The following is a 72089-nucleotide window of genomic DNA, read 5'->3' on the forward strand; positions in this document are numbered from 1 at the left end:
TTCACATGGTAATGACAAGAAATGTACTCACTACCTTATGTATGTAACTGTAACCTCTCTGTACATCATCTTGACATTAAAATTAAATTAAAATAAAAGATGCTTTAAAACACAATAAGTCTACAATCCTTTAATAATCCTACATCCTATCAGGCATCTAGTGTATGGGATACTTTCTTGTTCCTAGAGAATTCAGTTCATTAATGTCACCAATACATTGGATTGTTGTAAAACTATGCTGAATATTAAAATGATCCATATATAGCTACATCGACAGGTAAAATCAAGTTAAAAGAACCTTAAAGCAAGAGAATATGAAGGGAAGTCCTTAGTTCAATTGGTGAATCTACTGTTTTGATCTCCAGTTTTCACAAGAATGAAGGCAAACTATTTAACAAATAAAAATTGTAATATTCAAAATTGTAATGTTCAATGTCAGGCAGGCAATATTCTATACCCATCTGCAATTACCCACAGAATTTTAGAAAATTAGTAACCCAAAATGCATGTATTGAAGTCTATCACAAGTGCATCTTCAGGTTTTGGTTGATGAAGTCAATATCAGTGGTTCTCAAAGAATATACCATTTCTTTATTATATTTATCTGAGTGAGGGAGACAGGTAAGGAATCTTTTTAATCCCTTCTACCATGATGGGCTTTATTTTCTGAATCAGAAAATTAATTATCTGTGCATGTGACCTGGGGAAATATTCACAGAATATGCAGAAACACAATGAGAGAGTTTTTAATTTGTTTTTTATTTCTCAACCTTACTCAAGTTCCATCCATAACTAAAACAAAATATGGACTTTTGGGGGTCTATATCATAACTCTAACCTAAAAGTTATACACAAATATGGACTCTGTATCTCCAGATTCTTCCAAGTCTTTAAACTGCAAGGACTGAAATGGAAAGCTTGTGCTTCATGAAGGGTGTCTATTTAAGCTTTTGGTAACATTGTTAATATATGTAAATGCATAGCCTTTATTATTATTATAGTGATGTTCTCTCAGATGGGACAGCTCACACTGGCTATGAAGTCACAATCTTCCTGTCTCAGCCTCTGAAGTGTTAGTTTCAAAGGTGTATATCTGTCCCCAATCATTCACAAGCTTTTGCAGCTCAAGAGAAATATAATTTTAATCTATTCCCTATTAGTCTATATAATCATTCTAGAAATATTTAAGTATCATGATACATAAGTTAAGTATTTTGAGAAATGGGTTCCTTGGCCTCCTAAGTTGTAACATTGCAAAAAATAGAAACTACTATTCTCGATTTTTAAACATCTTAGATATGATTATTTCATGCCTGTACTTCAGAAAATACAGTGCTCTTCTGGTTTTAAGTTTAAGAACTGTAGGGCTTTTAATTCCTCTCTGAAATTTAAAATTTTAGTGGCAATCGTTAAAATGGTAATTTCCTGTACCACATTTCACATGTTTATAAAACCTACCTTTTCCTAAATTGTATTCACTTATACCTTGTCATCTACTATTTGATATTCTCTTTTTCAGTAAACTCTGTCCATATTAATTTTTAGTCATTTGTCTCTACCAAGAAAGGGAAACTTTTATTCTAAAAAAATTATTACAGTTGAGTAAGTTAAGGTTGAATGGTTGAAAAAGGAAAGAATGATTTTGAATGTCTGACGTGATATCAATATAATTTTAAGGTAAGCTTAGAACGTATTTTCATCTCAGTTTAAAATTAATATGAAAATATTCTGATATTTAAAATGCATGTGAAATACTTTCAACATGATTTTGAGTGACACATATCAAACATTATTTATGGTGTGCTTATGTAAATACATTTAGGTTTTAGTCCATATAAACAGAAATAAAGTTTGTGGTCCTATACTATATCTATTCATCTGTGGCATTATATGCCTCTAATGTTATATTCTTCTCAACTTGTTATTTGATATTTTCATAGCAATTAACATGTATTTGTTTTTAAATAAAGATAAATATTGAAGTCTGCTACCATTGTTATTTTACTAAATTAAGTACCATGATTTACCAGGACTGTCTGCTTTATACAAAAGTTTCTGTTCAATTTTTCTATATTATTGTAATTGTTTAATATTTATACCTGTGTAAATAAAGAAACAAGGAATAAAGTGGAGAATATAATCTTTTATTGAAAACATCAAGTGAGAGTGCTAGTGTGACTTGAGTACCTGACTTCAAGCTACAATATTGTAAAAAAAAAAAAAAAAAATTGACAACAACAAAACCCAGTTACCTGAATGTTCATAAGTGGTCTCAAAAATAAAACTCTAATAGGTCACAAAATTAAATTTGACTTCCCTTTCCTAGTTTCTTCAACATTAAACATTTCCTTATTTCTAATGCCACAAAACTGTAAAACTTCCATACTCAGGAAAATTAAATTTCAATAGTTTTGAGAATAAATGAAATGAGTGATCAATGATGTTTTACTTGCATCCACAAATATAAAATGTTGTCTTTGTAGATCTGTTTGTTCCATTGAAGAATATGCAGTGCTTTAAAGAAGGTGGACCAACAGGCTGGGATTATGGCCTAGTGGTGGTAGAGTACTTGCCTCACATACATGAAGCTCTGCGTTCAATTCCTCAATACCACATATACAGAAAAAGCCAGAAGTGGTGAGGTACCTCAAGTGGTAGAGTGCTAGCCTTGAGCTAAAAGAAACCAGGGACAGTATTCAGGCCCTGAGTTAAAGCCCCAGAACTGGCAAAGAAAAAACAAACAAAGAAAAAAAAACAACCCTAATTTGTAAAGAAGGTTGACCAAAACTTCCTATTTCTTTAGTAAACTGTTCCTTCCCTTTTTATTTTAATTTTACCATTATTTAACAGCCTGTTGATCATTTCTATGTAATCTTTCCATAGCATGCCATTTATGTGGTTTTGCATACAAGAACTTTGCATTATGAATATGGTCTTTAAACTATGGTAATGTTTAATACTGTCCCTTTATTGATGTAAACAGGACTAAAATATCTCCCCCTCTAGAGAAAAACTAAATATGATGTTTTTAGTCATTTCAAAAATCAGAAAGGATGATCAAACTAAACACATTGGTTTCTTCCTGGTATATTATCATGTTTAACTTCTGTCAGTTTACTGAAGGCCAAATTTTGTGGATTTTAAAGCTTATAGAATTTCAGGAAGTCAGCTTGAAAAATGAAAGTCCCAACACAAACCCAAAGCTAGGGGTTTATGTAAATAATTACCAACAGGAGAAGAAAAACGAAATCAAATTATTGGAATCTTTTTTTAATTAATATTGTCAAAATGATGTACAGAGGGGTTACAGTTACATACTTAAAGTAGTGAATACATTTATTAGTGAATACATTTATTGTCATACTTGTTACCAGTTCCTCATTTTTCTCCCACCTTCCTTTCCCCCAACATTCCCCCCCCCCACCCTGGTTTTTCTCATTTTTTTAACCTTGACAGAGCCATTCTAATCTACAATGCTTATGAACTCTGTGAATACTAAGAATAAAACAATTCCTTCCAGATTGGGTGATACATACATTTCTTCCCTTTTGCTTAGTGTAATCTTTCTTCTTCTCACATTTCCCCTCTCCCCCAACCCTGCTGCCCTTGGGCCCCCTCTACTGTATTTTTTTCACCCACTTCCATTCATTCCACTCATTCACCCACTTTCCCTCCTCCTAGCTTCTCTCAGATGTGCACATTTATACACCATATGTGAGGTAAAGATACAGGGTCCTCTAAATACTATAAGACTAAGAAGAGATCCTTTGATTCCTTAACTTAAATAGTTCTTTTCAGTCTATTACTTTAGGTACAGATGAAGTAGGGCTTGGGTTTTACTTTTTGGTGCATTTCTTCCAAGATTTTCCTTTTTTGGTTTCTCTATGAATTGGTATCCTGGTCCTGTTTTCTTCGTCATGACTCTTTGCTATTTAATTCTAACATCTGCATATCAAGGAGACCATGCACCTTTTGTCTCTCTGTTCTTGGCTTCTCTCACTCAACATGATTTGTTCTAGTCCTGTCCATTTCCCTATGAATGACATTATTTCATCATTTTTAATAGCTGTATAGAATTCCACTGTATATACGCACCACACTTTTTGGATCCATTCATCTGTAGTGGGGCATCTGAGCTGTTTCCACAACTTGGATATTGTGAATAGTGCAGCAGTGAACATGGAACTGCAGGTGTCCTTGTCATATCTTGGTTCCTTTTGCTCAGGATAGATGCCTAGGAGTGGTATGGCTGGATCATAGGTTATGCCTATGTTTCGTTGTTTGAGGAACCTCCAGACAGTTTTCCAGAGTAGTTTTACTAGTTTACATGCCTGCCAGCGTGCAGTAGGGTACCTCTTTCTTCACACCCCCTCCAGCATTTGTTGTTAACTGAGTTCAAAGTATAGGCCATTCTAACTGGGGTAAGGTGGTATCTCAGGGTTGTTTTTATTTGCATTTCCCTTATTGCCAATGATGCTGAATATTTCCTCATATGTTTCTTTGTCGTTTTTATTTCTTCTGTGAAGTTTCTCTTTATTTCCCTTTCCCATTTAGTGTTTGGTTTATTAGGTTTGGGAGGATTCATTTCTTGAGCTCTCTGTATATGATGGATATTAGGCTTTGTGTGATGCATTGCTGGTGAAGATCTTTTACCATTTGGTTGGCTGTCTTTCTAGTTAGTATCCATGTCTTTAGTTATGCATAAACTTTTATTTTAATGTAGTCTCATTTGTCAAGTCTCTCTCCAGTCTGTTGCCCCTGGAACTTTGTTCAGGGAGTTCCTGCCTCGGCCTTTAAGTTCTAGTGTCTCTCGTATTCTGTGCTGCCATATTTTCAGTTTCAGGTCTAATGTTGAGGTCTTTAATCCATTTTGAGTTGATCTGGGTTCTTGGAGATAGACTCGGATCCACTTTGAGTTTTCTACATGTGGCTGCACAGTTTTCACAGCACCAATAGTTGAAAGGGCTATGTTTTCCCCAATGTATGTCTTTGGCTTCTTTATCAAATATCAGTTGACTGTAAGCATGTGGTTTTATTTCTGGGTCTTCTAATCTATTACACTGATCTTTGGGTACTTTTTTGTGCCTGTACCAGGCTGTTTATTATTATTATATTATTATTATTATTATTGTTATTATTATTATTATTGCTCTGTAATAAAGCTTGAATTCTGGTATTGTGATACCTCCTGCATTGTTCCTTTTTCGTAGAGGTGCTTTGGCTATTCTAGGTCTTTTGTTGTTCCATATGTTTTTGGATTGTTTTCTCTATTTCAGTAAAGGATGTCATTGGGGTTTTGATGGGGATTGCTTTGAATTTGTTTATAATCTTTGGCAGTATGCCCATCTTCATGATATTGATAAAACCTATACATGAGCATGGAAGTTCTTTCCATTTCCTGGCTTCCTCTTTGATTTATCTCTTTAGGTTTTTATAGTTTTCACTAAATATATCTTTTACATCTTTGGTTAGATTATTTCCTAGGTATTTTACTCTTTTTTCAGTTACTGTGAAAGGAAATGTTTTCATGATTTTATTTTCTGCTTATATATTTTTGGTGTACAGAAAAACTACTGATTATTGTGCTCTCATTTTGTATCCTGCTATTTGACAAACTGGTTTATTAGTTCTAGGAGTTTAGGAGTGTAGCTTTTTGGGGTCCTTCACATGTGAGATCATGTGATCTGCAAGAAGGGATAGTTTGGTTTCTTCTTTGCCAAAGTGGATCCCTTTTATGTCCTTTTCTTGCCTTATTTCTCTAAGGATTCAAGAACTATGTTGAATAGGAGTGGAGAAAGTAGTCATCCTTGTCTTGTAAATGCTTTTAGTTTTTCCCCAGTTAACCGTTGGTCTGTCGCATATTGCTTTTATATAAAGTTCTAAAGAATGTTCCTTCTGGTTTTGTTCTTCACTTATGCTTTCATTGCATTTCAGTAGGCTGACCTTTGCAAATTTGTTGAAAGAACTCTATAGGAATAATTTATAAGTTTCTAATCAACAGTCAAACAAGATTTTCACTTGCATCCACTAATTCAAACATATTGATTATTTAGCCAGTCTGCATATTTTTATAATCTGCTTATTATGCTATGGATAAATTTTATCACTGTCATTGATTTCCCTTTGCCATATCTGAGTTATTTTAAATTGATATACACTGGGATACCTATAAGTAGGGCTAAGTTATATGTTTTACTTTTATTATTTCACATTATCAATTTTAATTTTGTCTGATAGCTTAGGCTTAAAAGTAACTTTCTGGTTTATTATTCCAACATTTTTATGAACACAAATCAGGCAAATATTTTTCAATATTAATTTGCAAAATAAACATTTTTATTTTAAAGTATAATTTAATATATACTTTCTCAATTCAATATATGTGGTTGCTTTAAAATTTTGTTATATATATAGTTATTATATAGTTATTATAGTGCATATAAATCTTCCATTGTATATTTGCCAATGCAATATTTAGTTTGAATAAACTTCACATTTCAAAAACACTTTTAAAATTCTTATATTTTGGTAGTTTTTTAACTGTATGGATTTTCTTCCATTTACTTTGTGATATGCTTATATTTAAATGAGAATTGCCTTCTGCAAATATGACAGGCATTATTCCTTCTAGAACTTCTGCAACATGTTATTCTAGTGGGAAGGTTTTAACCACTTAAGACTCACACATCATAGAAATAGCTTTACTAAGATAGCCAAATTCATCCCAAATGAAACTTCTTAAGTAGTTATTGGGGGTGGTGAGAGGGTGTACATTATTTTTCTTTTCTTTTCTTTTTACAATACTGTGCTTGAACTCAGGACTTATACTAGGTGAGCACTGTACCCCTTGAGCCACACCCCAAACCCATTTTGCCTTTATTTTTAAGGCATGTCATACTTTTTGGCCTAGGCCAGACATAAGACCTTTGTCTTACCTCCCTTTCCTCCCATGTGGCTGGAATGACAGGCTTACACTACCATGCCAAGGCTTTAAGAAGTTATATTCTAAATGTCTCTTTTTTTTTCCTAATAATTGTTTTGGGTTTCTGGATTTTGTGGAATTAGGTTAGACTTGATTTGTGATCCTCCTATTTTAGCCTCCTGATAGGGAAAAATGTGTTACCACATTTGGCTTAAATCTCTGTTTTTCCTTCAGCGTAAAATGCTCAAGGAAGAAAGAAAGGAATATTGGTTCCATTGCTTTTCTCTTTTCTCTTGGACACATTGAAGACTTTTATTGTATCATTGTAGTATAGTAAGTTATAACATATTATATATACATATATAATAAAATACATGTAATATGTAAAAACAAAAAAAAATGTTCCTTCTATTCCTATTTTCTCCAGAGTTTCAGAGCTTTCAGCATGAATGGGTGTTGTATTTGGTCAAAGGCTTTTTGGGCATCCACTGAGATAACAATGTGATTCTTGGCCTTGGTTCTCTTAATGTGATGAATTACATTTACTGATTTGTATAATTTAAACCAGCCTTGCATCTGTGGAATGAAGTAAACTTTTTCATGATGTATGATATTTAAAATGTGTTTCTGGATTCTGTTGGCTAATATTTTATTGAGGACCTTTGCATCTGTATTCATAATGGAGGTTGGTGTGTAGTTCTTTTTCTTTGTTGGGTCCTTGCCTGGTTTTTGGCTGACTATGATATTAGCTTCATAGAATTAGTTTGGGATTTCTCCCTCTACTTCTATTTCACAGAAGAGCTTGAGGAGTGTTGGTACTAGCTCCTCTTTAAAAGTTTATATAGAGTTCTTTGGTGAATCTATCTGGGCCTGGATTTTTCTTATTGGAAAACTTTTCATTGCTTCCTTTATCTCATTAGGTTATTGCTTTATTTAATTGATTTAAATCTTCTTGTTCAGTTTGGGCAGTTCTGTTAAGTTTTCCTACGTTAGTGAGTATAGGTTCTGGAAATAGTTGTTTGTAATTGTTTGGGTATCATGGATGTTTGTTTTAATTTTTCCTGTGCAATCCCTGATATGATGGATTTGAGTCTCTTCTTTCTTTTTGGGAGTGGGGGTGGAGTGGGATGCTAGGGTTATGAGAGGTCTGTTGATTTTATTAATTTTCTCCAACAAACAGCCTTTTGTTTTATTAATTTGTTGTATACTGCTTTTTAAAAATTTCTTTCTTATTGATTTGTGTCCTAATCTTTGTGATCACTCTCCTTCTAGTTGCTTTGGATTTAATTTTTTCTTGCTTTTCTAGAAGTTTTAATTGCATCATGAGGTGTTTACCTGAGATGCTTCTGTTTTCTTGATATGTGAGTTAAGAGCAATCAACTCGCCCCTCAGCACTGCTTTTGCCCTGTCCCAAAGGTTCCTTGGGGAAGCATTTTCATAGAATTGAATTGTAGGAACTCCCTAGTTTGTTCTTGAATTTGTTATGTGATCCCGTGTTATTCAGTAATGTGCTGATCAGCCTCCATGTACTTGAGTGATTTCTGAGGTGTCCTTTGTTGATTCAACTGTGGTCAGATAGAATACAAGAGATAATGTCAACACTCTTGAATTTTCTAAGGCTCTCTGTGAAACTGTGATATGATCTATTTTGGACTATGTTGCATGGGATGCTAAGAATGTGTATTGAGTTACTGTTGGGTGGAATACTCTCTCCCTCTCTCATAAGTGTGTGTGTGTGTGTGTGTGTGTGTGTGTGTGTGTGTATGTATGTGTGTGTCTGCTAGTTCCATTTGGAATATGGTGTCATTTAGTTCTGAGGTTCCTTTGCTTATCTTTTGGTTGGTTGACCTGTCTTTTGGTGAGAGTAGATTAGAAAAGTCTCCCACTACTATTGTATTTGATTCTATCTTATTCTGTACTTCTGAGATTGTTTGATGCATTTACGTGCTCCATTATTTGTTGAAAACAAGATGATGACTATTATGTCATCTTCATGGATTTGTCCCTGTACTAATATGCAATGAGAAATCTAGCTTGTCAGAAATCAGAATGCTCTCCCCAAGCCTCCTTTTCTTGCTGGGAGCATTTGCCTGAAAGATCTTTTTCTGTCCCTACACTTGAAGTTTGTTTTTGTCCTTGGCTGTGAGATGGGTCTCTTGGAGACAACAAATGGATAGATCTTGTTTTTGGTCCACACAGCAGTTCCATTTTCTTTTGATAAGAGAATTCAGTCCATTTATGTTTATAGTTATTATAGAGAGATGTGTTCTTTTTCCTGCCATTTTCCTGTGTTTTTCTTCTTTCCTTTCCTTATGTTTATTAAATAGATCTCCTCTTGACTTCTATCTATTGTGGTTCCCTCATCTTGATTATTTCCTACTGATTGAACTCCTTTTAACACAGTTTGTAGAGCTGGCTCTTTGTTCATATATTCCTTCAATTTTTCTTTTTTATGGAAAGTTTTGCTTTCTGTGCCAAAAGTAAATTCTAACTTCGCTTGGTATATCAGTCTGGGTTGTCACTTATTGGTCTTTGGGGCTTGGAAAGTACTCTTCCTGCATTGACAGTTTGTGTGGAGATATCTGCCTTGATTCTGCTTTTATTTTCATTGTTGCGTAGGTCCTTCTTTTTTTTTTTTTTGCCACATACAAAATAAGCTCTTTGCTACTCAGGCCTAATGATTTTACTATGATGTGCCTGGAAGCGTTTCTTCTAGGATCTACTAGGTGTTTTGTATGCTCCTGTTATGTGGGTAGGGTTTCCTCTTTTAAGGTTGAAGAAATTTTCTGTAATAATTTTACTGAGTAAGTGTTGCACACCTCTCTTCTGGTATTCCTCTCCCCTTCGATTCCAATTGTACACGCAGATTATATCTCTTGCCTTTGTCTTCATTTCTTGGACTTCTCTTTGGTGAACTCAGTGTTTTTCCTACTTCCATTAGTTTTTTCCAGCTCCTCTGATTTATCTTCTGGTATTCTATTTTCCATTTCACATATTCTGTTATATGTGGCTTCCACTGTAGTTTGCATTGTGGAAATTGAAACCATTTATGGTTCCTGGATCAGTTCTCAAGGTGTTAATTTCACATTTTGATGAGTTGAATTTCTTATCTATTTTTTCCTGCATTTAGGGTTTCAATGTGCTAATTTCTTCTTTTCACAAGGCTCTTGCTGTGTATATCATTATTTGCCTATCTTTTTTGACTTCCAGAAAATCCTGCAAGGTTTCTTTTTTATACTCTTGGAATTGCTTTTGAAATTTTGTTTTTGTATCCTTGGCCAATTCTGTTACCATATTATGAATTATTATTATTATTCTCTATCTCTTCTTCACTCTCACTGGAGATTTTTCCTGCTTGCTGTTGGCATTTGGAGTTTGTGTGCTGACTTGACCATTCATGAAGCTTGTAATTTTTCTTTGCTCATTATGTACCTGGGAGCAGAGATTGTGGTGGTCATGTTCCCTGCTCTTCCTGTTGATAGCCAACAGGTGGTAGCTTTTGCTTGGCCCTGGGCTGGTTCAACAGATGCCTGTGCACACACTTGATTCTACTCTAGGTGAATGGGAACTCAGACAGCAGGAGGACTGTCTGCTGTGAAAGCTGAACTGTTTGTATTCAGGTTTAGGCATAGGCTTCAGAAGGGATTGGCCTCTGGTTATTTCTCTCCGCTCCCGTGGCCAGTGCTCTGCCACTTGGACCACCTGTCCTATGCAAGTGTGTGCCTCGATTGCTTCCAGGGCACTCACATACTCTGAACTTATGGATGAGTGGTAGATTCAGTGGCTTTATCTGTGGGCCAGTGCTTTGCTACTGTGATGTGTTGTCCCTTGTAGGCCCCAGAGAAGGTCTAGCAAGTCGCCTATTTGGCAAGACTTGGTGAGTTAGGAATTCTCCTCCCCTTGGCTGCTGCACCCTGGACTGCACGAACTGGAGTATCCCCACTAGTGAATGCCCTGCCAGATGCTGGCCCTAGAGGGCTCCTGATAGCCTGTACTCTGGGAGAAACAGGATCCTAATGCCTACAGTGTAGGGGATCCTTTGCTGCCCCCCCCCCCCCAGAAGCCAGCCAGTGAGGTGTCAGGGGATGAGGAGGGCTCTGGTCTCTTTGTCCCCTTAAACAGAAGTGTTTCTTCTTGGTGTGGGAAGGTGGGGTCCATGTCAAATTCTGTGGGTCTCTCCCAGAGCTAGTATCCTGATTGAGGGTTCTCCAGTAGGGTACTGTCACTGATCCTGGGGACTGGACATGTCCTCCGGTGCTATGGCAGTGCCTCCTCTCTGCCCTCAGTCTCTACACTGTCCACCTCCCATTCACTATCTTGCTCCCGCACTATGGGAGTTTACTGCTGTGGGTTCTGCCTTAGCTGGAGTCCTGCATTGCTGGGTGGCCCAGGCTATTACTCCACATAGCCACGCTCCTGCGAGGGTTAGGGAGTGTCTTTGTTCAGTTTATGGGCTTTTTCTTTTTCCAGTTCCTGTGATTCTCTGCTTCTTTGAATTTTCTATGTTACTGATCTCTATTTGGTTGGAATGAGCTGGGGTGATTCCCTATTTTATCTGTGCCATCTTTCCTCCCTGTGAGATTCTTATCTCACAGTTAACCAGCAAAAAGCCAGAAGTGAAACTGTGGATCGTGGAGTAGAATGCTGGCCATCGACTTCTGGGTTGCTTCTCAAATTATTGGAATGTTTAAACAAGATTCCTTGTCTTTCTCAGTGTTGATTCCACATTGTTACACACAATGTTCTGTGCCATCTTCCCACATCATCCCACTGTTTTGTTATTATTCTGAGAGTTTATATTGTTGTTGATATCATATTTGTGAAATAAATGAAATATCACTTAGTCCTAACTCTCTTCTGTTCATATTAGGTTATGGCCTTTCTCTTTTCCATGACTCTCAACCCTGGTTTCTTGCAATCCTCTCATAATTAATTTATCCATACAAATGCTTCCTGCCATACTTTTAGTTCACCACACACTCTCCAGTCCTTGTCTCTTACTTTGCATATAATGAAAGCATGAATCAATATTTTTTGATTTCTCACTACTGTAAAATACGAGCTTAGAGTTTCTTATTAGATTTTCAATATAATATTGAATTTGATTACCTGTATCGATCCAATTTTTGAGACTCTTCATAATATGTCCAGCAGTATTTTAAGTACTCTTATATATCAAAACCTTGTTCTTGTTCTCCTCAAGAAGAAAGCATGATTTATTTAGAAATAAAACTCTGAGTGGATCTATCTCTTTATCTGCACACACACACAGACACACACACACACTCACACACGTATACATATATAATTAGTGTTATCACTTGTACTTAAATCTGTAAGATTAAGAATGCAGTAGAGAATATAGGAAGGAGTATAGACTACACTACAACCATTGTTTGATATGTATTTCCTATTCTGAGAGCATAAGATAGGGGCATTTTCTAAATCAATATGTGCATTTTCATCCATTTCAAATGATACACATTGCCTCACTTATTCATTAACATAAATACAGTACACATATTTAAATACTTTCCTTAAAGCACTCTCAGGCCTGATGATGAGATCAAAATATCCAGGTAATGAATTAACTTAAAATTTATTAGAATAGTCCCACTATTCTATGAGCTTTCCAATTAGCATTTCTATGATGAAATAAAACTAGCATTATTTGCAGACTGTCTAATTAACCAATGAGTGAAAATTCACAAACATACTCTAATGCAGAGAATTAGAATTCTGGTGTTGTGCTAAATGGAGTACATCATTAATCCTAATGAACTTTAAGAGGAAATGAAGCTGAATCAAGATTGAATAATGAAGAAACCAGGAGAGTATGGCTTACCCTGAATAATTAATTAATCAACAGAGGACTAGTGCCAGATTGGAGAAACACATGGGATATAATGACACAGTATGATTGATTTACTTAGGTTGGAGGCACTGTTATATTTATATAAGTGTATATGTATGAAGGCACAAATACATATAGTAAATTTACTCATTTATATTTACAAATTTTCAATCAATAATAAAATCCCTTATGTTTGATGTGTGTGTATTGTATGAATTTTCCACAAGTATTCATGTGCTTCTAGCTCAAAAGACCACTGAAAGAGTACAAGTATTTCGAAATAGGAAGACAACTCTATTTGTATCAATTAAAAATTTACACAGCATACATTATAGCTAGTTTCAGGCAAAACTTATGAAAAACATAGAAGTAAAAAAATCAAGGTTCAAGAATAATTCTGGGTAGGTATATCTTATTTGCTGAACAGTTAAATATTAACTAAATGTATATAAAAGAAAACAATATCACATTCCTACATTATATAAAATAATTTAATATACTAATTAACCGAATCAATTTGGATATATGGTTAGAAAATTTGTATTTACAATGTAGTTTAGGTATTTTAGTTTTTATTGTCATGAATATTATCTCTATTGGAAAATGTTTATGTGCTTGAGAATAATTTGTAATTTTGAGTGCTAGAGTATAGATACTTTTAATATGTATTGATTATATTTTTGTTCAAGTTTTCTATTTTCTTAATGTATGAACTATTTATATAGTATATTTATTTACACTTAAAATCCTTATAATAATTTAATTTTAGATTTATTTGAACAGGCTTTGTAATTTGGGTCAATTTGGTAGGCACTTACGTGCCTGCAATCTTTTTTTTTTTGTTTGTTTGTTTGAGGTTGTTTGTGGGACTTGGACTCTGGGCCTGGGCACTGTTGCTGAAGTCTTCAGCTCAAGGCTAGTGTTTTACCACTTGAGCCAAAGGCCCACTTCCAGTTTTCTGGTGGTTAATAGGAGATAAAAATCTCATGGACTTTCCTGTGTAGGCTGGCTTGTACCCTCCCGGTGTTAAGATGTGTTCCAACACTGCTAGCCTGCAACTTTTCAACTTTTAACCATTATCTCGACAAGATCTATTATACTTTCTAATTTTCTTATTGTATTTACAATATTAAAATTAGTTCTCTGCTTTCATACTTTTTTGAAAGCAAGATCCATCTGAGTTCCTGCTTGCATATTCTGTATAAATTTTCCTATGTAGTTTAATAGTTTCTGAGCTTTTTCTTATTTCAAGTCCCCTTTATTCTTACAATATATCTAGTCTTCATCTGTCTTATAGACACAAGCTTAATTCAAAATGGCCATCTGTTCCCTATATCGATCATTTCTTTATGATTTAAAGCTGTTTCCATACAGCTTTTCATATCTCGAGTATATGTTCTCAACTTGGACTGCTTTTTTTTTTTTTTTTTTTAACCAGTCCTGGGCCTTGGACTCAGGGCCTGAGCACTGTCCCTGGCTTCTTTTTGCTCAAGGCTAGCACTTTGCCACTTGAGCCATAGAGCCACTTCTGGCCATTTTCTACATATGTGGTGCTAGGGAATCAAACCCTGGGCTTCATGTATACGAGGGGAGCGCTCTACCACTAGGCCATATTCCCAGCCCCTCAACTTGGACTGCTTTATCAAAGATTTTTAAGTAAATAAGAAACACGCTTTTATTCTTTCATGTCTTCTGCCTATGACACTATTCAGTGATGAGTTCTGTAGTCACAGTTACTTAAATAATTTTCTGTAGTCATTCTCTCCTATAGCTCTCCTTCAGTTTCTATCAAGATATTTAGTTTTATAATATCATTTATTTACTCTCTATGATCATTTCTCATGAATACAAGCTCTTTGAAGGTCCTGCTACATCTGAGTGGCTTATTTTTAACATTACTTTCTAACAGAATGTCTGGCACAAAGCAAATTTATAATCCTATCTACTTAGGAGGAACAGATTGGGAGATCAGGGCTTAAGATAAGCCTGGGTAAAAAGAAATTTGTGGGAGTCTATATCAGCAAAACAATGTGTAGATGAAATAGTCCATGCCTGTCATCTACAACACAAGTAGTAGAATGGAGCACAAGAGGATCACAGCCACAGCTGGCCTGAGCATAAAACAAGACTGTACCTTGAAAATAGCTGTACCAAAAGGAAACAGTAGAGTGGCTCAAGTGGTAGAATGTCTGTCTAGCAGGTGGAAGGCTCTGAATACCACGGCAGTGGCTATAGTCCATACCTAGAACCACCAATAATAATAACAATAATGATAAGAATAATAATACCTGCCTTATGACTAAAGAATTGTGAAGAGCAATTAACTTAGAATGAAGACCCTTAATTTCTTCAAATCCTTGATTCTTTTATAGATTTATTTGATTGCTATTTCTGTATCAGTAGTAATTATCATGTTTTGTCTCAACCCATGAAGGAATGGAATAATGGAATACACTTCTATCACTTAATTATTCTTTTTGGTATTGATTTTCAATTGAAAAATGTTGAAAGGCACAATGATTGAATTTTCCCAATTTAATTATCATGTACATATACACACTCATTTACCTGGATTATTTGCTTCAATTCTCATTCAGAATAATCTTATTTGTCTGATGTGCTTCCACCCATCTGACACATAGTGATAGTTCCAGTGACATTAAATAAATAGAAAATAAAACTAGGTCTCATCTCTTTTACTCATTGACTAAAAGTCAAAATTCAGTGTTTTATAGACTTGTTACTTATAGATTATCCTGATATAACTACATAGTATTTCATAATTCTATTCACACTGAATTAGCTCAGATATATAAGATAGTTCCAATATAACCTTTCTGAAATGTTCATATTCTCAAAACAAGCAATCATATTTTGATTGATGGTATCAATCAAATATGAATTTCCTCTTGTTCATGCCATTTGAATCTAATTTGAAGCTAGAAAATTATATATCTCTTACTGCTTTTCATTCCATGCAGCTGATACACTGCAATATGTAAAGTTGTCTTTCCCTCTGCTGGAAATGCATTATAGTGCCTTTTATAATTTGAGATGCAAAAGGAATGTAGAATATTCGCTTACTTCCAAACCAAAAAGCTGTGCTTCAGATATTGGGATACATCAAAAATGAGTTAGCATTTGATAAACACAAAATGCAGTTTGTGAAATAGTATAAGAGATAATTAAGTTATTTCTTGTTCTACTTGTTACCTCCTTTCTCATTTCCCTCCCTCCCACATCCCCCTTACCCTCTCCCCCCAAGAGTTGTGCAGTTGGTTTACAACAAATGATTTTGTAATTGTTGCTTTTTGCATGGTCTATCTTTTTGTTCTTTGTCTCTCAATTTTGTTATTCTCTTTCCCTTCCCCAGTTCTAATACCCATATAAACAGTATCCAGGGTACTCTGATGTGATACAGTGGTAGCAAGGGTACCACCACAGGAAGGGAGTAGAAGAGAAACAAACCTAAAAAAAAACAGTCAGTCAAACAAACAGACAAGAAGGAAGAAGAGGAAAAAAAGTGGACGAGTTCACATGGCATGTTGAAAATAATTACAACACTGGTATAACTCTTGTTTCTGTAATGTGGAGTTCATTCCACTTGACATCTTCTTATGTGATTATATGGGTATAGCTATTGGGGTATTTTGAGCTTCTATCATAACTAGCCTATTCATGTACTAGCTATTCCCTATGAGGAATACCATAGGGTTTGTTTCTTTGGGTCTGGGTCATTACAATTATATACATTAGGTAGTGAGTACATTTCTTGAGTCCAACTTGTTCCAAAGTGCATCTTGAAAGCTCTCCCGTCCCAAGGTATGAGTATACACAAATTGATCTAATACAAACCATGGACTGACTTTAATTCATGTACATTACACACACACACACACACACACACACACACACACACTTTTAGTCTTATGAATTTATGAGCATAAAACAATTATTTTAGCGGATAATGACAATCTAGATTTAGAAAAATATTTAAAGTATTTCAAGTGTTGTATATGATGGATAACTTGAAACATTTTTTATTGTAAAGGTGGTACAGAGAGGGGTTTTACAGTTCCATAAAGAAGGAACTGAGTACAATTCTTGTCGAACATTATTACCCCCACCCTCATTTCCTCCTGCTTTCCCTCCCCCAACACATCCCTCCCTTTCAAGTTGTAAAGTTCATTTCCAACATAGGAAAGATTTTTATAAGATCACTGTTTGTATATATGTTTGTTTATAAAATGGAAGTAGAATGTTACTTCTTTGATTATTAACTGATCTTCTCATTATTCTACTTAAGAGTTAGTGTCAATGTTCCTCATAACATTTTTTTGGTGAGGTGTTCATTTCCCATTGAAATCCTCTTTTACTAACTAATGAGTAATGGTGGGGAATCTTATTTTCAGGTAAATGTTGTAAATATATCAGTTAACTAGTTCAGTAGGCTACTTGGCTATGGAATCAAGAGGGATTTCATGGATCATTAATAAAAGACAGTGAACCCATAAACGAGGGAAGAGAAAGCATGAAGTCACCTCACCATCCAATGCTACAGTCCTTTTGCTAACTTGAATGTTGTCATTCTCCTTGCTGTAATTTACATTGATTTCAATCTGGCCCAGGCTTATTTTTCTCATTATATTATATTCAGCTTGAATTCTTAGTTCACAAGACTAGAGGAAATCAATCGAATGAAAAAAAAGAAGACACAGGAATTCAGAGAAGCTCTCATAAACAGGAAAGAGTACTGAGATCAAGTTATATGCATAGAACACCTCAAAGAAAGTTAACACTCCCCAAACTCTCATAGTACATTATTCAGAAGCATGTAACTTTATGGAAAACACTACATGTCAGGTAAAGAAATACTTCAAAAAAATCAGATAACAGACACAAACACAACTCTCCATTTTTACTAGGAAAAGTATTAAGTTCCTATGCACTTCACTACAATACTGTCATTATTAAGTGATAAATGGCTATTTGCATCCAGCTCTCCTTTAAGCTCAAAGGTCATACTTCATGTAAGTACTGTTTATCTTGCTGAATGGTAAATTTAGGCATAACTTTTCAAATATATAATATCTAAGTCAAGGAAGTATTCTGTGAAAAGTGATTTCTATAAATCCAAAGAGAAGCTTTCAGTATCATTTCATAGAGGTATGTATTATCTGAAAAGAAATCACTGCCAATTATGCAATTGAATCCTACTGGTATAATTGTATTTCTATGGCACTCGTGATTTATTTATTTATTTTTTGGCTAAGTAGTATTTACAGTTCTGTCATTAAGTAGGACTCAATGGTTATTTTCTAATTGAACATATGTTTCCTTTTTGAGCTAAATCTCTATAGTTGACACATTAGGGAGCCCAGGTTTTCAAATTCGAAGAACAATTTCTCCTTGAAGACCAAAATATGAAAACAAAGATCAGAAAATTGACATTGATTTACAGAGCATCATTGTGCTACAGAGGGAATAAGGATAGCTTTTATGAAAAAGTTCACAAGTTAAATCAAATAACCCTAATGGATTTGTCTACTTGCCTTTGAACTTTTTTTTTTAACATTGCATAAGGATCAATAAGACAGTAGCTTTTTGAAATTCCTCAATTTCACAATATTCAGCATCAGTATTTATTTTTGTTTGTTTTTAATTTACTGTATAGACTGTTGTCATTGGTCTTGCATATGGTGTTACAATATTTTCTAATTCCATTGAAATTTCAAAAATTGAGCATTAATCAAAGAGAAGCCAAATAAGATTTTCTTCATTTTTAAGAAATATATTTTATTGTAATAAACTTAATCTCTGTACATATCAATATCAGATGCTTATTTTTCTGCATATAATTTAGTATGATAATCACTAACACAGCATCAATGGTCATTCTTAATATTAGAAATAATCTTTGATAAGTGAGAAAACATTGTTTCAAATACTTTTCATAAGCATGTCACATTACAAAAGTAAATACTTGTCAGTGGCTCATGCATAAAATCCTAGCTACTCAGAAAGATGACATGTGATGACAACTATTTGAAGCAAGCCCAGGCAGGAAAGTTCTTGAAACTGTTATCTCCAAGGTTCAAGTGGTAGATTGCTAGCCCTGAGCAAAAGGAGCTCACGGACAGCCCAGAGTTCAAGGCCCAGGATTGGCAATGTTTCTTTAAAAAATGAAGATAAATAAATAAATAAATACAAAGGAGGCAATTACAAACTGAATCTTTTATAATTATAAATTGTTTCATACATACATAATCAAAGGTGGTTTCGTTCTTTTTTTCCTGTATTGACAAAGTGAATTACAGAGGGGTTACTGTTTCATATGTAAGGCAGTGAATACATTTCTTGTTCAACTTGTTGCCTCCTCCTTCATTTCCTCCTCCTCCCTCTCCTTGTCCCTATGCCACTCATGAGTTGTACAGTTGGTTTACAACAAATGGTTTTATAAGTATTGCATTTGGAATCTTTTGTCCTTTTATCCTTTGTCTCTCGATTTTGATATTCCCTTTTCCTTCGCTAGTTCTAATACCTGTATAAACAGTAACCTGGAGTATCCAGGTTACTCAGATGAGATGCAATGATAGTGGGGGTAAAACCACAGGAAAAGAATATGATTAAAATATAAGGGTACAGTTTCACATGGCATTTTGACAATTATTTGAACAATAATATCACACTTGTTTCAATAATGTGAAGTTCATTTCACTTAGCGTCATCTTTTGTGTTCATAAGGGCAAAGCTATTGGGCTCTTGGCATCTTTTCCTATGACTAGCCTAAACATGTACTAATTATTCCCTATGAGGGAAACCATAGAGTCCATGTTTCTTTAGGTCAGGCTCACTTCACTTAGTAAAGTTTTGCGCAAGTCCTTCCATTTAATTACAAATAGGGCAATGTCATTCTTTCCTGAGGGAGGCATATAATTCCATTGTGTATATGTACCACATTTTTCTGATTCATTTGTTTACTGAGGGGCATCTGGGTTGGTTCCATATTTTGGCAATGACAAATTGTGCTGCGATGAACATTGTTGTGCTGCTGGCTTTACTGTGCTCTTGCTTGTAATCTTTTGGGTTTTTTTTCTTCCCCCAGGAGATTGTGAGCTTTATTTTATCTTGTCTGGATAGAGGTTTGGTTTTTCTCTCGAATGAATGTTCCAGGATGGAGAGAGGTTAAGAGAAAGCACAGGATGTAGAGGTCTATTTAGTTTAATCTCCCTTGTTTTCATCTTCACCATCTACAGAGAGAGCAGCATACTTGCTTGCAGAACTGAACTTAGAGGCTGGATTTTTCTCAGGTTTCTTTGACTCAGGTGAAAATCTAGAGTCTTGATCCTTTCTTGCCATCTTTCCTATCTTATTACCTCCAGTGGTCTTTGTTCCCATCACCTTCTGGACCACGGCTAGAGCTCCCAGTTTGGCCTTTTGCAACACTCATCTCATCTATTTTATTTTCATCTTTCTTTTTTTTCTTATTTATTGTCAAAGTGATATACAGAGAGGTTACAGTTTCATACATTAGGCCTTGGATACATTTCTTGTACTGTTTGTTACCTCCTTCCTCATTCCCCCCTCTCCCCCTTTTTCTCTCCCCCCACGAGTTGTTCAGGTGGTTTACACCAAATGGTTTTGCAAGTATTGCTTTTGTAGTTGTTTGTCTTTTTATCCTTTGTCTCTCTCAATTTTGATATTCCCTTTCACTTCCCTAGTTCTAATACCAGTATGTACAGTATCCAGTGTACTCAGATGAGATACAGTGATAGTGATAGTAAGGGAACAACCACAGGAAGGGGATACAAGAGGATCATCAACAACAGAAGCTATGGTTTCACGTGGCATTTTGAAAATAATTACAACAGTGATATAATAGTCGCTTCCATAACATGGAGTTCATTTCACCTAGCATCATCTTATGCATTCATAAGGGCATAGCTATTAGGCTCTTGTGATCCTCTGCTGTGACTAGCCTAAACCTGTGCTAATTATTCCCTATGAGGGACACCATAGAGTCCATGTTTCTTTGGGTCTAGCTCACTTCACTTAGTATAATTTTTTCCAAGTTCTTCCATTTCCTTATGAATGGGGCAATGCCATTTTTTTCTGATAGAGGGATAAAATTCCATTGTGTAGATGTACCACATTTTCCTGATCCATTCGTCTACAGAGGGGCATCTGGGTTGGTTCCATAAATTGCTGGCCCTTCTTTGCTGGCCCTTCCTCATGTGGCTGAGCTAAGCTACTTTTCCTTCACCACTTGTAGAGGTTTGCTATTCTGTGTCCTGAGCTCTGAGATTGAGCAGGAGGGTTAAAAGTCCCCTTTGGCAGAGGGGCGGGAATTACCTTTAGAGGCTAATCAGGTTCAGGAGGCTTAGAACTTGGAGAGTGACAGTCTTCCTCTTCATTGAGTTTTATTTTCTAGAGACTTCTCACTCTCTTTCCTTCGGGCATTTCAAACAGGTGTGGTAGAAGTTCCAGTCTGTGATGATTCACTTTCTGTCCTTGATCTTCTTTCTCATTCCTTAGTTTCTTCACTTCAACAGCTTGGGTTTCTCTCCCTGGGCCGCCGTTCTAGTTTTGGTTCATCCAGCTGGCCGCTGCAGTTTCTCCTGCTCCTTTTGCAGCTATTCTTCCACTCTCTTTCTCTAGAAGCTGTGTCAACAGCCTTTGCCACTTCAAAGATAGAAACTGCTCGACTGAACTGAGAGGTTCTAGCAGAGGAATCATCTTTAGGAGTACTCCGAGGCTTTAAATTCAGTTTGGGTCTTTGGGGGAGACCTCTATCATCACGCCTATAGTCATCCCAAGAGTAATTATCTCTGGAGCCCCATGAGCAATTGCCTCATCTCTCATATCGATCTTCATAGCGGTCCCCACCTCATTTGTAGTCATCATCCCTATGGTACCTCCTACCAAATGCTCTTCTACCACTGCCTATCCTGGAATCATAGCCTCTGTCATAGTTTCTGCTGCCACGGTAATCGTACCGATCCCAGCCCCATAGCAATCCATATCCCTGAGTGGGCCATCCCAATAGCCATCCAGGTAGCGGTCTAAATCTTAAGGTGTCGATACTTGTCTCCAAAGCTATGATCATCTCTTCTAGGTGGGTAGTCATCAAAGCTGTCTGTAGCAGGACAGGCTCTTCAACTGGTATCTGTTTTGTCAGAATCCTGATTTCTATCTCTGCCAAAGGAGTGATCATCCCTACCTTAATCCTGTGCTTGGTCAGCAACATCTCCAATTCTCCTGTTACCTAAGGACTCTTTATTGAGACTTAGGGCATGAGTAGGGAGTCCAAGCCCTCAAATTCAGAATAACCAAAACCTTTCAACATTTCTGGATTGCTGGGTCCCTGTGGTAAGCACACTTCACTGATATTATTCCTCTGAAGAATTCCTTAATGGAGTCTTCAGTTACGTCATAAGTCAGGTTACCTAGAAAAGCAATGTAGGTGGCGATTTGGGAAGCTGTCTCCAGTAGATATTGGGTCTCCAACAGCCCCCTGAGCAGTGGATAGGATGGAACGGTCAAATGGAGGTTCCTTATAGACATCATCATCATTACTATGTCAAACTGTTGAAACATCTACTTCCAGATCGTCTGTCTCATCAGCCCATTTGACCGGCTTGGGGGCAGAAAGGCTTCCTCCACCAATTCCCCCATCCTCAGCCAGAAAGTCTGTTAGGGAGATAGTTTTCTCCTTCTTATTCTTCTTTTTTGCTGAGGCTGCCACGTTGGGAGAGGGAGAGAGAATGCAAAAGGTGGTTTCTTAGTATAATTAAAATGGTAATTTCACAGTAATATTCGATTGTCATATAATTTTACATCTAGTTGTTATCATTCCATATATTCCATTTATATTTGGGTTATTATTTACATTTTACAACCTAAATATGTATTTAACATATAGTAAACACATGGTTTTAAAATGTTGTAGCTCATGTTACCATCTTAATTTTAAAAATTCAAGTGCAATATATTATGGGTATAAGATCACTGAAATAGTACAAAAGTATAAATTAGTATTTGAAATCATGAAATAAGTAAATTTTCTATCTTTTAAGCTCTTACTTAAACTTATACCAATGAATGTATTAATGCTAAATACATATCAGAGTGGAAATGCAAATAAAGTGAATCTCAAGTACCCATAATTCATTTATTTTAACAGCATAAACTTGTTACCTGTCTGTAATATTTCAATCACCACTCTCTCTTTCTATTTTTTCTTCTCTCTCTCATTTGCCAAGAACTCCCACTGAGCTGCAACTAGCTCCTATTATCCTTTCCTTTTTATGCTTTCACATTTCTCCCCACTGACCACAGGCAAATGAAGTATGTTTAATTCAAATATTAATGTTGACAGTAAGATCAATACAAATATCACTTAATAGCACAAAATTTTTTTTTATTTTAGCTTCTTTCTTTAAGTATATTTTATTATATATTATTCAATTTGTAACTGAACAGTGTTTGTACATAAGATGTATTGCATGCAGTAATTAGCTTAACTGATATTAAAGATAACTTGTTTAGTTGCAGTTATTTTGTACTCATTAAAAAATCACTCCAATGATCATTAAGTTTTTTGAGAGTACTATGTTTATTAGTCAGTTCAAAACTGCAAGATGTTTCTATTTTAATTTTAATCACATTTCATTTGTTACATGAAATTTGTCTATAAATAGAATATTTCCAAATGAAATATTTGACTATTACATGCAAAAGAACTAAAGGCAAGATAAATGTTTGAGCCTTTGTTGTATGTTAAATGATTTGTAGAAGTATTGTCATCTCACAGCATCAAATACTGTTGCAAACAGATTTCGATGGTATTTGATATGAAATTATTAATGTATAGTTATTTATAATATTACTTTTTGATGAAAAATCCAGTTGATGACCTTCAGTTCATTGTCTTTAAAGCAATATTTCAGTTGTTTATGGTAGATTAAACATTTTCACATATAATAAATATGTGATACCTGGGATTCTGAAAAGCAGTACTTTGTCAGAATATTGGCAAATATCATATTTGTCCAAATTGCATCCTTGTAGAAAAGCAGGACTGATACTTTCTGTTAAATATAACTTACTTTTATTTTCTTTTAGTTTATTTTCCTTTAGATTATTTTCTTTTGGTTCTTTCACCTGTCAATTTCAAGAAAAGAAGAAGTGTATATAAAATACTAGAATTAAAAAAAAATAAAGCTGTACTGTGGAATGTTTACTTCTATCAGAGCACACTGTGTTGATGATATGTTTAAAAACAGAAAAAATATTCTTTGATATTAACATTAGCCTAAGGACAAGGTCAATAAGAAAATGCAACATCTTCATTGTAAGCTAATACTGAATTTTCTATATTTTTAACAGTAATAACAAATGATCCCAGATTGTTAGTACTACATTACAAGATTATGAGATACCTAAGTATGATCCATGTCATGTTGCCATCCCTACATATTAATTGTATTAAAGTAAAATTCCTAGCCACACATTTTTCTATTATTAGTGTTTGGTCTAGTCTCAAAACTAAGAGGTAATCTCTTAGTTGCAAGTATTTTGAGGAACCTTATTTCCATTTTAAGATATGCCACACTAATGTATACTATTTAATGCTTGTGGAAAGCATGTAATTTTTCTTTTTGTTACAAGAATGAGCTTAAAGATATTTGAGGGATCCTTAAGGGTTAATGTCCTACTTCCATGAAAAGTACATTCATACCTAACAAACATTTCTTTATACCAATAACATTACTTTTTTTTCAGTGTAGAGAAGATTAGTCATGCCTTTATCAACTTCTTCATGACTAATTTTAACAGTTTAGGCAGGTAGCATTCAAATTTCTTTTTTGTCTTTGTTTGTTTTCTTTTGTTTTACTCCAAAGGAAATATCACATACCATTAGTAAATAATGAATAAGCAAACATATATCATTTAATAATTTGTAAACTTATGAATGAATTGTGATTAGTTTTTAGAAAATAGATCAATTAAAATTCTGTGTAAACACAATGTAAGGCAAAAGAAACCCTGCAGTAACAACACACCATACATGCATTTCTAAGTACTAGGTCAGATCAGTAAGGGTGCAATGCTGCCACATAATTTGCTTTATAGACTATGTGCCTGTTTATGACACAGCAGCCAGTCAAATCATTTCATTCATGCTTGGAAAAAATGATTATCTTCTTTCTTTTGACTTTTATAAGTTTACAGCAAAGGCCTAACATATATCAAGACATTTATTATTAATTTTTAAGTAGTAGGGATGTCTACAGTTTTCTCATTTCTGATAAGATTAGAAAATCTGGACCATCTTCTTTATAGTATATTTGTATTTATTAAGAATGTTTGCTATATTATATCTGTGTTAAATTCTCAGGCCTAATAGGTTGAATTGTAAGAAACAGTGACCTACTTCACACAAATTTCCCTTTTATGTCAGGGCAAAAGACAGGAGAGTTCAGCCTGAAACCCAAATAATGTGCACGTGTAAGGTAGATAAAAGAACTGAGGCTGGTAGGAGGGTAGGATACATTTATTAGTATCTTAGTCTTATTTCTGTCCTGAAAAGGGGAAGCACTATGGAAAGTTAAGAGAAATCCCATAACATTGGGGAGTGTGGTGAGGAAGGAGGAAGTCTACCTCTCAGGTGTTTAATTTTTTTCATCATAGAAATCCTTTACTTCTCATTCATAGTTGTTGTTTTTTTAATTTTTGAGGCTATTACAAAAGAAGTTGCTTTACTGATGTCAGCCTCACTCTTCCTATTGTTGGCATACAGAAAAGCCATTGATTTTTTTTGAGGGTTAATTTTATACCCTGCTATTTGTCAAAGTTTCAGATCAGCTTGAATAAATTGGGAGTAGAATCTATGGTGTTCTGTAAAGACAGCATCATGTCATCTGCAAAGAGGGAAAGTTTTACTTCATTTCCCATATTTGGATCCCCTTTATGGTCACATCTTGCCTTATTGCTGTAGGTAGGAATTCTAATACTATGTTGAAGAGGGGTAGAGAACAGACATCGTTGTCTTGTTCCTGATTTAAAAGCAGATACCCTGAAAACATTACAGGAAGTAAAAGGAGAAACACAAGGACTTCTTAGCATATGTCAAAACTTTCTTAATAAAGACACAGAAACATGAAAAATTAAAGAAAGGTTGGACAAACGGAAATGAACTAAACTGCAGAGGTTCTACAAAGGGCATAGCTAGCAAAACAAATAGAAAGCCCACAGATTGAGAGAAGATTTTCATTAGCCATATAACAGACAAGGACTCATATCTAAACTATACCTACAGCTCATGAAATCAACTTCACTAAAAAAAAAACAAACACAAAGAAACAAACACCCCATCAAAAAGTGGGCTAAAAGTTTAAGAGAGACTTCTCTGAAGGGGAAATGAAAATGACCAAGATACCCATGAAGAAATTCTCAACATCTCTGGCCATAAAAGAAATGCAAATCAGAATAACATTGAGATTGCACCTTATCCCAGTTAGAATGGCCATTATCAATAAATCTAATAACAGCAGATGCTTGTGAGGATGTGGCCAAAAGAGAATGCTACTGCACTGTTGGTGGGAGTGCAAACTTACTTAACCACTCTGGAAAGCAGTATGGAGGTTCCTCCAAAAGCTAAACATAGAGCTCTACTATGACACAGCAATCCTACTTCTGGGCATTTACCCAAATGATTACAAACAAGGCTATAATAAAGCTACCACTACAAACATGTTCAGACCTAAAGAAACAGAGATTCCATGGTTTCCCTCATTTGTAATAATAAGTATATGTCTAGGATAGTCCTGGAAGAGGCTCAAATTAGCTCAATAGCTATGTACACATGATCACATAAGATGCTGCTGAGTGAACTACAAGATATGGAAACAAGATGTTTTTCATTATTGTTTTCACTGTACTATGTGAAAATTTTTTATTTTTTTATTTTTATTTCCTGTGTTTTATTCTCTGTTGTCACTGTATTTGATTTTGGTACTTTGGATATTGTATATATGTTTATCTAAATCAGGGAAAGGAAGGGGAATATCAAAATGGTGCAAAGGGAAAACCAATGCAAAGCAATACTCACAAGAAAATGTGTTGGAAATTCACTGTACAATTGGGGTATGGGACCATGGGGGAGGGAAAATGGGCCAATATTTAGGGAGGTGGTAAAAAGTTAGACAAGAAATGCCCTCCCTATCCTACATATGTAAATGTAACTCCTCTGTACATCACCTTGACAATAAAATAAAATTTTAAAAAGTCTGCTCCAGGCACACAGACAGAATGGGTGCAGAGATTGCTAACAAGACAATAGTTGTAAGAACACACTGCATTTTGGTGTCTACAGGTAAGGCAGAAGAAGTTAGATCCACACCCAATGTCACTGCAGTAGTAGGTCTTTTTAATTCCAGTAGCTGTAAACATAAAACATAGAAATGGTGAAACCGAAAGATTAACATTACTAAAGAGTTGTTAGTGTGTGTTAGTGTGTATGTAGTATGTACTTAAGTGTGTATGTGTCTATACTTTTTATTCATTTTTTATTGTCAAAGTGATATACAGAGGGGTTATAGTTTCATATGTAAGACAGTGCGTACCTTCCTTATCCAAATTGATACCTCCTCCTTTATTTTTTCCCACCTTCCTCCTTCTCCATTTCCCTTCCACCCATGAGTTATACAGTTGGTTTACACCAATAGTTTTGTAATTGTTGCTATTACATTGGTTTGTCTTTTATATCCTTTGTCTATATTTTTAAAGACATAATGTCATAGGTGAAAATTTACTTTGGATAAGACTATTCTAAATTAGGCACAATGAGGAAAAACAAGCAGAATGGCCTTTTGACTTTCAAGCGTTGTTTATGCACAACTCAAATCAGTTGTGGGTATGATTATATGATATAATTTATGCAGATACATGTATATCTATGTTTCAGAATCTATTAAACAACTTAATGCATACAATTACAATAATTTAATTACTACATTTTCTTTTTTTATCATATCACATATGAAGTTAACATGTTCAAATAAAGTTAAAAAAATTGTCTGTTTACCTAGCCTTTTCTTTAACCTCCATATATTCATGTCTAGGTTTAAATTCAGGGTCATGTATGGTTAGATAAGTACTCTGTCAAGAGAACCACAATATCAACACACTTTTGTGGGTTATTTTGTAGGTGAAGTCTGGTGAATGCTTTTCCTGAACTGGCCTTAAACCTGACCATCCAGGTCTCGGCTTTCTGAGTAGATAGGATTATTGGCAGGAGCCATTAGTATTTTGTCCCAACTCTTGGACATTAAAGATAAATACATTCTTATTAATTGTTTACAATTGTATCTATTACATTGGTAATCTTCAATTCCATACTATATATGATACATTGACAGAAGTAATTTCCAAGTAAATGGATGGACTTCTACTGAGTACTTACTGGTGTGCACTTTTATTTCTGGAATTCTATATTTATGTTGGAAATTTGTCCTGCCCGCACCATATTTTAGATAAGAAGTTTGCACCCATGTACATATGATCCTGAACATGGTCACATATATATTTATAAATTAGATCTAACTTCCACATGAGAGAAATCACATGCACCTTGTCTCTCTGGGTGTGGTGTAACTTAGGTCTCTTAACATAATATTTTCTATGTGCATCCATGTTTTTTAAATGACATAATTCTCGTAACAGATGAGTAAAATTTTATTGTATGTTTGTATATAACAATTTATTGATCCACTCATCCATTAAGACATTTTATGTTTCCTTTTTGAAAAAATAGGTTATGAAAATTTCCTATTCTGTTTACCAAATACCTCATACACACTTACCATTCAAAATATATTTTCTTCTGTTAAAAAATCATTTTTAACTGCATTTAGTTGTCACAATAAAGAGCTTCAAAGATGGAATAAAATTTTCTTCTATCTCTTATCCATCTTCTGAAGTATTAATATCTTACATTAACACATTGCAATAATGGAAAACAGGAAATTAACATAGCTATACCACCACTGACTGAATAAAAGTACTTATTGAAAGTCCACCAAACTTTCCATTCATATTCCTTTTAGCTGGTGTAGGATCAAATGCATTGTTAATTGAATTAAGTCATTAACATATCAAAGGGCCAGGGAAATAGGTACTTGATAGATTATACATTACTTATATCTATTTGAATGAAAAATGGAAAAAATAATATTATCCCCATCTAAAAATATTGTGTGTTCATGTAGCAAAAATGAGAAAATATAAGGTCCAGACTGTCACTAATAATTGTATATTAATTGTGTGGCCTGTTAATTTGAAAGGCTAGTTTGTAAGAATGAAGAAGAAATGGAGAAAGAAGAACCATAAGTATCTGGAAGGAAGATCATGGTACTATTGTTGGTTTGGGAGAAACATTATATTAGCCTATATGTATTCCTTTGGTCTATGTTCAGCTGTGTTTCTGTCAATTACAATGAAAGATTCCTGAATAACACATAAAGTGTTAGTTGCAAGAAGTCCTCCAGGTCTTGGTAAATTTTTTATTGGAAACTGCTGAATTCTATAAAATAACAGTCATCAAGTGTTTTAGAATTTGGACTATGCAGAATATATCAGCATTCCTTTATTTCTGGTGCCATTGAGTTATTCTCATTTCAATATGATTACATCATATAAGTAGCATAGTTCTACGTCTATTTCTCTACTGAAAAACTTCCAGTAAATTTACACAGTAAAATTGTTAAAATTATTTTTTTCATGTAACACATCACCAGCAAAGGAAAATCATAGACATAGTACTAGTAGCTCGTGCCTCACACCTTTAATCCTAGATACTCAAGAAAGTCTATGAGACTCTTGTTTCCAGTTGACTGCCCAAAAATGGAGCTCTGACTGGAGCAAGCACTAGCTGAGGGCACAAAAAGCTCAGGCATTAGTTCCATCTCTCAAGACTAGAAAAAATTAATAATAATAATAATAATAATAATAATAATAAATGAGTAAAAGAAAAGAAAAACAATAAATGCACTAGATGCATAATATATAAGATGAAACAAGCTCTAAGATACATTCTAAGAACTTAACTTCACTTTTGAAGCTTCTTCCCCAAGTCTTGTTAGAATATCTATTTCATAACATTTAAAATTTGGGACTTTTAATTTTTATGTAAAATTTGAGCTGCTTTGTGAATTCCTCAGCAGTCCTCAAGAAAAAAAACAACTGTGTTCTGATTTTGATTGAATTTTAATAGCAAGTTGATTTCTTGGAAATAAGTATATTTCAATTTTAAAGATTTTACAATTAAAGCATGGGTTATATTTTTTTAAGTAATTAACTAATTAAGTTAGTGAGTGGAGGAAGAGAAAACAAGATGACTTTTCTGATTAAGATTAATGCACATCTGAAATACAAGAGTGAAAATTCTTGGTTCAAGTAATATGCACCAAACATGATAAAAATTAATTACAGAAAGGTAAAAATATGTTTTTGGAGGTGTTTGTTATCAGCAGGAGGAAAGACAGGCCAAGAAAGGTCAAAAGAGAGGTGTCATAATTACATATGTCAAAACGGAACAATGTAACCTATTGAAATTAATCTGGTAGAGAGAAAGGGCTGGAGGAGAATGGTTGAGAAGTTGGGTTACTAGGGATATATTGTAAGCATGTACGGAAATGTCATAGAGAATATTCTTGTAAAATGAATATATGCTAAAAATACTATTAAAATAAAAGGTAATAAAATACGATATAAATCCTAGTGATTTCATTGTCTCCTTAAATTTTCATTGCCCTTAATTCCTACTTGAACCCCAAGCCAAGTACTTTCAAAAAATAAATCAGAGTTCCTTCGATTTCCCTCAATATTGACATAGCAATGGGGCCATAAGTCTCCACACTAACTTACACATACTTACCAGAAGTACAATGTAGAACTCCTCAGTAGTTCACTGAATGAACTAGGTAAGCAATTGCAAATTACCTGGTACCCAAAATAGAAGTGACACAAATTTACTGTTGTGTTTCTATTTAGTCCAATGTGCCATTTGCTAATCAAAATGTGAAATCAGAGCACAAATATACAAACAGCTTAAGAGGTAAGTAACATAAGTTAAAACACACACACACACACACACACACACACACACATACACACACACAACTTAAGTTCAAAATAAAAAAAAAATCAAACACCTATGAAACATATGCTGATGACACTGAAAATCTGGGCTTACTATAATCATTTTTTGTGTAGTCTTAATACAACTTATTCTAAAATGATAGGGCTGTTTTCTAGATATCATCACTGAAGATACTATACTGAAGTTAATTTGTGGTCTTGCGATTCAATTCAGTGTCTTTTTTTTAAAAATAACAGCCATGTAATAAATACCCATTAAATAAATAAAACAGAGATTAATAAAATAATAGCATGAGCATCAATAGAATTAGGATGTAATAAGAAATGTGCATGATGAAATGTCCATATAAACAAAAATATGACAGAAAATTAAATAAATTCAGTTGCTTACTTGTAATACCAACATTTAATTAAATACAGTTGTCTCATAACATACTCAACAGTTATGCTGCCTCACGGCTGAGCTAAAATTGTTTAAATAAAATGAGACTCATTAACTTTTCTAATTGTTGTTTGTATGAAGACTTGAACTTTGGTTAAAAAGAAACTGATCTGTCTACTGCTAGTATAAAGTATCAGCTGGCAATGTTTAACCTTCATGAATCATCCATTTAGTCTTTCTTTCCCAAACCAGTGAGCATTTGAAAGTGAAAATGCTCAAAGAAAAATTCACAGAATGTCTCAGGAAATGTGGTGTCTGTCTCTTGAGATTATGCATACTGAAAGGAAGTGTTAGCTAGGTTTCTATCATGGTAAAAGCACATGCATCATAAGTATGGAACAGGTGCACAATTTCTGCCTTTCTTACCTGTCAATGAATAGGAAACATAATCAAAATACGAATGCACCATTTTACAATTCTGTTATATTGTACAACTCCCAAACGGCAAGTGTTTCTTAACAAAGAAAATGTTCTACTGCTGCTAGCCGATAACTAACCCACATTTTCCATAGAAGAAATAAAACACATGGTGCTTTTTCTTGATTTATATATAGCATTTTAATAGAATACAATATGGTTAACTGAGGAAATACTTCTGTTTATTGGAACTCTACAGAAGATGATTTAATATGCCCCAGTCATTTTTCTACTCAAGAGAGCTTTGCATGGATAAGGATATTTCATCAATACTTTGGAACTAGACACTTACTAGCTTTATTGTTTGAGACTTTTTTTAAAATTTAGTAAAATATAGGGTTTTTTTGCTTTAGTTTCACTTACAATATTTTTTCCTGATACATTCAGGTAAAATGTAAGATTTGAAGACAGAAATAAAAGAAAGGGGTCTACAAATGCCATCTAGGCCTGTTGGACGTCTGTTATAAGACAGTAGACTCAGTTCTTGTATTACAAAGTCTTATTATGTGATTACTTTTCATTGTAGCCAGCTTAATTTAGTTTCAGGTGGACAAAATGATATCACAAGAACAGCAAAAAAATATTGAGAATGTCTTTTCTTTAATTTCCAGTTTTACCCAATGAATTATCTACTGATATTCTTAAAGTTTACGAAACATTGAAATTACATATGACTTATTTTGTATTTATACTGGTTCTTCTGAACTTTATTATCATTGATCAAACTGTATTTTCTATTTAATTTTTATACACATTATATAAAGGTCTTATGGAATGTGTAATTTATAGCTTTTAGGACTAGGTGAGAATTTCTATAAATTATATAAAATTAAAGATTTATGATTCTTGCTATGTTCGATGCTGAAGACTAATTTATTGCTTTGGGTCTTACATTTTAAAATTTGTATTAATTTTACAGAACATCAAGTTTTATGAAAATTTGCACATACACATGCACACACATATGTATATATGGAACTTTGGTCATAGTTTAGCATTGCATTATGGCCTAGCTTCTTCACTGTATTCCAACAATACCCATTCCATTTTCATGTTGATATTACGTTATTTCATTTTATTTTATTTTTAGGTGCCATGTTTAGGAGAAATTTTTGGACATTTCTTTCTGAATTTTACTTATTTTTCTTACATGGCAATCTATTTTCCTGCAAATATGTTTGTTATTTCTCACTGTTTTGAGCATGTTTTAATGATATTGACTACAATTAACATTGTGCATGTAATTACAACATCATAAGTTAACAATATGGTTTAGCATATGAAGTAATATGAATGAAAATATGCAGAGAAATAGTTGGATATACCATAAATAAATAAATAAATATATAAATAAAATAAAATAATAACGAGTGAAATAATCCAGACTCACAAAGTCAAAAAGCTCATGCTTTCTCTCACAAGTGCTTCTTACATTTAATAGTTTAATTTGAATTTTCCTTATTGTAAGGAAGCTAAATGTATTTTCTGTCTTTATTTTCTTTCTGTAATGCCTCACTTAGAAAATGTCTGTTCAATTAATTTTCTATCAATTCACTGGGTTATTAACAAGTACTTTTCAGATAGGGTAAGGACTTTAAGCAAAGTAGAGGAGACAATATCAATATATACAAGCTAATAGCTGCTCTATGTACAAGCAATGAATTTCATGAGAAAAAAAGTAAGAAAACAAACCCATCCCCCTCTTCCCTTCAATGCTGGAAACATAGAGCAAAGACATATCAATGATGTAAAAGAGATCTTTACTAAAACTGAATTCTGCACTGAAATAAGTAAAAGATTATTAAAAAGTGAATAAAGCATCCTGTGTTCATGGATCTGTATAATTGATATTTTGAAAATGACCTCATTATTGAACTTCATTAATTGTTTCAAAGCAATCCCCAATTTTCTGTGAAATTCTACTCAAAACTTTAAAAATAAATTCTAAAATGTATATAGAAGCACAAAAATCTCAGAATTGTGGAAACAACCTTCACAAAAAAAAAAACCTATTGGGGTTATAATAATATGTGCCCCCAAATTCTACACCAGAGTCACAGTAAGAAAAACAGCATGGAAGTAGCATGAAATTGAGACAAGATGATCAATGGGCTACATGACCCAGCCAACACAGGCACAGTGAGTTTCTTACAAAGGTGTCAAGAATGTACATTGGAATAAAATAGTCTCTTTTTTTCGCTCTCATTTATTTTTCAGTTTATTTAACCTATCTGCAAATATTTTGTGTAAATTTGTGCAAAGTTGTGTGCTAGGTAATGTGGAGTACATAATTATTCAGTCCTTGTTTATGTTATTGGAAAAGCTGTTAAGTGTTGGCTTGGCAAGTCTCTCAGTACAGGATTATTATTGGTATCCTGTCATTATACTATTAATATTGTACTCCATTTGATGATAAAGTCCTTAATGACAAGAACCCTTGGATCACAATTGCTCTTATAACACCAGACCTATGCTCTTGTGGAAAAATGTGTTGGTTGTGGAGAGGAGGAATGTACTGAATGTGCTGTCTTAACACATGACTGACTTTTCTTCTGATCACTGCAGTCATACAGACAGGAGATGCCCTGAGCATGGGGCACATCTCAAAGGTGAGAGCAGACATGCTATCCACTCACCAGAGGAAGTTCCTGTAGGTCCCAACACATTAAGGAAGGCCTGGTCAGCAAATAACTGAACTGAATTGAGTTTCTAATGTCTTAATATTCTGGGAAAAAAAAGCACTTTGAGCTTGAGAGGAGAGTAAATTATTAATTTGAGATAAAGAATTAGCTTCTGGTAGAAAGAGGTTAAAAAGCTTCAAAGTATCCTTCAGGAAATCAGGAAACGTAATTTAAATAAAATAATAAGGGAACAATATTTTAAGACTATACTTGAAATCAAAAACAACATTAAACCCACAAGAAATAAATTCAGTAAAAATAGAATTTGCAAGTATGCATAGTAGTCAGATAATGCATTTTGCCTCGAAGTAGAACTTGAAAATTAATAAAATTCATGGAGGTTTAAAAAAATACAAAAAAAAAGCCTGCAACTGATTTTATTTAAGCTTTAATTAAAACCCCACTTATTAAAATTGTGAATCAAATTATACCTCTCTTAAAAGAAGAATGTAACTGACCCTAACCAGTTTGTGAATTTTACATTCAACCTACTGTAAGGAAAAACACCTGAACAGAAAATCTTATGGGAGAATTCAGCTGATCACTAAATTCATAGGGGATGGGGGACACAGAAATATAGGATGCTATTTTTTCTTAGTGCTACTACATTGTTTTCTTTTCCCAAAATGTAATAATTATGTATTTTAAGGATGTGAAAAATATCAATTATATAAACAAAAATTAATAAGGAACAACTATTCTTTCTGTAAAAACAGTGAGAATCTCAGAGGAAATTGAATTTTAATTATTTTCTATAATTTTATCTTATCTCAGTTGAATTTTTTTCAAAGATATATTCCCATATTTTCTATAATTTTATTTTATAAAACATTCCAAATATAACACATTAACAATTTGATTTAAATTTATATGGCATACTTGATATGTTAAGAACTATACATATTAGTGTGCACACGGGTTAATTTAAACATGTAATAAAATGCCTTACAATACAATGACCATAGTGATAAACAAACATAGTGTTTGTTTTTGTCTTTTTTGATAATTGAAGATCTAATATTTTGTAAATAATACACTTGTTAACTATACACATTATGTTGTACAGCAGATTTGGAGAATATGTTAATCTTGTTTGAAATAACCTTAATATGAGTTTTTTTCCCCCTGAAACATATCTCCCATAATCCCTTAGCCTAGACACTAACTAATCTATTTTCAGATACCTAATATATGTAGAAACAGGAAACATTCAATGTTTGCCTATCTGTGCCTGATTTCTTTCACTTAGCATGTCCTTTCCAGTTTCTGTTACATTTTCCCGAAGGACAGAATTTTGTTTGTTGAAAGAATGAGAAATACCTGTATTCACATTGGTATGTATATTTCACATTGTCTTTACTCATCAGGTCAATAGCTTGGCTATTTTGAACAGTACTGAAATGGGCATAAAAATACAGATATTTCTTATAGGCTCTAATTTCAATTCTTTTAAATATATAAAGTTGATTGTTGGTTTATATCAGTAGAATACAAGAGGAAATAGGAGAAAATATTTCCAGACTGTGAATCTAATAAGTGGTTACTCTTCAAAATATATAACCTCATGCAATTCAATAGGAAACAAGTACTAGTACAACCAACATATTTACAATACTATCAATAGAGGACCAGGGTATAGTCCAGTGGGAGTGTATTTCTTTCACTTGTGCCAGACTGTGGGGCTGATCCCCAAATCTGCAAAAAAAAATGTAAAAAGGAGAAAAGTATGTAAATCACTGGATAGATGTTTTACTATAAACATTGTGCTGATGGTTTTATGAAAAGTTATTCAATAGTATTAATCATCAAGAAAGTTCAAATCAAATCAAAGCTACAACTAAGATCAGAAGCTAAGTTTCAGTCAGCTTGTGAAAAAATGGAAGGCAAATGGTCACTGCAGTTTGGAAGTCTGCATAGAGGATGACCAAAATATTAAAAATAGGCTGTAATCAAAACACCTCTGGAAATTTACAAAGTTTAAAGATATTCACTTCTCTAAGCTAGTCTCTTTTGTTTCATATTTATTCATATTCATGTAAGTCATCCTAATTAGCTAAAAATAAGAATTTCTATATTTCCTCCACAGTGTTTAACTTGTGTAAGATTTCATATTACTTAATTCTTAATTCAGCATGAGGATCACTGCATAAATGTTAATCAGATTAGTAATTTTTAAGATGTCTGCTGTTTTCTTTATATATTTTTCTTATTGTTATTACAAAGGATATATAGATGGTTTAGAATTACAGAAGTCAGTTAATGAGTATATTTGGACGATGTCACTCCTTCCCTTTCTCTCTCCCAGTTTTTCACTCCCATCTCCATCCACAAATTGTTTCTTGTGGTTCATGTTTAACGAATTGTTTATTGAGTATCACTGCTGCATCTGTTCACCCTTTGTCTCTCCATCTCTGCACACACACAACCTTTTTCAAAACATATAATACTTATTTTGTATTTCTAATTATTAATTTAAAATATCTTTCAAAGGAATGTAATTTCAGTTTATTGAATTTTCCTGAATGGCAAAAAAGAAGCAAAAATTGTTTTAAAATTTTATAATTAAATTATTTGGTTAGTGTATTTTCGGTCAGTGTTAAAATATAAATTCTAAGGAGAGTCGGACAATTAAATTACTTTAATTGAAGTTTTAGATATTTAAATTTAATTTAGTCAAATGCAATTATTGAGTATTTATTGTATTTCAAGCTCTGCTCTTGATGCCAAGGAATATAAGTAATAACTCAGAGAACTATTCAATATACTGTGCTTACTCTACAAATAATTCTGCCATAAGAGCTATATTCATGATATATGATAACAGGGAAGATATTGTATTTCCTGTTTTGGAAGACTTCAAATAAAAATTGGCATTTAAATTACATGCAACAGACAAAGGCCTCATATCTAAAACATATGCAGAACTAAAGAAATTACATTCCTACAAAACAAAACTGCAAAGAACCAATAGCCCTCTCAACAAGTGGGCTAAAGTCTTAAAAAGAGACTTCTCTGATAAGGAAATGAGAATGGCCAAGAGACATATGAAAAAGTGCTTTACATCAATGGCCATAAAAGAAATGCAAATCCAAACAACATTAAGATTCCATCTCACCCCAGAAGAATGTTCTATATTAAGAAAAGTAACAATAACAAATGTTGGAGGGGATGTGGCCAAAAGCGGAACGCTACTTCATTGTTGGTGGGAATGTAAACTTGTTCAGCCACTCTGGCAAGCGGTATGGAGATTCCTCAGAAGGTTAAACATAGAGCTCCTCTATGACCCAGCAGCCCCACTTTTGGGCATCTACCCAAAAGACCAGAAAAAAAAAAGTAAAAAATAAACAAACACAAAAACAAAACACTAAAGCCACCAGCACAACAATGTTCATTGCAGCACAATTTGTCATAGCTAGAATATGGAACCAAAACAGATGCCCCTCAGTAGACAAATGGATCAGGGAAATGTGGTACATATGCACAATGGAATTTTATGCCTCTATCAGAAAGAATGACATTGCCCCATTCATAAGGAAATGGAAGGACTTGGAAAAAATTACACTAAGTGAAGTGAGCCAGACCCAAAGAAAAAAGGACTCTATGGTCTCCCACATAGAGAATAATTAGCACAGGTTTAGGCTAGTCACAGCAGAGGATCACAAGAGCTCAATAGCTATGCCCTTATGAACACATAAGATGATGCTAGGTAAAATGAACTCCATGTTATGGAAACGACTGTTATGTCACTGTTGTAATTACTTTCAGCATGCAATGTGAAACCGTAGCTTCTATTATTGATGATCCTCTTGTATGCCCTTCTTGTGGTTGTACCTGCACTATCTCTGTATCCTATCTGAGTACATTGGAAACTGTGTATACTGGTATTAGAACTAGGAAACTGAAAGGGAATAACAAAATCTAGAGACACAGGGTAAAAATACAAATGACTACAAAAGCAATACTTGCAAACTGTTTGGTGTAAATCAGCTGAACAACTCATGGGGGGGGAAGGAAAGAGGGAGAGAGGAGGAGGGAATGAGGGATAAGGTAGCAAACAGTACAAGAAATGTATCCAATGCCTAATGTATGAAACTGTAACCTCTCTGTATATCAGTTTGACACTAACAATTTAAAAATAAATAAATAAACTACATGCTCAAATGTGAGCAGTAGTTTGTCAATTTATGAGGTGGTAATTTAGTGGCAAATAGGTTAGATTCCAATGTGAAAAAATGGAATTTTTTTTGAGTTAGAGTCTGGTGGTAATAGAAATTGCATTACCTTTGTATTTTGGTCTGCAACAAACAAATACCATTATTCTCTCTGTAAATCAATGTCTGGCATTCCAGAGTAGACTCAGTAGCTCAACAAGGTCAATCAAGAACCACAACTTTAACATCTGTCCTGGTCAGCCATCATGAGTGAGTTGACAACATCTGAATACTCAGATGGGAAAGTGGGCTGAGTTCCAGGGATCATGTGCTCACATCATCATTAGGAATCAGGTTGGATTGCAGGAGAAAAGAATATAGTTCCCTTCTTAACTTTTTGTGTTCTTCCTTCATTCAAGAACTACATTGTGCTCATTTGACTGTAAATTTAGTAGTTTGGGATTCAAATTACAAGCCTTCTGATGATGCAACTTCATTATGTACATAACAGTGACAAATTGGGCAAGATTTGTCTACCATCAATCTCTCATCTGTTTGGTGGATGAAACGGTTTTACTTCATACAGACACTTAAAATGATGACTTACCTAATGGACATATTTGCTGTTACTAATTTCTTCAGCAGGTCTGTTAGCCCCATCATCCAGAAATGAATTTCATTTTAATTACAAAACCATCTCCCTACAGAAGGATATATCCTTAGCAAAACTGACCAGGTTACTTTACATTCCATAACTACCACTCACGTCCTGGAATTGAATAAAACTCAAACACACTGGGTGGTGGTGGCTAATGCCTGTAATCCTAGTTAAGCAGAAGGCTGAGATCTGAGGACTGAGATTCAAAGCCAGCAAGGGCAGGAAAGTTCATGAGACTCTTACCTCCAATTAATCATCAGAAAACTGCAAGTAGGCCCATGGCTCAAGTGGTAGAATGATAGGTTTGAGCTGAGGTGATCAGAGACAGCTCCCAGGACAGGAGTTCAAGCCCCCCAAAAATAAAATAAAAAGTAAAACCTCAAACACTCAGAGCTGAGCAAGAAAATAAAATAAAAAGAGGGCACTTTTGCACGTATAACACATTAAACATGTAGGCATCATTAGTAGGTTTAACACATGCATAACATATTCGGTTTTACATGTGCATAAAATGAAAATAATCTGCTTGAGAACAACCTTTTCAAGAGTTGTTCTGGATTTTATATTAGCTTTTAGGGTTCACTATTTCTTTACAGAAAATACATCCTTCAAATTCAACTCTTAAAGATATTCTTGTTAGAAATGAACTTTACAATTTGGGGTGGGGTTCAGGGAGGAAAAGTGGGAGAAAAATGAGGGATGGGATAATAGTGTTTGACAAGAACTTCACATAACTATATATTAACTTACATATTACCCCTCCTTATATTACCTTGACAATAAAATAAAATTAAAATGTTTTATTGTTCTCTAAATTTGAATATGAACCAATTGAATTTCATCATTTAAAATATAAGTATTATAAATATTTTCCTATTTAATATATGAAAGAGATGTAAAAATGTAGTGTGTAGGTTTAAGGAATGATTTGATATTGGGAAGAAATATGGTGATTTACTAAGTATAATATCTTAATGTATTACAAACTCTCGAATATTTGAAAAAGTACTTTCTACAAATGATCCTGAGCAATAGCAATTCACAAGAGGTAAATTTAAAGTAGGCAATGAGAATATAAAATAATAAGCATCTCATCTTTAAAGGTGGGTAAAATATCAAACTTAGACTAATATGCTTTTGAATTAACTAACTATAGTCATCTCGGGTCCCAGATTTTCAATTCTGAAAATCTATTTTATTTTATTTTTTTTTCCTCCAGAAAAGTCAAACATCTGAAGTGATGGGGTAGTGGATTTGGGTAGATTAAATTCAAGTGTATAAAAGATGATTTCACAAAGTATTCTGTCTTCAATGTTAGATTATGGGTAAATTTATTCTGTGTTTTTAAACAAGTGAAAGTCAAATTTATTGTCTAGAAAATGATTCTAGAAATTGTATTGGCAATTTGGGACAATGTCATCTTCACATTAGTTACTCATTTAGTCGTAGTACTTAATTGCTATTGTAAAGTTGTGCAATATTTTCTGGTAACCATCACTAGTCCACTTCTTTGTGTGGTTTGTAAGAGGGGAGGATGTAGGAAAAATGGATGATTTAAGGTTGATAATTCAAGCTAGCTCTTAGCATTTCGTTATGCAGGATATCTAGAGGGAATTAGGAAATATACAGTTTATGAGAGCATAGAAAGACGTTCAAACATTTGACACAGGGAATAGAATGACTAGACTGTTATTGTAAAGTCAATTGTCATTAAGGTTACCTATTTTAGATATTTTCTTCCTTTGAAAGCCAGAATAACTGTGGCCACTTTGATTGATTTTACAGGTGTGCATTACAGTTTTCCATTTACTCCATTTTTATATTTTTTCTGATATTAATGCATTTTGTATTTAAACAGTACACATTCATTTGCTTATTCTTCTGTAATACAATGCAAAGTTCTCAAAGATAATGACCACATTTTATGTTTCAATATACTTAGTATTATATCTAACATACTGACTTTTTATGGCTTGTGTTCAAATAAGTTTATTGGTTTAGTGCAATTTATTTACAGAGTAAATGTACCAGTTGAAAAAATGCTTGTATAAATGTTATTTAGGGTTAATTTGAGAAATATTGGGCTTCATAGATAGGCATGGTGACTGAGTTTTACCAAATGCAGGGTATTAAACAAATATTTATCAAATTCATTTTTACAAGCCAAACATGTAAAAAAAAACCCTCATTTTCTTTTTTTGCCATATAAATATTAGTTTAACATATTTCTTCTTTGATTGCTCTGTTTTTCTGATGGAATAAGGGCTTGGACTCAAAGCCTTGTGCTATAGCTTAGCTTTTTCCCCTCAACAGCACTCTAAAAATGTGTGCCTCTATTCTAGTATTCTACTGGCTACCAGTAGGGAGATCAGGTTGAACTTTTCTCCCTGAACCATTGTGGAATGTGAGTCTTCAGACCTCAGCCTCTTCAGTAGCTTGGATTATAAATAGTCAACCCATTCTGCTTTGATTCACTTCTTTAGTTTTTATTTGCTGGACATATGTAAACTTTGTAACTTGTGGGGTTTTTGTTTGTTTGTTTGTTTGTTTTACCAGTCCTGGGGCTTCAGCTCAGAGCCTGAGCACTGTCTCTGGCTTCTTTTTGCTCAAGGCGAGCACTCTACCACTTGAGTCACAATGCCACTTCCAGCTTTTCCTGTTTATGAGGTGTGGAGGAATTGAACCCAGAGCTTCATGCATGTTAGACAAGCACTTTACATCTACAACACATTCCCAGATTTTTATAAGTTGAAATTTTATATCATATCAAGGAAAGAGATTATTGTCTCCCCTGGATATAAAAGAACTAAAAAATTAGCTCTTCCAGAGAATAAAAACAAAAAAAACAAATCAAAAAATAAAAAAAAATCAAATAAGTAAATAGGAATAAAAACAATAATGTTATCCAACAACTATTCAATTTTTTACATCTGTTTTATCTAATTTATAACAAAGAATAACTTCTAAAATTTGATAAAGAATGCATGCAATTTCAACTACCAGCAGTTAAATGTAGAGCAAGAATATGATAAGAAAATAAGTCAAATAAATGCTTGCAAAACATCTATAGTTACCAATATGCTTAATAATAAAAAAGCTAACACTTTTTCCTGTAAGGTAGAAAGCCTATCAAGGAAGTCTTAAAACACTAACTAATGTAATGAAATATTAACATTGAGGAGGGAGTTATAAAGGTTGGAGACTGATGAAAACATTATTAACAAAAAATAGTCTTTGATCACATATGATGTATTTCTCTGTATAGAAAACTTCAAAGAATCAAATTTAAAAATCCCCCATGTGCCCAAAATAATAAATAAATACAAAGTTTCTAAATTCAATGTAAGGGAATTAGTATCTGTTGCATATATTGGAATTTTAGAAATAAATTATAAGGCACCAAATCTATTTATTTGTCTGTTGTAACTAAAATACCACCCAGTTGTAAGTCTTCAACACAGAGAGGAAAGGTTAATAAATATGGATGATAGAAAGATAATGTTAGACATAGCTAGCTAGTTAGCTAGATGATAGATAGATCTCTTATTTATCATCTTTCTATATAATATATATGAAATATATATATGTATTCAATTTTTTCTGCCATCCTAAAGCTACTCGAAGAAATAGTCTATTAGTTGTAAAAAAAATCACCACCAATGTTATAAGCAACAGTGCTGCTGTCATAAGCACTAATCTGAAATGATTAATGAGAAGCAGTTCCTGGGTTTGTCTAGTCCACACTTCACCTTAGACTGCAGCTACAAACACATGATTAACTTAATGTCTTTGGCATTCATCAAGTAATCAGTTCATTTGTTTAATACATTGATGATGTTCTGCGTTTATAATATGTTCAATTGATTCCATTATTTTAATAATGATTATTTTCTCATCTAAGTTTTTCTAATTAAGTTAAATATTTTAAATGTTATATATTCGTAGGCATAATTTTTAGTGGATTAGTAATTGTTTTCCTTCCATGTATTTATTACATTTTAAAAATATTATAGCTTAATATTACTATGTAGCCTGGCACTATGCCTGTAGTCCTGGCCAATTAGGAGGCTGAGGTATGAGGATTGCAGTTCAAGGTTCAATGCCAGCCCAAGCAGGAAAGTCCATGAGTCTCTTATCTACAATTAACCACCAGAAAATTGGGACTGGTTCTGTGGTTCAAGTAGTAGAACACTAGCCTTGAGCTAAAGAGTTCAGAGATAGCACCCAGGCCCAGACTTCAAACCCCACAAGTGACAGAAAAATAAATTACTATGTAAGTGACTTTATTTTTTTTATCTGCCTCTGAAACTTTTAATTTTTTGTCTTTTTATCCAAGTGCCTGTGTAGAGTGCTCCTTTAAAATAACTGAATATGACCAGTAATGCTTTTAATCAATACATACTCAGTGATAATAGATTGAATCACTAAGAAAATGGTGTTTGTTTTTTTTTTTAGAATACCTAAAGAAATGGTAGGACCAGCTGCTATCAAATTTATTAAAATTGAATAGAAATCTGTGAAATATTGCCTGGTAAATTTAAACAGTATTGTATGATTCTTTGAAGAAATATAGAAAATGTGTTTTATATTTCCAAAGTGTTATAGTTCTCCTAAGAACTAGTCATGTAGCCTATTGTGTTACAGAGTAGAATGTTTATGAGTGCTTCAGTTTGATGTTATACATATTTTTGTGCCTGGACGATTTAAGATTCATAATTTTATTTGTTTTTTTTCCCCCAGATAATACAGAAAGTAATATTTGATTCTAAGGTGGATAGAAGACCATAAAGGAAATCAAATCCATTTGAGCATTGCCTTTGAAAGATGTGAAATGAATGCAAACATAAGTAAATTTTATAAAGCCATACTTTAGTTCAAAGCACTCACTACATAATGTCCTAGATCCCTGTGTTCACCTATGTCATCAAATGTCACTCAGCACAGGGTATGGCATTAAGTTACAAAGAATCATATATCTATATCATGTAGCACAACAACTCAAGAGACAACTTCATCACCATAAGCCCTATGCATATTTAAATCACATACATGAAGCAATTCAATGCTAATTTACTCTTATTTATTCATTTATATTTTTCATTTTCAATTAGAAATACAGACCCTGATTCAGTGAATTAGAAGTAAATATTTCTTCAATAATATAAGTGAATGCCATCTTTTATAGGCTTGCTTTGATTCTTTAAATACATATTTATCTGATGCTAAATTTTAAGCATTACTTTAATATTTCATTATTACAATCCAGATCCATGCATAGATCCACAGAAAATGAATAGGCATTCATTCTGACGTCTTCATGTGGAGCTCTACAAGTCAAAACTTGATTTCATATGAAATAGGAAGATGCAAACAGATGCCTTCAAAAATACAAGATAATCAAGCTACTCATTAGAAAAGGATATATTCAGAAATACCATGTAGGAATTCAGTATTGCAGACATGTTCTTAAATATTTCTAGAATTAAAAATTAATTGCAGCATAATCTAAGAGATCATGGTTGAGATTTTACAATGTGATCCAAATGGATCACATTAAGTACCTACACAAGCTTTTCACACTTAAGTTTGATAAGAAATGCATTCGCTGCCTTACTTACATATCTGAAACCCCTATGTACATTACTTTGACAATAAAAAATGGAAAAAAGTTGAGATAAATAAACCGAAGTTTCATGGTTACATAAAGAGAAAACATGTATTATATTTATTAAAATTTAAATTAATAAAGTAGGTACAGAAGTATCACTTTTCCCAAGTCCTTCCATTTCCTTACAAATGGGACAATGTCATTCTTTCTGATAGAGGCGTAAAATTCCACTGTGTATATGTACCACATTTTCCTGATCCACTCATCTACTGAGGGGCATCTGGGTTGGTTCAGATTCTAGCTATGACAAATTGTGCTGCGATGAACATTGTTGTGCTGGTGGCTTTAGTGGGATTATGTTTGTGGTCTTTTGGATAGATACCCAAAAGTGGGGCTGCTGGGTCATAGGGGATTTCTATGTTTAGCCTTCTGAGGAATCTCCATACCGCTTGCCAGAGTGGCTGAACCAGTTTACATTCCCACCAACAATGAAGTAGGCTTCCCTTTTGGCCACATCCCCTCCAACATTTGTTATTGTTACTTTTCTTGATATATGACATTCTTACTGGGGTGAGATGGAATCTCAATGTTGTTTTGATTTGCGTTTCTTTTATGGCCAGTGATGTAGAGCACTTTTCATATGCCTCTTGGCCATTCTCATTTCCTCACAGCAGAGGATCGCAGGAGCCCAATAGCTCTACCCTTATGAACACATAAGATAATGCTAAGGGAAATGAACTCCATGTTATGGAAATGATTGTTATATCACAGTTGTAAATACATTCAACGTGCCATATGTAACTGTAGCCTCTATTATTGATGATATTCCTGTATCACCTTCCTGTGGTTGTACCTACACTATCTCTGTATCTTATCTGAGTATATTGGAAACCTTGTATACTGATATTAGAACCAGGAAATTGGAAGGGAATACGAAAATCGAGAGACACAGGGTAAAAAAAAAAAAAAGACAAACAACTACAAAAGCAATACTTACAAACTGTATGATGAAAATGAACTGAACAACTGAACATCTCGTGGGGTGGACAGGGAAGGGAAAGAGGGAGGGGGGAGGCAGAATGAGGGACGAGGTAACAGTAAAAGAAATGTATCCAATGCCTAATGTATAAAACTGTAACCTCGCTGTAATTCAGTTTGATAATAAAAATATATTTTAAAAAATAAATTTAAAAAGTAGGTACAGAACATAAATTATGCATTTACAATTTATAAAATTGAAATATCAAGACAAAACTGTAAATATTACAAAAACCTATGGCCATGTTGAAAACAGATATAAAGTAAATCATATGGCCCCCTCCCCCAAAAAAAAGATCAGTTACAATACAGGCACACTTCACAAATATATTTTATTTTTTCACCCATATTTCCTGAGAGGCCTGAAAACTCCACATTACAATTTTAAGGCTGATGTTTATATATACACATTAAGCAGATATTTGTAGAAAATAATTCTCAATGTCTTCCAAAATGAATTCAGTTTATTTCAGATATCTAAGTATTTCTGAAGATGACATTTTAGAAACTGAAAAATTCATGGCTCATCTCTCCTATATACTTCTCATTTCTTATTTTATATGTAACTATACTTCTAGGTCTACTAGTTTTAATTCTAGCATTTCCTAAATACTTCTCTCATTTATAATTAGTATAATTCTCATTCAGATATTATTAGTTATTTCAACAACTCTGATTTATCAGTTCTTCCTTTAGTGATCTTAATGGTTTATTATTTGAACTTGATTATAATTCTGATTGCTGATGCTTAGCTTTGTTATTAAAACATTGTTAAATTATTGGCTTTTGTGGAATGTATAAAACCCCTCACTGATATTCTAATTTGATCATTTTGAAATTGTGTAGCTATTTCTCTATTGTGTTTCATTTTCCTCTTCTAATAGGAAACAGAGCCAGAAAGAATGAAAGGTAAAAAGAAAGAAAGAAAGAAAGAAAGAAAGAAAGAAAGAAAGAAAGAAAGAAAGAAAGAAAGAAAGAAAAAAGAAGGAAAGAGAGAGGGGGGAGGGAGGAAGGAAGGAAGGAAGGAGGGAAGGAAGGAAGGAAGGAAGGAAGGAAGGAAGGAAGGAAGGAAGGAAGGAAGGAAGGAAGGAAGGAAGGGGGAGAGAGAGGGAGGGAAGGAAGGAGGGAGGGAGGGAGGGAGGAAGGGAGGAAGGAAGAAAGGAAGGAAAGAAGAAAGGGAGGAAGGAAGAAAGACTTCTATCATTTTCTCCTTAGCATACTTACTTTGGATGAATGAATCTAGTTGAAAGGTTCATGAAAAATATAGTGTTACTTAAAATAGTATTTTATATGTGATGTATTTTTATCTAACAGTAAGTTGATCAAGCTTACTTTGAAAATTTCAAGGATAAGACAAGAATTCAAATGTAAATTCACTGACAGATATAAGTAGTATGACATTAAAATTAGTCATTTAATATTTAAATAAAAGATTTCCATGCCATGACAAATTAACTTCTTGTTGACCTAGAAGGCAAAGCTCAGGTTCAAGTTTTTTATTCCTAGGAAGAGTAGAGAGAAAGTGACAGCAACAGAAGAGCTGGTTTGTCCCCCTGGCACTTGACTACAGCTACCACTCATTGTTCACTACACTATATGTGTATGTGAGCTACTCAGACCAAAAGCATCCATTCTGTCTACACAGAAACTTTTCAAATAGCTATGTTTCAAGAAATTTTTCATATGGTCTTCTATGGGAAGAAAGATACAAGGTCAGAGGACATAAAATTAATGAGAAGTAGTCTTGGGACTTTGTAAGAAGAGTACCAGGTATTTGGCATATGGTCTAGGATGTGTGTAGGTATATGTATCTGTGTGTGTGTGTGTGTGTGTGTGTGTGTGTGTGTGTGTGTGCCCATTTGTGTGTACTCATTAAGTGTTTTGCTCTAAGTGAGAAACCTCTTGGCTTAGTCACTGTGTGTCATGCACTCTTAAATTTCATTATGTACTAAAGTACAAATACTTGGGCTTGGCTTCTTTTTTCCTGTATCTAAGAATGGCACAGTGGTAAAATAAATGGAAAGAGAAAGAAGGAAAGCAGAAGGAAGAAAATACTAGAAAACTTTTAAAATTTCTCTTCCTTTTATTGGTTGTTTTGGAAGCATTGCAGTCTAAATGGCACATCTCTTAGAACTAAATGATGGAATTATATTTAAGAGAAACATACGCATAAAGCGCTTTTGAAATATGACTTGTGTTACCACACAGCAGTAATATCCATCTTTAAACACTTGCAGCACTATCCCACTGATTAGCTTCTATTTTAAATAGCGACTTACATTCATTAGGGTTCCATTATTCCAGTATTATGGTTTCATGCATAGCAGTTTCAAAACAACAATTTTGGCACTATAAGGAATGGAGTCTTTCAACAAAATAATTTTTGTTCCTGCTGGTGTGTCTATGATAAACTCTGTGTATATATTCAGAAAAGTTGGAAAAATAGAAGTCTATAATTTGGTAATTTAGTCTATAATATAAATTGTAAAGCAAGCACAAAAGTAAATGTAATCCCCTATTTGTTTTCTATACTTCTAATGTATTTCTATCCCATTATGCTAATTGGAGCTAATAATTTAGTTTCTGTAATACAGAGGAGAAAACAATAACAAAAGGGGGAACATATATATGTTATAAAACTAGTTAGCAATAAAAATGAATCAGTTCTTTATATGTATAAAATATGAAAGGATATGTCAAACCATTGTGTTAGATAAAAGCCAATTTTATGAATCCAAATACTATGAAATTGTCAGTATGAAATTTTAGAAAACTACAATCAAATTTTATTTTCAGATAGCAGATTTGTGAGGCCCTGTGTGCAAGAATTGACTTGGACTTGAAAGAGGTGAAAATAGGTTACTATGCATGTTGTAAAGGTAACATTTTCAGGCAGCACACTAGACCCACTCGAAACACTGTCTCCGTGATTTATTCTTAAGGCTAATGCTAGAAGCCAGGGTAACATTCGTCAAGATTCATTGTGTCCATAAAGTGCTTTGTTAAATGTCAACTCCTTTGTACAATTACTTATAATATTTAAAATGTGGCAAATTTGAAAAAAAAAACATTCAGATAAAATTTGAGGACTGGTTTCTTACAGTAGTAATGCTACTGCCTCAGGAGGCTGATATCCAAAATTATTGGTTAGAAGAGAGCCTGGCCTTGAAGGTCCATGAGAATCTTACCTCCAATTAACTACCAATAATGCTGAAAGATGATTTGTAGCTCAAGTGGTACAGTCTAACCTTGTGAAAAAAATACATTAAAAAGCTGCAGACATCAGGAAGAAACCAGGCCCTGAGTTAAACCGCTAGAATAGACACACACACACACACACACACACACACACACACACACACACACACGGAGAGAGAGAGAATAAGGACAGATAAGATTGGTTTTGGTTTCACCTGTAATCTTAGATGTTCAGGAGGCTGAGATTGGGAAGAATGCAGTTTGAAGACAGACCTTTCATAAAACTTCATGAGATTCCTTCGCAATGAGAGAAGCTTTGTAAGAACATCCAGTGTTGCAGGTACAGCAGCAGAGCTCAAGAGAGAAAGTATGAACTTCAGGAAATTTCTCAGCAGTAATATTTTTGCAGGATGCAAAAGAGTCAGGGAAATTAGATAAACGGAGAATAAAATGTGGTCTCACTTGCAGATAGCAGGTTCAATGAGGCAGTAACACAAAATACAGTGGAGAGAGAGAGAGAGAGAGAGAGAGAGAGAGAGAGAGTGCTATGGCCTTTCTAGTTGACAGTACTATGGGCTAGAAGACAGCAAACTTTTTTTGAATGTTTTTATCTTTCAGTAGTTGTACAAAGGAGTTACCATTAAAAAAAAAGCAATTTATGAATACAGTACATCTTGGTCAATGTCATCAGTCTCAACATTCTTACCCATCCTTCCCAACCCACTTGTTCCCTCACTTTTCTTAATTTTCAGGTTATGTACTGATTTTTTTTGACATTTAACAAAGCAGTTTGTTTATGTAACTTTTGAAAGAAACAGAATTGTCATCAAGAAACCATACACTCAGCTAAAATAATCCAGGATTAGACAGAGGAAAGGCACTGTAGGTATCATAGGATTCAGAAAGTAATCAATATTTTCCATATTAATGCAAGTGCATACAAATGTATTGACTGAAATATGGTAGATTCAGGGAGAACACAAAGTGTGTAATTCCTTAAAAAGTCAGTCAAAGTTCAACAAAATAAACACCAGGAAGTGAGTACTTGAAAGAGGCAGGGTGGGGTCAAAGGGAAAGAGGTAGAAGAATGAAGAACAGAAGATAGAAAGCATGAATTGAATAATTCCATTTATGTCTTACAAAATCAAGAAGAGTAAGAGAAGGAATGAGTAGAAAGATGGGTGAGAATGTTGAAAATATACTGTTGATCAAGGTATATTGTATTCATAAACTGCTTTGTTAAATGGCAACTCCCTTGTACAACTACTTAAATATCATTTTAAGAGTTGTGGCAAATTTGAAAAAAAATGTTCTTGAAAAAGAGGGGCACTGGTGGCTAACACTGGTTAATCAGAAGGCTGAGATCTGAAGATAATGCTTCAAAGCAAGCTGAGGCTAGAAAGCTCCCCAGACTCTTATTTCCAGTAAATTAACAGAGAACCTGGAAGTGTTGCTTTGGATCAAGTGGTATATAAAAAATATGCTCAGGGACAGTGCCTAAGCCCTGAGCTCAACCCCTGTACCTACACACACACACACACACACATACACACACACACTACACTTGAATACACTCAAATTTATTGTCATATCTTTTATTTATAATAGCTCTTTGTTACATTTATATTCCAATGAGTACTAAAAGAACAGAAATCCTATTTTTGTTTTATATATTCTGCTCTGAATAAAATCCCATTTCTGTAAAGCTGTATTTTTATATAATGTAAGAGTTACCCCTTAAAACATTCAATGTGGCTTTAGTGTGGTATTGCTTGTAATCTCTGGATAGATGCTCAAAAGAAGGGGTTGCTGGGTCTTAGAGGAGCTTTATGTTTAGCCATCTGAAGAACATCAATACTGCTTTCCAGAGTGGTTGAACAAGATTAAATTTCCACCATCAGTGTAGTAGGGTTCCCTTTTGGCCACATCCTCTCCAGCATTTGCTATTATTAGTTTTTTGTTAATGGACATTCTTACTGGAGTGAGGAGGAATCTCAATGTTGTTTTGACTTGCATTTCTTTTATGGCCAGTGATGTAGAGCACTTCTAATATAACTATGTTCATCACAGCACAATTTGTCCTTGCTCAAATATGGAAGCAACCCAGATGCCCCTCAGTGGATGAGTGTATCAGGAAAATGTGGTACATATACACAATGGGATTCTATGCCTCTATCAGAAAGAATGACACTGCCCCATTTGTAAGGAAATGGAAGGACTTGGAAAAAATTATACTAAGTGAAGTGAGCCATACCTAAAGAAACATGGACTCTATGGTTTCCCTCATAGGGCATAATTAGTACATATATAGGCTAGTATTAGCAGAAGATCACAATAGCCCAATAGCTATGCCCTTAGGAACAAATAAGATGATACTAAGCAAAGTGAACTTCAAGTTATGGAAACAAATATCATTATTGTAATATTTTTCAACATATGTGAAACTGTACCGTTTTTTGGTCTTCCCTCCTATTCCATTCCTGTGTTTTTACCCTGTGCTATCACTGTATCTCATCTGAGTACTCTGGATATTATGTATACATGTATTGGAACTAGGGAAGGGAAAGGTAATACTGAAATCGAGAAACAAAGGATAAAAAGACAAATGATTCCAAAAACAATACTTACAAAACCATTTGGTGTAAACCAACTGTACAACTCATGGGGGGAGAGAGGAATAGGGAGTGATTAGGGAGGGAATGAGAGGGGAAGTTAACAAATTGGATAAGAAATGTACTTGCCTTACATATGAAATTGTAACCCCTCTGTACTTTACTTTGACAATAAAGAAGAAAAAATACGTTCGATGTTATCATGAAATAAGTATATGCCTCTTCAGAGAAATGCATGCAACTATAGTATGCAGCTGTCCGCTGTAATTCTAGCTACTTAGGAAGCTGTGATCCAGAGAAAGGATCACAATTACTGGACAGCTCAGGGAGAAATGTCTTAGAGACTCCACCTCCAAATCAGAAAAGAAAAGAAAAGAAAAAGCCAGGTAACAGATGTGGCTCAAATGGTAGAGCAGCAGCTAAGCAAACTAATTAAGCTTGTAGCAGAATTCAAACCCAGGTACCAGTAAAATATAAATAAATAAGAGAAGGAAAGAAGGAAGAAATTGAGGGAAGGAAGAAGAGAGTGAGGGAGTGGAAGAGGGAGGAATCATATTCATTCATCCTCACAGGTATTTCTTCACTGCTACCATGCTGTCTGCTCATATCAAACCTGCAAATAAAATTTGTAAGAAGAGAACAAGAGAATTTAAAAGATTTTTTCCCCTGTATGTGAAGAAATAAATATGTAAAATCAAGGCTGTGGGTGACCATTATTTCCTTATCTCTAATTATCTTTCTTTTTTTTTTTTTTTTGGCCAGTCCTGGGCCTTGGTCTCAGGGCCTGAGCACTGTCCCTGGCTTCTTCCCGCTCAAGGCTAGCACTCTGCCTCTTGAGCCACAGCGCCGCTTCTGGCCGTTTTCTGTATATGTGGTGCTGGGGAATCGAACCTAGGCCCTCGTGTATCCGAGGCAGGCGCTCTTGCCACTAGGCTATATCCCCAGCCCTCTAATTATCTTAAATCTATTTTAAATAGTATTCTACAATAAAAGATCATTCAACAATTCAAAGAGCTCTCAAATTATGATAATGACTTTATAATCACAAATGCTTCTTGTATGTTAGGTGGTATGTGGCACATGCCCACTAAATCATCTCTGGTTGCATAGGGAAATCTTTAATTGGTTTTAAATTTACAAGGGGTTTATATGAAAGAGGAGGGGATTGAATGTGGATTGATATGAATTCATAAGGAGCAGTGCCAAGAGGCTTAAACCTCAAGGGAAAACAGCCTTTAGTTTTAATCTTCAAACTGAACTAAATTTCATAGAGGGGTAAAACCTAACACAATTAGGAAATCTTTAATTGTATTTCAACACAAAAAATTGAAAGATTGAATTAATATCTATTTTTTCTTCTTTATTGTCAAAGTGCAGTACAGAGAGGTTTCAGTTTCATATGTAAGGCAATGAGTACATTTCTTATAATATTTATCATTAAATGTTTAGTATTTTAATTTCTTCTACAAAGAGTTTTCTCTTAATATTAATAGAACATAATAATATCTGCTATTTTACAATGAGTGACCATGGGTTAGAAGAATTCTCAGAATGAGCAAACGAAAATGATGGCACATAATTTGAAAGTTTCAATCTTAGACAACTTGTCTGAGTTAGACTGCAAAAAAATTCGTTTAACTGAATTGGTTTGAATAATGATTTTTATTATCTTTCAAAAACTTTAAGATGATATCTAAGAATAAAATAATTTTTAGTTCTTTGTTTCCAAATGCTACAAAGAAGCACAAATATTTATTGTGCATTTCAACTAATGGAAGCATTCCTTAATATATATGACTAAAATAAAGGTACTTTACTTTGAGGGTGTTGTCTATAAGAATGTTGAAAGACTATCATGCTATTTATCAAGCAAATATTGACAAAGTGCATAATTATTGTCATCTCATGTAATTAAGGAAGACTCATTTTTTCCCCCTGGATAATTAAACAGGTCTGGTCAATGTTTATTAGTGGGTTTGACTTGCTAACCAAAAGGATGAAAGGTTTTCACTGATCAGCACGGGAGCTTTGACCTGCTCGGTCTCTGACCTGGGTCGGTTCACCCCTCCTTAGGCAACCTGGTGTTCCTCCGCTCCCGGGAGGTCACCATATTGATGCCGAACTTAGTGCGGACACACGATCGGTATAGCGCACTGCAGCCCAGAACCCCTGGACTCAAGCGATCCTCCGGGCTCAGCCATCCGAGTAGCTGGGATTACAGGCACGTGCCACCGCGCCCGGCTGAAAGGTTTTTAATTCATTATGAAATGTATAATATGTAATGAAAACAACCACTAAATACTTACTAAAAGGTAATGCGTCTGAAAAGATAGGCCAACCTTTTCAGAGCAAAAATGGACTGTTATGCCAGAGATTGCCTCCTACTTACCTTCATTAGCTGTATTTTTTTAAGTTTAGAAACATTTCCCCGTTTTTTTTTGTGTTTTTTTTTGTGTGTGTTTTTTTTTTTTTTTTTTTTTTTTTACTGAATTATAGCTCCTGCTTACACCTTTATAACAATAAATACAAAATAACTTGGTATACTTCTGGAATTTGAGCATGTTGCTATAGTGGTTCTCTTTGGAAAATACAATTAAATCTATATATTTGAATCTGCAGCCTCTGTAATTTAATGGCTTTTCCATTTAAATCACCTTGAAAACACCATAACCTCCATAAAGCTGAAACAGAAAGGCTGTTCTGTATTTATTGTGTGGTTTGTTCACTTAAACAATAAAAGGCATTTGTTTCTAGATGAGCTTAGAAATCCATTTTATTCTGAATTTTATTATTTCTAATAAAAGTCAAGGCAGAATGTACTAGACAGGAAAATATGTGGCTTGACATAGGTATACATTCACATATGCATATACACATAGGTAATATCATCATATTTATCCATATATGCATGTATTCATATAAACAATTCATATCTCAGTCTCTCTCTATATATATTATCACAGAACAAAAGACATAGGTAGCCAAATTATCCTTCTATTAATTACAAAACATTTAAAGTAACTATAAACATCTATTCCTTCAAATTGGTCATTTGAGTTAGCATTCCTCTTAAAGACAATTAAAAAAATAGAAGAGGCATTTAAAAAAATAAAAAACTAAGGGCTGGGGATATAGCCTAGTGGCAAGAGTGCCTGCCTCGGATACACGAGGCCCTAGGTTCGATTCCCCAGCACCACATATACAGAAAACGGCCAGAAGCGGCGCTGTGGCTCAAGTGGCAGAGTGCTAGCCTTGAGCGGGAAGAAGCCAGGGACAATGCTCAGGCCCTGAGTCCAAGGCCCACGACTGGCCAAAAAATAAAAAAGAAAAAAAGAAAAGAAAAGAAAAAACTCAAACAATACATGAAAGCATAAAACTACTCAGGATTATAGAGCTAAAATAAAGAAGGAAGGAAATACAGCAAGCATTGTGTAGTGTTCCAAGATCCCCCACCCCCAGGAAATGATAGCAGAGGGCCACAAAAAAAAAGCTTAGGGAAGCGTAGAGATGACAGAAGTCAATTCTGGGCAAATCATATATGCTTTAAAAATGCCCACCAAGAATTGGGGGTATCTAGAAACCTTCCAGAATAATTTTGTTTGTTTTATTTTACTTTGTTGCCAAGGTGATATACAGAGAGGATACAGTTACAGACATAAGGTAGTGAGTATATTTCTTGTCAGACTTGTTGCCCCCTGCCTCATTTTCCTCCCAAGGTCCCTTCCCCCCAATACCTCATGCCCTCGAGTTATACAGTTTACTTCCAAGAGTGAATACCAGTGTTGGGTTGGTTCACCCTTTATCCTTTGTCTCGCCATTTTGAAGAAGAAGGAAACAGAAATCAGTCCTCACAAAAACAAGAGCCCAGACTTGAGTCTGTCCATCTCTGATGACATTAATGGGAAAGGAGATTGCTGCTGCCTGCTTGTCACAAAGCCAATGCAAATCCTATCTGAAAGAAAGTAAGGTCACCTGAGCCTCAGATTATCCTTATCATTTAAGCCATCCATTCCTGGTATTAAAAAGTAATGGAATTTTATGCCTTTATCAGAAAGAATGACATTGCCCCATTTGTAAGGAAATGGAAGGACTTGGAAAAAATTATACTAAGTAAAGTGAGCCAGACCCAAAGAAACCTGGTCTCTACGTTCTCCCTCATTGGGAATAATTAGCACAGGTTTAGGCTAGTCACAGCAGAGGATCACAAGAGGTCAATAGCTATACCCTTATGAACACATAAGATGATGCAACATGAAATGAACTACATGTTACGGAAGCCACTTTTATATCACTGTTGTAATTACTTTCAGCATGTGATGTGAAACAGTAGCTTCTATTATTGATGACCCTCTTCTATGCCCTTTTTGTGGTTGTACCTGCACTACCTCTGTATCTTATCTGAGTACATTGGAAACCGTGTATACTGGTATTAGAACTAGGAAACTGAAAGGGAATACCAAAATCGAGAGACACAGAGTAAAAAGACAAACGACTACAAAAGCAATACTTGCAAAACTCTTTGGTGTCAATCAACTGAACAACTCATGGGGGGAAAGGGAAAGGGAGAGGGGAGAGGGGGGAATGAGGGAGGAGGTAACAAACAGTACAAGAAATGTATCCAATGCCTAATGTATGAAACTGTAACCTCTCTGTACAGCAGTTTGACGATAAAATTTTTTTTTAAAGTAATGGACACATTAATAGGTAATAAACAATAGAAGAACAAACTCGGGTCTGGAAAAGAAGTATTCTTTTTTTTTTTTTTTTTTTTTTTTTTTGGCCAGTCGTGGGCCTTGGACTCAGGGCCTGAGCACTGTCCCTGGCTTCTTCCCGCTCAAGGCTAGCACTCTGCCACTTGAGCCACAGCACCGCTTCTGGCCGTTTTCTGTATATGTGGTGCTGGGGAATCGAACCTAGGGCCTCGTGTATCCGAGGCAGGCACAGCCCAGAAGTACTCTTTTTAATGATAATATCAAGTATTAAATATAATTGGCTGCAGAAACTGTCTTTTTCCCCATTGAGTTGTTGACATGAGGTCTCATGTTGTAGCCTATACTAGCCTGGAACTCAGAATCCTCCTGCATCTCTCTCCTGAGATTTCAAGTGTGGACAATCATGCTTGATCCTTCTCAGTCCTATTTAAAAAAATTGTGTTAACTCAGAAAAAAATAGCTTTCTTTGTTATTTGCTGACACTGTCTAAAACTGTAAATACCAGAATAAAAAAATGTTTTCTTTTCTATTATATTTTTAACAAAATGCCAGTTTAAGGCCTTGTCAGCATAATGGAGTCAACGAAAATCTCACTGGACTAAGATGACAGCTCTCTATAAAATTCAGCCATATATAAGTGGTGTGTTTTAAGTACTAAGTTTTGAAGGACTAAACAAGTGTAAAGAAAATGATATTACAAACAATTGTGTGTTAAATAAATAGGTCATTGTATATTAAATAATGTAAAACAGCCAGAGCATCGTTACTATGTCAGCCATTGACAGGCAGAAGCTACTTCCATTTCCTTGAATGTGTTCTGGTTGTAATGAACTTTTTTGATCAATAGAAAACAGTGCAAATGACATTTTATATTGATATTATTGGTTATAAAGAACTCATGTAGCTCCTAAGCATATACACATTCTAATAAAAGCTGCTTTTTTTTGAGAAGTCTGAATGATGATATTGCTGTGCAATCATGGTAAGTTGTCTACCCAGATGATGATCAGTCCATTTGCCTGTGGAATACTACCAACTCAAGTGAATTGACACCATGAAGAGCACACGATTGTCTGATTGAAATCTCTCAGTTAATTCCGGGCCAACACAATTGTAAAGTGTGATAGTCAATGTAATCAAAAGGATATGTTTTGGGCTAGAAAAAAAATTTTTATGCAGCGATTGATATCTGAAAATCAGTCTTATAACAAAATGGTGGTGGTTTTCTATAATGAAATATTTATGGTTATCTATCATAAAAACGAAACCATATGGTATCGAAATTGGCCTTTTTTTTTGTAAGGCTGAAAAGTAGAAACAAGAAGGAATTTGATGGGACTGCCGAAGAACGTGAAAAAGCCTTGAGATTCTTGGTGAGAGACTACAGAACAATGAAAAGCAAATAGGAGAATAGGAAGGGAGGATTCTGTCCATACTTGAAATAATTTGAGACATAAAAAAAACGCCTAATGGACTTTTGGGAACTGATTGGAGAGATACCACACTGGAGAATATAGAAAGGATGAACTGACTTTGGCTAGTTTCTAAGATAAAATTTGAGTTTTATAAGATGAAAATTATACAAAAGATTTCTTTTCAGTAGAATTGACTGTATTGATTTAATATATTTAGAAGAATTGTGTATATACATATATTCATTGACACAGCAATATATATTACATTCATAGACTTAAATGATAACTCCTTTGTACAACTACTTAAATAATTTAAAAACAGTTAAAATAAGAATTGCAGAATAGTTAGAAAGATTGTAATTTTAGAACAAATTTCAATACCTGACCATTTATAATATTTAATTATTTCATAATAACTTAATATGCTAATAGGTGAACTTTTTAACCAGCAAAATGATATTGAAATTCTCATTCTGAAGGTATTCTGTTAGTCTTTGTTTTAATTGCATTTTCATGTCAGACATTTTATTACATTGACAACTCTTTAGCTTTTATAGTACTGCTTAGCATTATTTTGAAGATACATCTTGTCAATGCAGCCTGATATTATGTATAGAATATTGATTTCATGTTATGGAAACGATAAGAAAATAATGTATAGGTAATGGCATAAAACACAGTTAGGAAAGTAAAATTTCCTCTAATGTTGATAAAAGTAAAGACGTGAATAATTTTGAAGTGCCTTTATCCTTACAACAGTTGACATCACACTGGATGGTCTCTGGTGGCTACTTTACCAGTAATCAAGTTGATAAATGGCATCTTTCATTGGTGGTAAAAAGATGAAGAGAAGTGAAATCGTATATAATCATTTTTTATTGAAGGCAAGGGATAGTTTCATATGCTCCAATGGATAATTATTTTCATCTTTGAGAATCTTTTGTTACCAGGTAGTATTCAATAACAGTGTTAGAACAAGGACCTGCACATAAAAAATTATTGTCAGTGGAATATAAATACCATATCTTGGCCTACTGGCTACATACTTGAAAACACGTATTTGTACGAATTGCCATATTATATTTTGATTAATATATCTTGATTCTTAAAAATATTTAGTTGAGGTCTGGGGATATGGCCTAGTAGCAAGAGTACTTGCCTTGTATACATGAGGCCCTGGGTTCAATTCCCCAGCACCACATATACAGAAAATGGCCAGAAGTGGCGCTGTGGCTCAAGTGGCAGAGTGCTAGCCTTGAGCAAAAAGAAGCCAGGGACAGTGCTCAGGCCGTGAGTCCAAGTCCCAGGACTGGCCAAAAAAAAAAATTTAGTAGAGAAGTTTATGTGAATATCTTGCTTCAAATGTAAAGGATATTTGTTCCTATCATTCTTATTGAACTTAAGAATATAATAGAAAAATGTTGTAATCAGTTCTACGTGTGTGTATTCTTATCTGATCTTAAAATTATTAACTTTAACTCTAGTAAGAAAATAATATGTATATACAACTGAATTGAAGTCTGGAAATAGTCAATCAAACTGAAATCACAGACACCAAGTGAACATATAAATGAGGAAAGTGAGTAACCTTTTAAGGAATATATCCATTCCAAGTCAGTACTTCCATTTAATATAATAGAACAGTAAAGAAGCCATTAAATCTTTTAAATAATTTTCAGAATTTTACATGTGGTTTTATGTAAACACTAATGTTGGAACAAACCTGTAAATCCTTAGATGGAACAAAGTAAAGAGGAAAGGAATATCTCATGCTGTATTCTAGATACCAATTCCATTCTTTTTAAGCAAATATGGAATCATCAAATAAAAAATGGGTGCATATATAAGTTCTGTGCCAGTCCTTAGCATTTAAAACAATCAGTTTCATATCTTTCAAAATATTGTGAAAGCTCAGTATATAATCATATGTCAAGAATCTGACTATATGCATAGATCTCTTTAGAGAAATCTCAACTTTAAACTATAAAATGTCCATTAAATTGTATCATATTCAAGATTACTTTAAACAGATCTATGGTTATAGCTGCTCCTAACTTATGCTTATATATTGAACATTTCTAATATACTTGAAAAAATGTCTGGACAATCTTTAACACACAACAAATATACTTGTCCTTTGTTGATTTCTCATGAGTCGGCACTAGAAACGAATAAAATTTTAAAGCACGAAAATCTAATGTTTTCAAGAAATTATGGATTGTGTGAAATAAATTCATTTATTTTTGTCTCTCAAAAATATTTTAAAAAGTAAAACTAGTTCCATATGGATATTAATGTTAAAGAGGAGCAAAGGACAAGTCCCTTATGTTTAGTTAACTAAGATAGATGTGATCAAAGTCATTAAGATGGGAAAATTATAGAATACTCGAATTATAAAAAACTAGGAAATCACAGACTATAAAAATGAAAACATTTTCAGAAATTTACTTAGATAAATTGTCACAATTTCATTTGGAAATTCATAGTACTTATTTTCATGCAAAAATGAAATAGCTCATGATAATAAAACGTATTTTAGAATTTTACAAATCATTTGATCACAAAATATAAATGAAACTACTTAAAGACTAACTTCACATGACAAAATAATATTATTTTCATAAAGCTAATAGAAGCTAGCATGCTTGCCACTTTAAGGTAGACTCAAGCTTTTAGGATAGTCACATGTTCATTTGTGAAAATTCTGACATATGCATCTTATCCAAGTTGGAGCAAAGAGGTAAGTAGACTTGAGGTAGGAGAGTTCAGGGAAAATAAGGCATGTGCATGTGAAATGAGCCCAGAATTCAAGTATTGTGCTAATGAATAGCTTAATTAAATGTATAAAGCACTATTTTCTTTTCTTTTAGCTTTACATTTCTTCAGAAACTGTAACTTTTTTTAAAAAATGCAACCAAAAATAGAGGAAAAAAATATCAGCTCTCTCACTTTGACGTTGCCCACTTGTGCAGAGTAATATACTGTGGGAACTGGGAAAATATATCTGATTTTAAAAGAGGATATCTTCATCCGAGAACAAAACAGACATTTTACAAAGTACTTTAACATGACTCCTTTTTGCATGAAAATATATTTAAAAATAACTCTCAAGAATGAATATTTCTCATAAGCGGAGTATGTGGCAAAATTCATCCTTTATTTGAAGATATAAGTGGCTCTTTAATTGAGCAAGCCAACCTTAAATATCTATGATCACAAATGAAATAAGAGTGGAACAGCAAGAATGACATAAGCTACCAGGAGTCAACTCATAAGGTTGCTCATACCGTAAGGTAAGTTTGAACCAAATCTCCAGTCTACTTTTTTTTCACTATAAATACCTGTGTTGTCTGAACTCCCCTCGTGCTTATTGTCACTTGTGATCTTACCATATGTCTTGGTTGTGTATTATCTGCCTTTCCTTTGCTTTACTAATAAACTTTGTTGATCTCTATCAGAATATATCCTAAAACTCTATTTTGTAACAACATCTTTAATTTTACTCAAGGGCCGGGCAGAAGCTTCATCCATTTTGAAGATTTCCAAGAAACATTGTCAGTTCTCAACCATTGAGAATCCCAATGAATATGTGAACAGAGCTTAGAGAGAAGAGTTGGATTTGACCAACCAGGGAAGTAGGCAGGGAAGTAAGCTGGTACCTCACAGAACAAAGCCTGTGAAGGCATGGATGTTTGACAGAGAACAGTGCCAAGAGAAAGCAAGTTGTTCATTGTGCCTGGAGCACAGGTGTGAGGGAAAACAGCCAAATTACAAGGCTGGAAATCTAATCACCAGGAAGATTATAAAGGGACTGGCATGCCAAGATAAAGGGTTTGGATTTGATGCTGAAGATAGCAGGTAGTCATTCATTGAACTAAATCTACTCTGTGAAATTAAAAGCCAGAGCTCAGAAAAATAAAAGGAATACAGGAGGGAGAGAAATTACTATCCATGCTCCCTTCATCTTCTTCACATAATAATCAGTTCTCTAAAGGTAAGACCCTGTTCTTGTCACTTACTTAAGTTCAACATGATTTTCTCTGTGCTTTTATTTGGTGCAGAGATTCCAATGCAACGATGCAGTCAAGAGTGAAACGGCATCTGGTAAATCATGGTTACAACAACATATCAGAACATAAGTATGCAGTGTCCTGTGGGAAAGAAGTACCCTATTAGACACTGCAATTATGGTAACTAGAATATTTGACAGGAATTCATATCACTTTCTATGTAGTTAAGCTGTGAGAGATCAACTGTAAAGCATCACCCACAAAAGGGCTCAGAAGCCCCAGAGAGGGTTTGTTATTTGGAGGTACATGTTGTGGATATCTAGCAGCTAATTATTTGGATGTGAGAAAACCTAACAGTCATTAAAATGGCATTTCTCTTTGATGACAAAGTAATTGAGCAGCTTAATGTTAACTTTCGTTAAATACCTAGTGTAGGTTAAATCAAATAATTCAAATAATATAAATAATTTTTTGATTCAATACTCTTCAAATGACAAGTATTACGTGTGCTTACAAAGGAGGCCAGTGTGTTCTTGTGGAATTAAGGGAAAGCGTATTGGAAAGGTAAAGATTTCCCATATATATATATCACTTGATTTTTTTTAAACGTTGAAGTCACATTGTTAAGGTTCTACTATTACACAGAGAAAACCAAGTACGAAAGTGCTAAACAGCAAGGTAAAGTGACTGAGGAAACTGCCACAAAAGAAAGGTGGACCAGACACTACAATTGTTATTCTCATACAAGCTACTATTGCCAGTGCAAAATAGAACTGGATAGATTTGATCTTGCCATGAGTAACTGCCTTTGGAAGGCAAAATGTTCACCCATGTGTGGTGAATTACAATGCCCTAAGGTACAACTTAGTAAATTGCTTCTTCTTAGGCATTGACTGGAACTTCTGAGGAAAAATAGAATCACCGGTGCTAGTGAACTCTGTGTTCTCAGACAAATTGTTTTCCATAGGATTAATGTAACAAAACAAACTAGTATGTCTTTGGTATATTGCCTTCATTTTTTTCCTTATAAAATAACCCAAAGGTTTACATTGGCTTACTGTCTTGCACATCCTCAGTATATTTTAAGAGTTAGAATAAGAAAAGAAATTTCTTTACAAATAAGTATGAAAGCCCAAGCACACCCTGAAGCATCAAGCTTTGTGTCGTGTTATATTTGTTTTTTACTTTTGTTATTCCTGCTTGCTTGTTCATTTATTAACTGATGAAAAACACTTAAAACTGTGGAATTTTGCTAATGTTCTAACACATTCCAGATTACTGAAATGATAATATATGTGTAACATATTTACATATCACTTTTGAAAAAAAGCAAGGATTTGAGCATGTTAGACTTATTACTTTGTTTTAAAATATGATTGTGATAATTGTCAGGCCTTATTTTAATTACATTAATTTCATTAATCCTTTTAAGAGATTTTCAGGGAATATTGAGCCTATGATTACTCCAAGTAGAGAAATCAGTATAAGCAATATTTGAAAAACTTCAGAAGATTAAAGTATTAACTCAATTATTTTGTGCTCAAACTCCTAATAAAAATCATAAGACATGTACTCACTGCTTTATATATGAAACTATAACCCCTCTGTACATTACTTTGACAGCACATAAAACTCAGAAAAAACAAAAAATAAAATAAAATAAAATCATAGTCATAGAAACTGTCCTGAAATACTGAATACAACATATGTACTTCGATGTTTTTATTTTTATCACACTCTAAATTGCCATCTCTTTTTTTAGGAAAGAATCTTAAGTTGCTGATAGGATGATTTTGTGCACAAAGTTTAAGAGTCCAAGTTTAGGGAATTTTTCAGATAAAATGTGTTGCATGTTATATTTAACATTCCTTTATGTGTCACTCTACATGTGCTACAATGTCTTCATTCTCACCATTCAAACTGATAGGTCTGCTTCTTCACCTGTAACATAATTTTTAGATTATTGGTCTTAATACTGAGTAAATAAAAAAGTAGAGTCACTCACATTTTAGCTAAGTGCTAAAATGATTTACCTTTTTCACTTTCACGTTTAATGTGCAAAGGCACATTTTTACACATAGAGAAGAAATGAGATGTCCTGTCCATCATCGATAACAGTGTGATTGTTCATTACTTATTTACCTAAGGAAATAATCAATCATATAAATTTCTGAATATTATTGAGTAGGAAGTAGCTAAATGATATGCTCAGAATTAAAGCAATCCATGCCAAAAAAAAACACATATTTTTACAGTCAGTGGAGAGTGAATTACTTGATTGAGTTTTTTAATTAAAAATAAATTATTGAATAATTGAAAATAGAACAATGACAATGGCTTGAACAACACAAATAAATGAACTCCTTCAAATGGGAATAAAATATAAAAATGGTATCTGTTTCTTACTAGTCCTACATACAATATTGCTTTTGCCTACTAAAACTTTATTTGGTTCATTCCTTATATTTTGCTTGTAAGATTATTATTGTAAGGAAAAAATCACTTAAAATACAATAGTTCCAAAGAGATGAATTGAAAATAAATTTTGCATGCTATAACTATATCATCTATTTCTATATTTAATGAGTTCTTCTTCCTGAAAACAGACTAGAATATTCAGCTTTGAAAATAAGACGTAAGCAAATAAGATATAAATAGAAAACATACAATGCAAATCCATGTGCATCTTTGCAGCCTTTCCCAATTTCATTCTTTCTTTTCCATTTTGTTTTGTGTATTGATGTGTACCTCACTTGCATAGGGTTTTTTTTTTTTTTTTGATTCTAGATTTCAACAAAACAAAATGTTTAATGGGGGGGGGGTGTGGGGAATGAGGGAGGAGGTAGCAAACAGTACAAGAAATGTACGCAAGGCCTGACGTATGAAACTGCAACCTCTCTGTATATCACTTTGACAATAAATAAGAAAAAAAAAAGAAAGAAAAAAATGCAAATGTTTAGTACTTGAAATCTAGATATAGAGCTTCACACACACACACACACGTAGCTTTAATATAGAATGCAAACAGCAATAAGAAAGAAAAGATTACGAATAGCATAAAAGAAAACTGTTTCCTTCTTTTCCTCTGTTCTGGTCCACGGTAGTATGATTCCTTATCTCAACCTTTGCACAGGAAATTTTTCTTCAAAGCAACAGTCTGTGTCATTTATATTTCCTCAGGTGAAAACATGATAACACAACGTGTCACACTGATTCATAGCTTTCCTTGATATATTTCTTTTGTTCCTTTTGTCATCCTTATTATTTTGACCATGGTCTTCTTAAAATATGTATTAGAACTATTATTGCTAGCTTATGTTCTTTTCAAAGTCTAGAAAAGAAAGCCAGGCACAGGCAGCGCCTGCCTATAATCTGAGCTACTTAGGAGGCAGAGAAGGAGAGGACTGTGTTTGGAGGCCAGCCTGGGTAAAGGTGACCATATGACCCCCTTCTCTACTAATAGCTAGGTTCAGTGGCACATGCCTGCCATTCCAAACTATGGAGGAAGATGAACCTGGAAAATTCATTCCAGGTGAGCCTGGGCAGAAAAGTTCATGTGATTCCATCTACACTGAAGGAAATGAATAAAGTGCTGCAGTACATTTCACAAGAAATGTACTCACTGCCTTATTATGTAACTGTACCCCTTTTTACACAACACCTTGTCAACAAAATTGAATTAATAAAATAAAAAATAATGTCTTAAAATATCCATATTTTAAATAGTACTGTGGAAAAAATGTAAAAATAAATATTTCTCCAATTTAGGACACAGATAAAATGTTGTCTGCATCCATCCCTATGTGTGTTGTAATGTATTGATAGACATGTGATAGATGCTAGGTAGATAGATGATGAATATGTGCACATGTATGTACATATTTACACATATGTAGTTTCTCTTCAAAGAAGAAAATAGAAAGAAAACATAGTAAGCAAATATAACCACTAATGAATTGCAAACTATAAAACATACCCAAAAAGATAAATAAATGGGTGATAATTTCTTATTCTTAGAATATTGATTGATGGATTTTGTGTGTGTGTGTGTGTGTGTGTGTGTGTGTGTATGCTTGTGTGTGTGTTATGTGTGTGAGTACCATGCTTGAACTCAAGGCCTTGTTCTCTCACTCAGTTTGGTCAAGGCTGGTGCTCTCCCACTGGACCACACTCCAGTATTTCAGTTTGCTGGTTCATTTTATATGGTTTTGAAATGCAATCAAGCAGGACTCAGACTCTTGAAAAGCTATGATTACAGGTGTGAGCAATGGGCACATGGCATTTTCCCTATAAGACAAAACTAATATAGATTTCTTGAACTTAGTATTTGCTAGTACCTATTTGTCTTCATTTTTTTTAATTATTTGTATCAGCATATTTCAAGTAGTTACTGGTAGGCAGTGTATAGTGAGTGATTATTTTAATTTAATATACTGATGTTTTTATACTAAAAGAGTTTGCATTTATTGAGAACACGCTCTCATACTTCTCTTTGCCTTTTAAAACTCTCTTTTTTGTTTCTCATTTCCAATTGAGTTAATTGAATGTATGTCCATGATTTTGTTACTTTATTTTTATTTAAAATGCTACAGCAAGGAACCTATAACTCTATTTTTTTCTTTTTTGTTTAATTTAATTGTATTGTCAAGGTGATGTGCGGAGGGGTTACAGTTGCATACATAAGTTAGCAAGTACATTTCTTATACTTGTTATCCCCTCCCTCATTTTTCTCCCATTTTCCCTCTCTTCAAGCCCCCACCCTGAGTTATATAGTTAACTACCAATATATTGTCTTATGAATATTGCTACCAAAATAAAATACAGTTACAACAAGGTTTTATTGCCTCCTTATCCAACCCTCTGTTTATTTTGTAGAATTTGCATTCTGCATTAAAGTCCACAGAACATTGCTCTAACAAAGCATGATTTATGTTCCATTACTAGTATATTACTTCACATAAAGTATTAGAAACATAACATAATATGAATGCCTGTATTTCTGTATGAAATTCCTAAGTATATAATTATTACTTTTTGATTAAGCAATCAAGGTTACATGGTGCAAAAAGGTTCAAAATTTTTTTTGCTGAACCCAACCAGCAATGCATGTTGGACTTCCTCGAAATTTCTTTGTCAGACTATTTAAGCCATTATTTTAAAATTTAGCGTTACTCAAATCTCAGGAAATGAACAAAATGTAGGCAAGTTGTTCTGTAGAATGTCATTGTGTCATTCTCTAGTCTCAACTTCATATATACCTTTCATGTTCATCTGAAAGTTCAATGAAAACAGATTTACCTTCCGCAAGATTTTTTTTTATGTATTTTGATCTGCTGAGTTCCCACTGTACTTGACCATTAAACTCTGGTTGTAGACATTTATCGGGTATTTAATATACAGCAACAAACATTTCCATATGCATTACAAACTAATTCCAAAGACTGTTAACCCCCAAAGACAAGCAGCTCAGACTCCTCTCCCGTTAACAATTTTTCCTATGGGAAGACATTTATCTCTGTGATCAAAAATTGAGAGAACAAGTTTAAATAATTGTTTATTTGGGCTCATGGTTTTAAAAGTTTCAATCCAATGTCAGAAGTTTTCCCTGCTTTGTACTTGAAGCAACATAAACTTCATGGTAGGGACCTACAGAGCCAGAAGCCTTGTATTCACGGTGGATGGCTATCAGCTACACTTGCAGTGATAATCTGGAGCAAAACTTCAAACATCTCTAAATTGCATCAACAACGGGAGCTCCAGCCTTCATGCCTGAGCTTTTGGGGGCCATTTTCTATCCAAACCATAAATGTGGATGTGTTCACAGGTGTCACAGAGATTGCGTGATTAACTGTACATGAAATAGTTATTATTGACCATTTCAGAAAATGTTTGCAATCTCTGTTTTAAATATTCAGATATTCTTGTAAAAAGGATAAAATTTCTAGACTCCAAAGGAAGGAGTATTCTCTTTTGTAACACTTACAGAATTTTTATATAAATGAAAGACAGATAGTCATAGGTAGCGTGCTATTAATTTCTGTATCCCTGAGCATCTAGTTCCTTGGTATTGGAAACTAATCCTTTCATTTAGCAAAGAAAGAAAAGGAAGGAGGGAGGGAGAGAGAGAAGGGAGGAAGGGATAGAGAAGGAAATGAAGAGAAAAGTAGAGTTTATTATTAATTTTTTAGGGCTCAATCCAGAAATCTTCAGTAGGTTGAGAACAGAATCAAGGAGGTTTGAATCCAGCACAGGCAGGAAAGTCCATGAGATATGTGTCCCCAGTTAACCATCAAAAAATGAGAAGTGGGGCTGTCTCAAGTGATAGAGTGCTAGATTGAAGTGAAGTAGCCAAAAGTCCATTCAGAACCTGAGTTCAAGCCCCAGGTTAGGACAATAATGATTATATAATTGAAATCATATAATATGTTTATATTACATATTTTATTTATTCATATGTATTTTATTTTCATATAATACCTATAAAACATAGTCTTAGTAATAGATATTAATATTTATATCAAGTAATGTTACATAATTATATAATAATTATCGATAATAAAATATGGAGACATCAATTTCATATGTTATCTTTTTTCTGGTAATTCATGCAAAATTATAGCTCTTTAGGATTGTGAGTAATTCTAAAATATATTCATGTACAGCATGATTATAATGTCTATGTTCTGTAAATTTAATAATACTTTCTCTCACTACTGATATTTATCAGTTATTTCATGCCCTACAGAAAAAAATATTTCTGGCATTAAGTTATAGTGTTTCCCTACAGACTGACTCAAAGGTAAATAATTCATTGCATTTTTAATTACATTTTATAACTTATATTCATTCCTTGTATTTAATTTTGTTTCTACTTCAATATTTTAAATGCAAATTATTCAGGGCCTTACCAGGGATGAACACCATGTAATATTAATAATGTCATTAAAGACCCAATAAATCATTAAAATAACTCCAGTAGAGCTGAAATGTGTAAAAAATACATCTTTTTAGAAATCCTCATTATGCAATATAAGATTGCCATAAAATTATTGGTTCTTTGCAAAAGGTTGATAATAGTGCTCCAGGGTCAACATCCTAATTATATTTTTCTAGTATTAATATTAAAATGAATTTACATTCCATGTGAATTTACCAATACCAGTGGAAGGAAGAGGCCTTAAGCAGAATAGTGCCTCAGGAATGTCAGACAGTAATTTGCTCAGAATATTAATGAAAAATCAGGAGTTAGAGTATCTTGAAAATTAATGGAAAAAGATTCGTTGCTCTAGTTTACAGACAGCATATGGATTCAACATTTAACTTCAATTAGTGTTAAGTTTCATTTCCATCATGTTAACACATAAACACTTTTAAGCAATCTATGGTAAAATATTAAGTCAAAAATATGGTAAAAGTAATTAAAATTCCTCTTTTATGTTTTCTTTAAACTTTGTTTTATTGTCCAAGAGATATTAATTTGTGTGCACGTTTTTGTATATGTGTGTATATATTGAGCTATATTATTGAAAAAAATATTTATAGCTTTTATTTTTAAGTAAATTTACTTATGAGGATTGAAAATTTTAGCTAACTTTCTAGCCAACATTTTCCCTTGAAGATCCTCCACATAAAATTAGTGTTGATTTTATTAAAATTCATATTTAATATTTTGTTTGTTGTTACTTCATAAATAATAATCAATATATGAAAAGCATTTTGTATCAGTTTAATATTCTTTTTCTTGAACAATTTTACTTTTTGTGGTCTTTGTTATTTTTATATCTATTAATTCATCCCTATCTTTATGAAATATTTGTGAATTCATACTCTGAATTTTAAAGCAGAAATATACCTTTATTGTGTAGACCCTGCTTGAAGAGTAAGGTTCTTGTTCCATTTTAAATACTTTCTGCTCTAGTCCTGCTGGCCTATTGTCTTCTAAGAACTTCTATTTGCCAACAATAGAGGAATTATTTTTTATCATATATATTTATTCGGTGTGACATCTTATTTCTCCATTTGTTTAGTTACTGATATTTGGAACAGTGCATTTTCACATAACTTTATGAAATAGTAAATTAATATTACATTATGAATGACAATGTCTTTATTACAATATTATTAATTAACTTGAAGCTATGGGGTTTTTTTGTTTTGTTTTGTGGTTTTTTTTTGTTTGTTTGTTTGTTTGTTTGGGTTTTTTGCAGTCATTTGATTTGAAGTCAGGGCCTGAGCGCTGTCCCTGGCTTCTTTTTGCTCAAGGGTAGCACTGTACCACTTGAGCCACAGTGCCACTTTCAGCTTTTTCTGTATATGTGGTACTCAGAAATCGAATTCTGCGCTTCATGCATGCTAGGGAACCTCTACCACTAGGCCACAATCCCAGCGCAAGATACGTAATTTTGTTTCAAACTTATTTCTACTGAGAATTTTTTTACAAATTAGAGATCTCTAGAGAAACAAAATAAACAGAAATGATACAAGATGCTACGTGAATATATGTGTGTATATTTAAAATATGTATACATACACATAGTTATGTATATAAAACATATATATGTACATATTGGTGTATAATGAAATACATGATAAATTCATACGTATACATATGCATATATATGCATAGAAAGAAATACATGAGATGTGAGAATCACCAATATTTAGATTACTATTTATCTACATTATTTTCAAAATGATAGGGAAATTCTCTCTTCTGATCTCTCACTTTGCTTAGTATCTTCCCTATATTTTGTCTTTTCTATTTAGTTGAGAGATTATGGACAGTGATCACATGCTTTCTTGGAGTAATTATTTTAGTCTTAGTATATGATTTAAGCTGTGATATTATGTAGGCTGACACAATTCTATGATATTATTGAAATGACAAGGGTTATTTTGAAAGCAAATTATTTCATCATAAAAACTACAAAAATTAATGAAAACAAGCATTCATTTTACATTTCATTCAGGTTTTATGTGAGAATAATGTTTCTCATTACTCTAAGTTGGAAAATAATGTATATTTTTAATTGTACACAGGCAAATTGTATCACTCATTTGGGTAAAATGTGTTTCAAAAGCTATTGGCTAGAAGAAAAAGAAATTATTCCTGATTTTTATCTTTCTATCATGTTCTCTAGATATGTTATCTATTTTTTTAAAAATACTTGCTATTAAATAGTTTATTTAAACACCTGATATATTAAACACTAACTCAGAGTAAAAAATATACTTTCTTTCTAAATTTCTATTTGTATAAAAATCCACATTTTTTTATTATGTCAAATGAATTGACCTTCAAGTATCATGTAATAAAATAAATATAAATTAATATATTTGGGGGCTGGGATGTAACTCAGCAGCAAAGTGGTTGCCTAGCAAGTATAATATCCTGGTTTTCATACACAGTACCAATAAAGAAAAGATAGCACAATATAGTTAAAAACAATACCCAAACAAAAAATTAATATATTGGGGTAAATTCAGAATAGACAATATTACCTTCACTCTAAAATGTTATTCTTAAAATGTCAGACATACTCTTAGATCTGTGAAGATAGAAACCATTTCTAGGACAAATTTCTTGATACTATTAATGATGTAATACAATAAAGTAGGGGTGAATACCTTCTTAAGTTTTATAATAATTTGTCAAATTCTTGAAAGAAACATTCATATTTGACGTTTTTTTGCTTTAGAAGCTAAATTGTTTTTGATATAAAATTCACCACATTTTACTATGATTGTCTAAGTTCTTTCCTTTGGAAATAATATTCTCTTCACATTCTGTGCCTGTTATCAATTAGTTGCCTCTCACTCTTTATTACCTGTTCTGTAATAATGGATCACCACCATCTGTCCCACAATAAATCTTATATCCAGTCTACCCCAAATGGCTGTGGCCATATATAAGAGTGACTGCATAGGGAAAAGTAAAGTAAGCAGAAGTTTTGGAGATTAAAAATAGTACCTATGACTAACTGTTAACTCTTAAAGACCCAAAATTTTGCTGTGGTCCATTAGAGATTCACTGCGCTTTGATTAATAGAGTTACTTTACAACTACCAATGAGGTCAAATGCCTATTCCATGTATCTCAACTCCTAGTCTTGAATCTATAACTCACTCATAAAGTTTTCACAACTATGCGGATTCTTGTGTTGTTTATGTGATTCATGTGATGGTGTCCATCCTACAAGTATTATCTAAG

General features: G+C 33.7%; 1 long non-coding RNA gene and 1 pseudogene across 1 annotated transcript; both read right to left on the reverse strand.

The window, feature by feature from the left end:
• Positions 1 to 19974: 19974 nt before the first annotated feature.
• Positions 19975 to 31789, reverse strand: LOC125360609 (annotated as a pseudogene).
• A 7238-nt stretch (positions 31790 to 39027) lies between these two features.
• Positions 39028 to 53972, reverse strand: LOC125360971. Its single transcript, XR_007212848.1, has 3 exons — positions 53807 to 53972; positions 49838 to 49842; positions 39028 to 39037 (listed from the first exon to the last, which is right to left on the reverse strand). It is a non-coding gene; the product is annotated as an uncharacterized LOC125360971 (long non-coding RNA).
• Between the last annotated feature and the right edge of the window lie 18117 nt (positions 53973 to 72089).

Source organism: Perognathus longimembris, chromosome 12, assembly GCF_023159225.1.
Source record: "Perognathus longimembris pacificus isolate PPM17 chromosome 12, ASM2315922v1, whole genome shotgun sequence".
Lineage (NCBI taxonomy): Eukaryota > Metazoa > Chordata > Mammalia > Rodentia > Heteromyidae > Perognathus > Perognathus longimembris.